This window comes from Crassostrea angulata, chromosome 8 (assembly GCF_025612915.1).
Source record: "Crassostrea angulata isolate pt1a10 chromosome 8, ASM2561291v2, whole genome shotgun sequence".
Taxonomy (NCBI): domain Eukaryota; kingdom Metazoa; phylum Mollusca; class Bivalvia; order Ostreida; family Ostreidae; genus Magallana; species Magallana angulata.
Genome location: NC_069118.1, coordinates 8931233 through 8993749, shown reverse-complemented (window position 1 = coordinate 8993749; position 62517 = coordinate 8931233). Strand labels below are relative to the sequence as shown.

The 62517-nt window shown below is 32.8% G+C and overlaps 3 protein-coding genes across 4 annotated transcripts; 1 reads left to right on the top strand and 2 right to left on the bottom strand.

Annotated features, from left to right (window-relative positions):
• Window positions 1-4844: 4844 nt before the first annotated feature.
• Window positions 4845-6729, bottom strand: LOC128161304 (uncharacterized). Its single transcript, XM_052824562.1, has one exon. It carries the CDS (start codon window positions 6631-6633, stop codon window positions 4870-4872), a length of 1764 nt encoding a protein of 587 aa, XP_052680522.1. The 5' UTR covers window positions 6634-6729; the 3' UTR covers window positions 4845-4869.
• A 5613-nt stretch (window positions 6730-12342) lies between these two features.
• LOC128159775 (uncharacterized) lies at window positions 12343-14535 on the top strand. Of its 2 annotated transcripts, XM_052822972.1 has the most exons (4): window positions 12378-12498; window positions 12785-12820; window positions 13565-13938; window positions 14078-14535. In XM_052822972.1, exons 3-4 carry the CDS (start codon window positions 13569-13571, stop codon window positions 14482-14484), a joined length of 777 nt encoding a protein of 258 aa, XP_052678932.1. In that variant the 5' UTR covers window positions 12378-12498; window positions 12785-12820; window positions 13565-13568; the 3' UTR covers window positions 14485-14535. The 2 variants fall into 2 exon arrangements, with proteins under 2 accessions (XP_052678931.1, XP_052678932.1); XM_052822971.1 differs by lacking the exon at window positions 12785-12820 and having other exon boundaries at window positions 12343-12498.
• Window positions 14536-15418: 883 nt separating this feature from the next.
• On the bottom strand, window positions 15419-56335 carry LOC128160677 (uncharacterized). The gene is made up of 7 exons (XM_052824040.1): window positions 56318-56335; window positions 34336-34439; window positions 33740-33913; window positions 16745-16789; window positions 16256-16382; window positions 16073-16154; window positions 15419-15918 (listed from the first exon to the last, which is right to left on the bottom strand). The coding sequence occupies exons 3-7, from the start codon at window positions 33855-33857 to the stop codon at window positions 15634-15636; spliced, it is 657 nt and encodes a 218-aa protein (XP_052680000.1). The 5' UTR covers window positions 33858-33913; window positions 34336-34439; window positions 56318-56335; the 3' UTR covers window positions 15419-15633.
• Between the last annotated feature and the right edge of the window lie 6182 nt (window positions 56336-62517).

Genomic DNA, 62517 nt, shown 5'->3' with positions numbered 1-62517 from the left:
CCTTAAAGCTGATTTCATCATGGATGTTGTTGCTCATGTGAGCGATGTGGCCCATGGACCTCTTGTTTGGAAAGTATCTTAGTCACTTTTTAAACCAAATTTAAATTCTGACAAACAGGAAGATGGCTACATGTTTGATGTTCAAATGCTTCTTCACAGAAATTTTACAAGCAAATTCTTCCCCTTCAAATCCCAATTCTATTTTTTGCACAGCTGGTAGCAATTGATTAAGTTTACTTGATTATCATGTACAATGTAGAGATCTAGATGATGCATTATGATTTTTTACACTCACTGGTTGTCTTTGTATTACATATTGATTTTTGAATTAATTTAACTATAGGAAACAAAAATTAGACACACTTCCTTGATTGTGTTTCTGAAATATTACATAGTTGTTCCAAGGCAAAGAAGTCAAAATCCAGGCCCGTGGAGTGCATTGATTCAACTGGTTTTTTTTTTTTTTATTGAAATAGAAAATAACCGATTAAGGAAAAACTAATGTGGTGTTCAGCATTTATAAATTATGAGAATGTTGTGCATGTACCTGGGTTCAATTTGTTCATGTACCAAAGATTAGAATTAATGTTAATGCAGTGGCGTCGAAAGCAAATTGAAAGTGAAGGGGGGGGGGGGGGTGGGGAGGGGGTGCCTAGACTAATCCTCAGAAATCTTGACAAGCAAAAACAAAAAAACCTTATTCCCAAAATCATGAAAAAACCTATTGTTCCAAAAAAAAAAATTTACCTACCGAAATTTTTTCTTCCAAATCATGAAATATCTGGGGGGGGGGGGGGGGGGGTGCTGATTGAATAATTCTATCTTTTCAAAGTAAATTTAGGAACAATTGTGTTTCCTGCGAGAAAAAGTGGGGGTGGGGGGGGGGGGGCTGAACCCTCTATGATGCTATGTGCCTCATGATTAGGTCTAACTTTGCAAAAAAAGTGGGGGTGGGTGGGGTTGAACAATAATGGAGGTAATAATAAATAAGATTTATTTTAGTTATTGAGCATGTTATCAACACGTGTATAATTATGATACATGTACATGTACTTATATCATTGTATCAGTTGTTTCACTTTGTTGATCTGTTCACAACATGAGTGCATATTAAATCAAAATACAATATCATGCAGAACAAATTAAAATGAGATATCATGTTGTTTTCATTTGTAATGCTAGTACATTTTTAATGTTCTCATCTTTTATATTTCTGAGAATCAGTGTTCTAAAATAAAAAATATTAAAACTTGGAAGCACCTTTCTTGTTATTCATATGATGTTTGTTATAACATGTACTAGTATACAATTGAAACAAAAGAGTTATTTCTTTTGAAAAAATAGTAATGGTGTTGTGATGTTTTCATTAAGTTTTAATAATTCAAATATTAATGTGTTAATTAAGATATGAATAAAAATTTTACCTATGACAATATAAAATATAACTTTTCAAACATTTGGTGGCACAGCCGCACAACATACACTTAAAAATGTGTTAAGACATGAAAGTTGAATATGATATAAACAAATATGTTTAGAAAATCAAATACAACATTTCTTTAAAAAAATATTATTCAATTAAGGTAGGAAAAAGGTCACCTAAAATTAATATTTGTAGAATATGATTGCTTTTGCATTTTAATTGACACTTGAATGCATATTGAAATTACTATTTATTGTCTGCCTGATAGGCATTTCGAATATTAATATATGTCTACCTTACATTGTATTTATATAATGTCAGCCTAAAGTCTACTGCATGGTTTTGGAAAATAAGGCAGACCTCTTAAAATGTATATCTCTTTAGATGCAATATATCTTAACAACAGTCTACCAATGAACATACTTTTGTGTTTTAATAGCTTGTTGAGATGGACAATGAATAATATCGAGATTTAAAAAAAGCTATATATGTCTGCCTAAGTATGGTTTTATAGCCATGTCCGCCTATTGTTGAAAGCAGATATATATATATATATATATATATATATATATATATGAATCTGTCATCTATAATTGCAAGTTTTATCATAGTTAAAGAAGATAACGACCTTTCCTGTATTTTTTAAAGCAAAAACTATCTAAAAAAATTCTATACGAAAGAATTCAGTTGCATGCGGATTTTACACCTTGTCATCGTAACACTGTCTACACATGTAGAAAAACACAAAGAAAAGTGCAATCTAATTTAACTGTTTCTTGCCTTTCATACATTGTGTAACAGTCCTGTATGTAAAAACATGTCATGTATATGTACCAATTTTACATTTATTTTCATTCAAGATTTCTCCACTTTTTTTTTTTTGGTTCAGTCCATGTAATTGTTTCTTTAATTTGAAGATTCCTATGTGAACAATCAAAATAAACTAAATGATGGTATATAACGGATATTTTATTATTATTATTTTTAAATATTTAACAGAGGTTCACTATCAGAGCAATTTTACTGACAAATGCATCCCAATCTTACATCACATAATTTTGTTCTGATTTCAATATGATGCAGTTATTTTAAAGATATTGAAAATCACAATTCTACATATGTGTATTTTAGCATTTTAAGGCAATTTAAAGATGCCAATAAGCATGATAGCCATTAAAATGTGAATTGTGTTGGAATGAAAAAAAAGATACGATAAATAAATAAATTATTCTTAAAAAAATGTATTGTCTGTCCTTTGAATTTCTCTGGGTACGTGTATAAAGAAAGAGCTCACGACAGACTTAATCTCAGATATTTTGTCCTTTATTGACAATTCAGGCACGTAGCATCAGGCCTGCCCCCCCCCCCCCCTCCCCAATTTTTCTCGCAGCAACCAATTTTTTAAAATTTATATATAAAAAAATGAATTATCATGGAGTTGGCCCCCACTTTTTTGGGAGTATGTAAATAAATGGTATGAAAATAAGGATATGAGGAGTGAAATTGAAGTACTATACTACGCCAGGCCCTCCCCCACCCCACCCACCCCCCCCCCCCACCCCCACAGATTTGGATTTTGAAGATTTTGGAAAACTTTAATTTCCCCCCTTTTTTTTTTTTTTTTTTTGCTTGTCAAAATTATTTTGGATGAGTCTGCCGCCCCCCCCCCCCACTTTCAAAAACGATGCTACGTGCCTGCAATTATTTTACAATGGCATTCAAACGTATTAAACAAATCAAAATACCCCCCCCCCAAAAAAAAATGATGCAAAAGGTCACTTGGGACAAATTGTAGCTTGTTTTATTTAAAATTAGATAAAACCCCACTTTTTTACTATATTTTTTTAAGTAATGGAATACTTAAATGTTTACTTTCAGTCTTACTACATAAACATTTTGTTTAATAGAAAACTAAACGAAAATATCAGAGAGTATCTAAGCCTGTCAGGACGGAGAACTGTCTGCTATTCCTTCATACAAAAGTGTTTGAGGCATACAGTGTACTGAAAAGACTGCCATGGAATTTTATTGTTGATTTACCTGAGACAGTTATCAGTACTTTAACCATTGGTTACGGTCTGATATTAAGAAGGTCACAAATATCCAACTGTCACATGTAAAATTTTAAACTGCTGGAACAAACAATTGGCAACATTGCAGTGTTTAAGTTATGTAATATTTGCGCACCCGATACATAATTTTTATTCTTCTTTGAACTAAAATATATTTTCGAAATATTCTTTAACAATTTTGTCACTTGTGTGCTACATAATAGGTTAATCTTAATTACAATTAATTATTCACTTGATGAAATAAATTAGATTGCTATTTGATTTACTTCTTGCAATTTTGTGTTACCTACATAAATTAAATGCTACCTGTTTATCAAATTTGTAGGTGGATGTTTAACATGAGAACATTGATGGACTTTATAAATTCACATGCATATTAGTATGCCAAAGTTTGGAGGACGCCGAACAGCATTAAGATCTAAATATTATTTTAACAGTAACTTAATTCAAAGGGGCGGATCAAATCGAGTTGCGAGGCGCTGATCATCAGATCAAACGAGACACGAAAATAAGTTACTGTTGTAATGATACATTTTTTTATACCCTTGTCTATTTTAAAGTTTTTATTACAAAACTATCTTTAAAAGCAACTGCATGACGTTTACGCATATATCAAAGCTATTTGAAACGAACTCTTTTAAAACGCTCTAAAATACAGACGTCATTTTATGCGTACTACGTCACCAATTTCAGAGAGTTGTGATACGGAACCGGAAACCCACAATGTGATGATCCAGAAAATCGGATCGCTCTCTATAAATTGACAGTATTAAGAAGGGAAAATTGATTGGTATATAATAAACAATGTTTTCAACATACTACCAGGTATGAGATCTAAATGTTTTCTCCTTAAAGGATATAAACGATTGACTCTATTTTTTTAACAGAAATATGTTTGTTGCATTTGAGATCGGATCGTATATAACAGATACAGCATAGACGAATCAATATAAGATTTATTTTACAACTTACAGCATTATTATTATGACTTTTTATCTGTTTTAAAATTAACATAACAATTCGTTATTTATTACAGGTAATAGAAAAATCATGCAACTTTACAATCATTTTATGTAAAAGACTTTTGAATTACTGGCAGTATGTTTTATCACTTCGGCTAGTGGATTCAAATCTCAATACAGTCACAGGTACAGTCGTCCGAAAAAATTGTAAATAAATGTAGATCTAGCTCTGTTGTATCACAAATGAGCACATTTTCACTAATGTTACTCTCTATTGAATCTTTGGCAATATATATATATATATATATATATATATATATATATATATATATATATATATATATATATATATATATATATATATATACACTTGCACCTGTTGCTACGAATTTATAAAATATATTATAATCACTTAATGTAAAGGCGTTTGGATGCCGTCAAAGTTGCCACATTTGGGAAAATCACTTGGAGGTTGATGAACAAAGTTGGAGGACTCATTAATCATAACAGACATTCCGTATAACGTCTGATGATCAACAAGACTGTGAAGCAACCAGAGACCGGGGTTATTTGCTCGAATCCTGATGACAACATAACCCCCTCTAGGGATAACTACGGTGTCTTTTAAGGGTGGATTGACAAGGTTTAGCCCTAGAGCATTACCATTCATCCAAGAGGAATCACTCCATGTAAAAGTCATACAGTAATCGTTGCGTCTTTTGATACATTTGATTTCTTCGTTTTCAGTGGTAATGTTGCCAGTGATTCTGTTATATGTTGGAAATCCCATTTTTAGGAGCTCGAATGAATGTCCATGTAAATGGACTGGATGTCCCCACCCTTTTCCAGTGCCTATATTGGTAAGAACGAAGTGAACCGTGTCGTTGTGTTTCAGGTTAATTGAATTAGTGCACTGACAACCAACACAGCTGGTATTACATGGCGTAGAGATACTGTTGGGTTGTGTAAGAGCTGAAGCCGTGGGTTGTAGAAATTGTTTTCCGTTAATAGCTGCTTTTGGGGTTCCAGGATATTCGAAATTGAGAAAGTATTCGTTAAACTGCTTTTTATTGGGAACTTTTTGTAGCTCCGTTGGTTCAAGAGAATCCACCTTGTCAGCAGTTATACATTCCATGTATTCTTTTACGGGGAATAATCCAAAAGGACAATTAAACACTTTACATGGTTTTTTTGATGAACAAATTGTCGGGCTAGTTTTCGGCTCTGCTACTTCATTTTCATCATAACGTAATATAGCTCTGACCTCTATACTGTTAGTAACATCAACCGTTGTCGCCCGTATCCAGAAATTATAAGTTCTAGAGTCTAATTTGTTAGTCTTGAAAACGATTCTTTCCCCGGGGTTGAGTATAACCGACTCTACGTTGATGCCCTTCACTCTATACCCGTTTGCTTCAATTATCGTTAATGTATGACCATCTATAGAAATTTTGAAAGGCAAAACTGCACCTGTTGCTATTGTCCGGAACAAAAATGAGTTATTCCTATTCCCCTTGAACGTGTCAAATGGCAATTCATTTACTTTTCCTTTTCCATTTATGAGAGCGCTTGTTGGAGTGAAAATACTATGATAGATAGCACCATCGGGTGAGATTAAATGTTTGCCGTGTTGAGTGCCTTCTCCAAAATTTGCAAGAAGTGATGCGCCATTGGAGTGCATGCTATTGTACCATTCTTGAACTTGCAAGACATGTTCTGTGGTCGTGTCAGCACCCTTTGGACGAATAATTAGAGCACCAGAAGCCCCGTCAATTCTCTGAAGTCCTGTTGTTGAGTAATACCAAAACGTTCCTTTTGGGTAGGCCTGAAACTTGTAGGTAAATATTTGACCTGGTAATATAGGACACTGTGTAATAAATGGTACCCCATCCATGAATGGCGTGTTGCGTTGGTAAAGGCCGTGCCAATGTACACCAAGGACCTCTGAATGCATTTTGTTTGTTACATGGATAATCACAGTCTGTCCCTCATATACAATGATATCAGGACCTGGAAGTGTATTATTGAAGACAACAACTGGTCTCTGGACTCCATTGGCAATAATGACCTCGTTTTCGGGAACAGAATCTAGGTCTGTTGCTGATTTGGGGTCAGTATTATATGGGTATAGTTTTCCTCCGTATGGCACAATTTTATTTGCGTTCGGGTGAAACATCGTCAGGCGGTGTTCTGCAATTAGCGATGTTTCACAAATTTCGGCATTTTTATCACAGATGAAAGAACTTGTTGGATGAAAGGACCATAAAAGAGCTAGCAAGACGGTACCTAAAACCTATAAGTAAAGTATTATTTTATCAATATGTATAACTAGACCTAAGAAAAAAATGAAGATGAAGATTAACACTGATGTAAAAATTATGTTAGGTAGGTAGGGATTTTTTAATCATATTTTTTTATGAGGACACAAACACAAATATCAAATAGAATGTATGTGTGTGTCAAATTTAAAAACGGTTTTATTTAAAGGAAATTATATGAATATCGCAATCAAATAAAAACAGACATCTAAAAATGGTAGAATTAAAGGGATTGTTGTAGGTTAGGTCGGGTTACCCTAACTACACAATATTTATTAGGCCCTATTAAAAAAGAAACTTTTGCTCATCCCAAGCAGTGTTTGTGTTAAAAAAACATGTGGATAGTTAATAATGTTAAACAATAAGATAAATTTAGACATTGATGAAGTGCTAATTATAAAAGCAGTAACAAACGATATAATTTCCAATTATATACGTCAAACTTTTGACTTTAGCATAACGTGCTTTTCTTAATGCCATTGTGATCAAGGTCGTATATGAATTAACATAATTCGACGACGTTTAATTAAAACTAAACAGTTTAATTTCTATAATCGTGTTTCTTTTGAAATATTTATTCTCAATAGAATCATTTAAAGGTTTGTAATACGTTTTCACAACAGACTGACCTTCCTTCTATAGTAATAAGCATAAAAGAAAACGGTATTTTACAGTAACTGTATATTTTGTGCTAATTTTGCACACACTCGATTTTTTTATCAAACCAAACAATGAAGAATTAAATATAGTCAAACATTGATGTTTTATAAATTTTCAACAAGTTATTTTTCTTACTAAAGGAGATTAGACATCTTATATTTATACAACATCGCATGGTTCTTTAAAAGGAAGAATTTTTAAAAGACCTTACCTCCATGGTTTCCATGATCATGTAAATGTCATGAATATCATTACTCTATAATAAGTGTGTTATGTATGCAATCTTCTCACGTCGATGGTAAATATGATTGATTTATAGTGTCTTCATAAAAAAATTCTTACACGCATACAGATTATATCATCAAAGGCATAGAATGTAATTAAATATAAAATGTTTTCTAGTTGCGTTATCTACTAGCATATTTAAAATTTAATTTTGATAAACTTAAAAGTTACGTATACACGAACTTAAATCCACCTGGGGCGCTTTCTTTTTTATTATTATAAACAACTGTTTGATAAACACTGTATGTAAGTTCATGTATCAAAGTAACTACATGTAACACACAACCGTGTAATATTTCAAAAGTACACGAAGAAGCTAGTATTAAAAAATAATAAAAAAGGCTTTAATAAGCAACTATTTAATTAAAAGATCTAGAGGTGACCTTTAACAGTCAAAACATGCAACAAGCAGTATTTATTTAGAAACTTCATTCATCAGCATTTGAGGTGTCCAGATACATGACGCTACATAACGCATCCAAAGATAAGAAGCTATTGATCCCTATTGTGAGCTCTAAATAAAAAAAAAATACTGATTCAAAAACATTTTGTTTGTAGTATCTACAGGTCGAGCCATATAAACAGATTACATTCATCAGCTTTTTAATGAAACATACTTAGGATAGGCCCAATTTGTATAGCTACATGTTAATCGAACTTTAGTTTTCATGTAACTGAAATAAGCCTGTTGTATAATATAAACACATTGTAAATTGTAAAAAAAAAAAACTTATTAAAAGATAAATTTGCACAGGATGAAAATTAATCACATTATTTTCACGCCCGCTTGCACCACTATTAAAAAAATGATAAACATAAACTATTGTCTTTAATCACACTAAAACACACATAAGTTTTCTATTTGCAATTGGACGCGTAATAAAGTCTTATATTTTAAAGTTATAAATGGAGATAAATACTTGATGTAATGACAAATAAGATAATATATTATGCATATCTGACATTGATATTATTTTGTTTTGTGTTCGTTATCCAATCTAAATAGGGTATTTAGCGACCACAGAAATGGCGTCAGACAACCTCATATGTGCCTAATGCAGCTGTAATAAACGAGGTCGTTAAGGCTTTAATTATATCCTGGTCAACGGCTTCTATTGTAAATCACGTGGTAAAAACCACGAGACCTTTTCCGCATTGTTTTGGAGACATGCTGTCACTACATAAAGCCATGTCAGGTGGAACACGTTTTGTATTTTTGGCAAACAATTCTTAAGGACTTATTGTAATGATATTAACAACCAAATAGTGTTGACCTATTAAAGGCAATGCAAACGTTTTGAGCTTTGTCATATCTGGTTTGTTCATGTAAGACATCCCTTTTGTTTTCTACTATTAATCTACGGAGTTTACTTAAAAATTGAATAGCAAGTTGAAAAGTTCTTCGAAATATGAACTTGCTTGGTCACGTGATCAAATCTCAAGAGGCCCTTAGCGTACCGACCAAGTTCATATCCCGTTGAACTTTCCAACATTGCTGGGTTTTTTTTTTACTTATAATGGAATTTGAAAAAGGAAAACTTGAATTTTAATTGTTAAAATTACCGAGATTTTATGTTTACAATAATCCAAGCGACAAGCGATTATTATGACGTCATGAAAAATATCATACAGAATTTAAAACTGTTTTCGCTTTCCTATAAGTTTATATAAGGAATCATATTTGAGAATGTTAATTTTTGTCATTAAGCGACACTTAATAGATATAAAAGATACATTAAGGAATCTATAGGTAAATGATTACGATATTATATTAAATTTACTTTTTGTCTCGATAACCCTTCCCTACTCTCGGTTATCCCTTTTTTACATATCAAATCTTATATATCTATTCGTTACTGGCGAAAAGTCTACATCTACAACTAACAGCATTTATTAAAAAATGTTTTACAGTTAATTTATTGGTTTATTTGGCCCCTGGGTGTTTTATTACATTTTCACCAACATTTTATTTCTTCGGTTGGGATTTCTACTTTTGTAAAAATGTTTGAAGATATGTTTGCAGTGTATCAAGTGGATGTGTAAACTTGTATAGATCATATAACGTATGTACTATTTATATGGACAAGATATTTAACCAAAAAATAACATATAACAAGTGACATGTATGTACGATTAAAGCGGTTCAGCACTGGTTTCGATTTCAAAAAAATTCTTGTTTTTAAATAGAATAAAATAATACATGAATATGACGTAGCAAGCATGAAAACAATGATCTCTCGGTCTCTTTTATCAAACCCTAATCTTCTCAGATGAGCTGCATTTATTAATAAATATCACTTTAATATCAATTAATAGAATGCATCTTGAGACTTTAACATCTATATCGTAGCAATTTCTACGATCTTAGTATTAGTAGATGTATGTTGAAAATGACATTCTTTAAGCTAAATTGCAAATTTTTGTCTTAAAGTAGCATATTCAACACTCTTAATAAAGAAACATTTTCTAAAAGAAGTAAGTTTGAAATCTAGGACAAGGAAATTTTATCAAAATGAAATGAAATGATAGTTGTCGGCAATTCAACTTCATTCATTTATAATGTAAATATATCTTGCATGCATAAATATAATTATATGCTGAGATTAATATTATATTCAATGGAAGAAATATTATATTTATTGAAAAGCAGATTATATCATTAATGTAGTCACGTCAATTATCCATATCATATGCTTATGATTATGTTGACGTTTACCTCGATTATTACAGGATGCTTACTTCATCCTAGACACCTGATCCTACCGCTATCGTTTTAGAAGTCCGTGTTGCTCTGCTTTGAATTTATATTTCGTTTTATAGAGTTTTTAGATGGTTGACAGTTTGTTATTGTCATTTTTCAATTTCATTAAAGCATTTAATAAATTATTTTGTAGAGCATTTTGCTGAAATTCTAAGAAATTGTGAAAGGGAAAACAATACGGAATAAGCTTTAAATACAAAGAATGATAACCCTGAGACGCCAAAATTATAAGATACAATAAGGGTGTCTTTATTTAGAAAACAAATGGCATTTGCTAACAAATTTACATTCGGTAACAATACAATTTCTATTACAATGCTAACAAATTTACTTTTGGAAACAATTACAATGACTATAACAATAATAATACAAAATCAAGTCTTAATTTAAGTCAGATTCAAATACTGCCAGAATAGGGACAAACACAGGTAAGCACTTCAAACGAGAAAGTATTTCAATGCACTAGTTATATTTGGCAGTGGTTAATGAAAAACTATCTGTTCATATAACAAGAGAGCAGCAAAAAAATAATGATAATAAAAACAGATGTCTACTGGAGACTATTTCAAATTCAACAATAACACCGATAGAGTATGGGTGTATCGGAAGATAAAGATATATACAGATGAATGAATGACAATAACAAACCTTCAACGATCTCAATAATCCATAAAACGAAATACAAATTCAAAGCAGAGCAACACGGACCTCCAAAAAGATAGAGGTAGGATTAGGTGCCTAGGAGGAGTGAACATCCTCTGCTGACCGGTCCCACCCGCGGTGTGCTCCTCGTCACAATTCGACATGTCAAAATCGGGAAAATGTCATAATAGGGAAAAAACGAAACCTTGATGATTTGGTTAGTTTGTGATGGTCAAAATATAAACCTTGAGCAAACAAAGACTGGTGAGATGTTGGGAGTGATAACATTAAGTAACCAATCAGCAATAAGTACATGTACTAAAGGTGAATTGTATAAAGGCTTTGGAAACTCGAAAAAATCCAACGTTCATCTGTGTAAACAAAATCTAAAAAATTGATACAATGTACAGGAAAAGTTGATGCAATTAGCATTCATAAAGAAATATTTTTGAAAGATATGCAGTTTGTTGATGTCATTTAAAAATTGATCACATAATTATATGAATTCAGTGAGAGCAATATTTGATATAATTAGTTAATCAACATTTTGATATGTATATGTAATCTTCAAATTATGGAAACTCTCTTAAGAAGACTTTCATCACATAATTACTAAGTAAACTGCGAATAATTTAACTAAAAGGTAAAAAAATTGAAACACATTTAGATATTTTTTTTTTCAATTAGAAGAATAAATTTCCAATCTAATCAGAAAAAAGTGCATATGACTTGTATTATTTTGAGTAATGTAGATTATGTAATACTCAACACAAAGAGAAATACAAAGAGGATTACTGATGTTTAACTGTCTATAAATATGATGAACATTTTTAATTTGATCGCTTAATCATTACCATATACGTAAAGTAAATGACTGACAGTGTATGTTTCAAGGTAAAACCCTTTAATTTTCAAGGTCACCCTCTATATTCTTTGCTTAATATGCTTCAAACAATAAAAAAAAACTATTATAAAAACATACTCATATTCATACAAGATACTCATAAAACAAAAGGTGATAGATATATCATTATTTAGATTATGAATGTTTTGTAACCTATCTACATTTTTGGTTCAATGAGAATTTGAAATTTACTTGGTGGATGTTTATGTAAATTTGCAAAATTCTATTATGATATTGTAACTTTACACTTGAACGAACTCGCCGAAAAAAAATCACAGCATTGCACAATATACGTGGCAATTCATCTCTTGGTTTTAAATTTCGGTAAACAAGGTAGGCGTAGATTTAAATGTTCGACTTCAGTGCTCATGTACACTGTGTTACACAGATGTAATGTATATCGATTATGCAGGGACTTCCTGGTTAAAATTTAAAATATTCAAAGGTTAGAGGAATAACGTTGACTTGAAAGTAAGTTTTTTATTAAGTTCATTTAGAAACATTCATCAAAGACGGAATCAATATATTTTTCGATAGATCCTACGAGTCTTAAGAAGTGAGCTATTTAACGTACGTGAAGATACGTTAATATTATACAAGTTTTTGACCAGTAATTGATAGTGCGGATATATCAGGACTTTCTTTTTGCGCCTGTTATAGCAAAAACGTAGGTTGAACTGAAATCATTCATTTACTTAGGATGTAAATATGAATGAAAATGGCCCTTGTTTACCTTTCGTTTTACTTTCACTTTCAGTGTACATAATGTAGAGGAGGTGACGTGATACAATAGGTAAAGTCTTAAATCATTTTTCGCAGTCATTAATGTATCTTTCTACAATAACCGGTCACTTAGTGTTAAGATTTGTAGTGATGTGTATGATATCAAATACGTATCAACTGCAACACAACCCACTCAATGATGTTTGTAGAAAAAAATCCCATCATTTTATTAATTTTTTTGTTAAAATCATCGTATTTTGTTTTCACTTAAAATGATTTAGATCGGACAGGAATAACCGAACAAAATAGTTCACAAGATTTGTATTAAAGTTTGTGTAAAGCATATGCATTATACATTTACATATATATAAACAGTAGAGAACTAACATATATAATGATGATCAATAAAACGAAATTCGATAATATAAACAATTCAGCCAATCGCTTACCAAATAATAAAAAAAGTTTTAACATTTCTTTCATTCACACAAAATTTGCTAAGTTAATCATTATTTTTGCGAATTAAGGACATCATAAAAAACAATAAAAGGATGGAATTTAATAAAAAAAAAAAAAAAAAGAGTATAACACAACTAAAATTTGTCCAACCAAAAACAAACAAAACATCAAAAAATAGCCACGATTCCAGTAATAAAACTGATTATACATAAAAGAGTGGAAGTTCCAAGGGTTTTATGGTACCTCGTAATGTATACCACTGTCGATAAATTGTTCTAATCACGAGCTTACATTAGTAACTATTTATATCATTACAGTAATTGTTATCACTTTAACTTTAGCATTAAATTTGAAGGTATATGGGAGGCAGTTGCAGCAATTGCTTCAGCAGATTTTCCTTTCGGAGGCAAGCAGGCGGCGTTGAACTTGGTTTCAATATTCCGAATGTATACCAGGTAGAAGACGAGGAAGAGGAGTGTGCAAAGACGCCATCATGGCTGTCATTTGTAGACCAAGAGAGCGCTGAAGGAGATAATGTGTTCGTGGACGAGAGATGTTTTATATGCCTTGAAGATTACAACGAACAACAAAACTTACCACGAATTCTTCCCTGTGGTCATATTGTATGTAACAAATGCCTCATTGAGCTTGGAAGATCTTCAGTATTCACAAAAATAAAATGCCCACAAGACCGGCATAGTTTTAAAATAAAAAAGAGACATATGCCAGGTAATTTAATATATTATGCTTTTTATAAGTATAGTGTTACACTCCCAGCATTCAAGACCTTTCTATAAATTAGGTTTAAATAACAATAATGATATCGATATTCAAGATGTAACGTTTTCTGAATTTTGCTTTTTATTAGAAGCTCAATCGAGAGAAATCTCCGACCTTGAATCGACAGTTTCGCTGTCAGTTGGATCAGGTTTGTTCTTACCTGGAGTTAACCATGCGGCAATAAATCCGTTGTATAATCTGGATTTTCAACCCGGAGTGGATATTGCGTCCAACATTAATACAGATGCCATTGATTCATTAACCTCAGTTCAACAATCCAACTCGATCAAGTCGAATTCAAGTTCAATAATGAACATTTCAATCCATGAGAATTATTCAATTAGCAATTCCTCATCAAATTTTTCATGGAGAAACCCAAAGTATGTGATGAGAAAACGTCTCCCTGACGTGCCACGACTTAACGGTGTGTATGATGACGTTCCATTTTATGAGCCTCCTCCAGATTATCCGATAAATGACGAAGACTACGAGTAAACTTTTTTAATCTATAAATGTATGTATAAATGTGTATACAAGTATGTTTTTTATTTAATAACATTGTCATCATTAGACTGACTCTTGCCAAATAATACGTGTATTGATTTCATATCTTTAAACTAAATATTTATCATACAACAAAAATCTTGAGAATTGTAAAAGGGTAATCTAAAAAAATGAACTGTTGGTTAAAAAAGCCTTGTATCTAGAATGTCAAAGAGGTAAATAGATTGTGCAGAAATATGACGTCTCTCTAAATATTACATTATTTGAAAATTAATCTCTATTACCAATGTACTATATTCAAGTATTATTTTACTTCAGTATAACATATTTAATGGAGGTATAATTGTTTTTTGGTACAAAAATTTACTGGAATCACTTTTCTCCAAACACGTTTTAGATCATTTATTTATTGTTACATTGATTGTACAAATTATGTTATAAATATTTGTTGCTGGTATTGCTCATACAAATACAAAATATCGTAAATGTTCCATCTCTTGTTTTTATGAGTAATCTCTGGGTTCATTTTATTCATTAAAACGCATTTCAAATTAACATCGAAAAGGAAATAACTTCCATTATTTTTCAGGCATTTCATTCACATGTGCAATATTGGAGGGGATATAAGTGCTTTATTTAGGAACTTGTACATAAGCAGGATGAATTCAATGTATGTTGAATTGTAAAACTTATATATAATAGATATCGTAAAAATTGGAACCTGTCATTATCATCGAAACATAAACTGAACGTATAAACTACACCAATCATAAATATCTCCAGTTCAGGACTATGTTTAAATATGTTACCTGAATATTAAGTAACTGTTTTACTCTAATAAAGAGTTCTACATCACAATTTACTTGACAATTACAAACAAAAGACCAACCCCCCCCCCCCCCCCCCCAAAAAAAAAAACCCCAACTAATCAAAGAAAAAAAACCCTATAAGATTACTTCAACTATGTCAAATGGATATAAAACCTGTTGACTTCGAAATGTTGGTCTAAGGTTTCCACAAAGATAACACGTTAGCGGGGCATAATGTTACAGAAGTTTAAAAAACCTATAGGGACTTAGATATGCTCGAACTCAAAATAGCCTTGTGAACAGCAGACAAGACTAAATCTTCTCCAAGTCATTAAATGTGCTCTAAAGTAAAATAGTCATCGGTTCCCCTTCCAGCTGACTTATAGTCATCGTTCAAACTATGGTGATTACTATAATCGCTCATTATCATCGCGTGACCATTTTTTGTTGCTGCGCATGCGTGATCATATGTATCCCCATCCTGAGTTTCCTCTTCCTCGTTCAGATAGTTGTACACATCGTCCGTGACAGTCACTGTATTTTGTTGTCCTGACGTGTTGCTGTATTCCGGCGATCTTTCTGATAGTGTGAGAGGAGACACGTTCAAAACTTGCCTCTGTAACATCGTTGTTTAAGTTAAACATCAGTCGACGTTTAAAAAGGTGTCAAGGTTGTTTTTTTAATCAACCGTTTATTTATATTCATAATGATAAAACATTAAACTGCAATTTGATTAAAAAATATCAGTTGTGTTGATATATTAATGCTACCTGCTTATCCTGTTGAATGTTGTCTTTATCTCTGTCTCTATTGTGTGTTTTCTTCTTTGCAAACATTAATCGTGGATCCGAACTGGAACGAAACATTTTTTTAATGCAGGATGAATTCATTTTCCGACTTAATACATTTTGACATTTTGAAATGATTCAAATAAGTGCACTTTTAATGATTACCAGTTTTGGAAATGGGAAGGAAACTTTCTATACATAACAAAACCAATGACTGTTGATATTATCAAACCGAGAAATAGTCCCCCGAACAATGCTCCGAATATAGATCCGATGTCTTTTCTTGGTGATTCTGAATTTGACAGTGACATATCATCATTACAAAAACGGTTCTTTTAACGGAAGTTAGAAGCCGTACAATGACATTAAAAAAGAAAAAAAAACAATAAAAATTTGATAATATAGTTATTTTTATATTATTCTATGTTTATGATAAACATCGATCAGATCGCTAAACGTAAATATGCTTTGAAAGTAGTGTTACCTAAACATGCAATTGATATTCAGAAAAAGGGGAACGCATTACTAACATTGCACATCCTTCGGAATATGTTAATGATGAAGACAGAAATAAAAATAACAAACATTTTTAAAAAGATTAATCTAAACGTTTAATTCTGCAAAAATAAGAACAATAAAATGGACAAATATTACCATTGTTTTCAGTTTGTGTACCAGCCAGGTCGCCATTTGGATAACCTGAGAAAAATATAAATGTTAATATGTGTAAATTGTCAAAAGTTGGCTGAGTTCAGTTTATTCGATAGTGTGGGTTTCCGTCTCCATTCCCAGATTCGTCATTAAATAAGTTTAAACTGTTGTATATTCGGTATTTACCAAAGCTAAAAATGTCATTTAATAACTGTGTGTTGATATACATTTTTGAAAAAAAAATGCGATTGTGTTTGGTGCGGTGGGAGTAGAATGCAGATCATATCTATATAGAATATAGCAGTTCCGTTGCGGATGAAGATATTAATATGCTATTTTTTTTTATCTAACGCAGCTAAAATTATTCGGTATTTTTTGTTGAAAAGGGAACTATTTGCAGTTATCTATAAAAAAAATCTGTAAAAATCAAAATAACAATAATGCTAACTAGATCTCGTTACGAATAACGAGTAGGTCTTTCGTCCGATTTTGTTTTATATGATACGATGAAATATCGATACTCTCTGCCAAATCTGAGATTCTGGTGAACTAGGCTTTTTGTCTCGAGACAGAAAACGAACGAACGAAAGTGATTAATGAAAATAAAAGCTGGTTTTATTATTATTATTTTGTTTTATAAATTTTCCTAGTGTACATCACTGTTTATCATGCTAGATAAAACACCAAAGGCAATCGGTTAAACTTGTTAAAAACTCTTCTGGTGAGTACCAGAAGTGACGGTTGACAAAATAAAACCCGTTAAACACATCTTCAACCAATTGTCTATCATTCATAAAAGTTCGTGTCTCAATCACTTACAATGACTAAAATCTCGCGGGTATCAAATTTGTTAAAAGGATAGGTACCTAAGATGTTTGATATAACTCACCAGAAATAGAATATGTTTGCTTATTTAACGTATATACATGTAAGATCGTGTAATGATATACCGGAATTCATTCCATGTAAAAAAAAAATAAGGAAAACAATATTTTAAGTGCTTCCGGTGACGACCGGAAGTGACGACAATTCAAACAAAAAAATGTAAACACAGATACATACTTAGGGCTATCATTCCACAAAGTTTGGTTGTTCAAGTCATCACCGTTTTTTGAGATCTCGTGGAGTCATTCTTAAGAGCTCACTATGGCTCGAAATTTTGGTACGAATTTTGTTCCCCTTTTGTGCACAGGTGGCAGGGGACAGTTTTTTTGATACAATTCATTGTAGCCAAGGGATGCATGTCTTCGGAACTCTGTAACTAGAATTTCCTCAGTTCCCATTCAGCACAAATACCTTTAATTCACTCTTTATAAGGCCAATCCCCAATTTCTGAAGAAAATTACTAGTCAAAACCTGTAAAATTCTCTACATACTGGTTTTTATGAGATTTTGACCCTTTCATATTGTGCTAATTTTTCATGATTTTTCAGCTTTTTAGACCTCCCCCAGCTAATTCCCTGCAGAGGGTTGACCTTCCGTACCGCGTGCATGTTGCACTATCACATGTCAGAAACTTACCAGTGTATAGTTTACAATGTCCCATCCACCTACTTTTCGTGTTATTTTACCTCCCGTCTGTAACTTGCAATTTCACTGTGTAAAGTCAGCACAACAGTCATAGCCGCAGGTTTCGCATTTTACTTCTGATTCTCATGTACCTAACATAAGGGGCCTACATATTGCATATCAATTTCAACAAGAGACACCCCTCTAACTAATGATAATCATTAAAAATCATTTCATGAATTTTAGCAACACTCATAAGCCTTCAAGTACAGCAACTCTCAATTTTACAAAAATATTGACGGGTACTTTATTCGAAACTGTCCCTTGCTACCTTTAACATACACTAACATTCTCTGAAAAGTCATCTTGTCTTAAAATTAAAAGGCTTATGCTATTCTGAGAAAAAGTACACCATATTTTGACAATTCCATTGAGGTTTAAGAAAAATATGGCCATTTAAGTGAACCCACCATTTCCACTTTCCTCTATTTAACACAGATTCATAGGGTTCTCCATAAATAAAGCATCTTTACCTAATCTTTTAGAGGTCAACTGTTGTTCAACCTCCTTAAATAAGAAACCTTATTCAAAACTACATACATTGGCTTGATATTATTATGATAAAAGCATCACATCACTTAGAAATCCCTCTACATGTATACCCTCCCCCTATCTTTTGATTTTCACAAGAAGGATTAGTTTGAACACTTTAACCTAATATTATGAAACTTTTGGCAGTTTCATTGAGTCATTTCTTACACATATTTAAAAACAACCAACACTGATATCTAAAATTGATCTTTTTTTGGTAAATGGATGATTTGTAGCATTTTTATTCAGAAAAAATCATGTCGCCCAACATGTGATTTCTTGTTTTCATGAAAAACTAAGCCTAAAATCATATTTAGTGGATATCTTACATATTCTGGTTTCTAGTCTCCTTTTAACTTTGCTAAATTAGTAAGACCTACAAGTGTGATGTGTGTGTTTAATTAAAATGAAATTCAAATACACCCGGGTACCTGGGGACGGATGAGAATTCCATGAAAAATGTTCAAATTTTACATGTTTTTCTACATTTTTGATGAATATATACAATAAAAGGGTAAAAAATATGTTGTTTTTTATTCATTTCAAGAGTAATTATCATAGCAGATGTTATTTCAAGGTCAAATGTACATTTACATATCCTACATGTAATGGTAATGGAGTCCATTGGAAAGAGGGGGTGGCTTTTTCAATTCTGTAAATACATCTAAAATACCATTTTTTGATAGGAAGGAGCAAAAACTTGAGTTTTTTGACATATTGTATACTTTGATAACTGCATTTGTCTACATGTAAAGTTCACTTGATATAAAAATATGCTGTTTTAAAAAAATTGGGTGATATAAGTCAGGTGGCTTAATGTTATTTCATAAAATCAGACAGCAAAATGGCTGCAAATTCATAAATTTAATGATTTAATTGATAAAAACTGTTTTAAAATATTTATTCTTATCTCAGTAATTAACTTAAGCCTATTAATTGTCATCAGGATAGGAAATACCTACTCTCTTAGCCAATTTACTCTAGTGGTGGTCATTCTACACATTTAAGAGGGAGTTACTCCCCTTGAATATTTTAGCTAATAAATCATGTAATGACATCTATAGCCAAGAAAATCATCCATTTTCACAAAATGTATTACTTATGGTACAAAATCCACTCAAAATTACAGTTAAAGGAGAAATATGAAAATACCATGTAGTCTTGAAGGTGGCAGGGGACAGTTTTTTTGATACAATTCATTGTAGCCAAGGGATGCATGTCTTCGGAACTCTGTAACTAGAATTTCCTCAGTTCCCATTCAGCACAAATACCTTTAATTCACTCTTTATAAGGCCAATCCCCAATTTCTGAAGAAAATTACTAGTCAAAACCTGTAAAATTCTCTACATACTGGTTTTTATGAGATTTTGACCCTTTCATATTGTGCTAATTTTTCATGATTTTTCAGCTTTTTAGACCTCCCCCAGCTAATTCCCTGCAGAGGGTTGACCTTCCGTACCGCGTGCATGTTGCACTATCACATGTCAGAAACTTACCAGTGTATAGTTTACAATGTCCCATCCACCTACTTTTCGTGTTATTTTACCTCCCGTCTGTAACTTGCAATTTCACTGTGTAAAGTCAGCACAACAGTCATAGCCGCAGGTTTCGCATTTTACTTCTGATTCTCATGTACCTAACATAAGGGGCCTACATATTGCATATCAATTTCAACAAGAGACACCCCTCTAACTAATGATAATCATTAAAAATCATTTCATGAATTTTAGCAACACTCATAAGCCTTCAAGTACAGCAACTCTCAATTTTACAAAAATATTGACGGGTACTTTATTCGAAACTGTCCCTTGCTACACACACGATTTTTGTGATCGGCTTCGGCCGATCACTGTTGTGTCCATATGAGGCATCCGGCAAATGCTTCCACGTGCGCACACATTCCGCTTGCATAAGTAGTTCTTATAAAAACTTGAAGCTTTGGTTTAGTACCTATATAAACCAAAGCTTCAAGTTTTTATAAGAACTACTTATGCAAGCGGAATGTGTGCGCACGTGGAAGCATTTGCCGGATGCCTCATATGGACACAACAGTGATCGGCCGAAGCCGATCACAAAAATCGTGTGTGCACAAAAGGGGAACAAAATTCGTACCAAAATTTCGAGCCATAGTGAGCTCTTAAGAATGGCACCACTGGCGTAAAACAAAAATAATAGGCACAACTTCAGACTATTGTCTACCTATCCTGAAAATTTCATATTCATATCTCTGATAGTTTTCGAGATCAAGCGCGAACACAAAATGGGTCGTAAAAGTTACAAAATCAGCGATAAATCAGTAACACAAGTGACGACGGCAAAAATATTAAAAACAAAATAAATTCAGATCACATCCAATCATCTGTGAAAAAATGGTGTAACTCATTTGGATAGTTTCCGAGAAATCGCTAGCTGCAATAATGTAGCCCGGCTCTCCCGATTTTTTTTTTTTTGGGAGAGGGCTACAACTCCATAGGATCTCCGTAATGGTGCACGTGCGGGAGTGATTCACTCCCGCAACGATTTTGTCTCAAATCGTATATAAATGACGATAACATCTGCATTTCTCACCTGAACTCAAATATTGTAGATGTCTATGGCATAAATTAATCCAAAAATATCAGGTATAGGTCATATATCGGTTATTTTTCGTGTATGTCAACAACGCAAGTTGAATTTGTCCGCCATGTTTACTGACCTTGACCGGTTTTATTTTGAGACAGCCAATGAGAATTTAGGAGCGGATCTTGAACTGAATATAGGAATTCCCCTATTTTAAACATAATTAACGCGGTAAATATGAATTTTTCATTACATACCAGTTCCTTAAATGATGTTTTAGTGATAGAACGAGGTTAGATAAATTATTTACAGTGACATTCACGTTATCAAGCCCATCAAAACTCCAAGCGTAAATCCCATAAAATCACGCGAGAACTGTCATGGCTGCTCAAAAAGACGACTGGTAAACATGCTGATGTGTTTTATCTGGTTTTGATTTATATACGGTTAGTTTGTTCAACCTGAATTAAAAAATCATTTTATCTAAAGGAAGTCAAATATAAAATCGATCTTTTCAGACCGAAGTCAGTCGCATTAAAAATTTAATTTTGCACCATTACGAAGATCCTATGGAATTGTAGCCCTCTCCAGTAAACATCAGATATAAAAAATCGGAGAGGGCTACATTATTGCAGCTAAGAAATCGCGTGCACAAAATTTGTGGAAAAAAAACGACTAGACGCTCGTTGCAAGCAACAAGAGGTCTCCCGTTTCAATACACATTAAATGGGCTATCGGGACAGTTTCTTTCATTTATCAACACCTTTTCAAATGCCAGAAAGCCCCTTTAAGGATTTCAACAGACATATCTTAAGATTAGGAAAGGGCGCTGTTACTGTGATTTTAATAAAATTCAAATAATGTTGAAGATTTCTGAGGTACATAAATATCGTAGGAAAGTTTACATTCAAAACCATGTTGGAACAAGCGGTTGTGATCCTGTACGGGTATTTATCGTGCTTTTACCTTTCTGACTCGGGGCCTCAAATTTCAGCACTAGAGATATTCGTACGTTAGAGAGAGAGAGAGAGAGAGAGAGAGAGAGAGAGAGAGAGAGAGAGAGAGAGAGTTCATAGTGTTTTATGGTGTTCAGGAAATCAAAATATAAGCATACATGTATGTCAATAAACGCATGTATACATGCATGCACGTATCTATATATGTGAATAAATACTAATCAGTCCTCTTTTTTACTTAAAACGTGGGTGCATTGCATAGCATTTACATAGTCATTGGATGGCGGCATTTGTTTGATGCCGGAAAAGCGACCAAGCCCCCTCTATTGCGATTGTTCTGCAGGGGTACTTCAGAGGCACGTCTTTGATGCTGGCGATGTGAAAAGCGTTTGAATTTAGCGAACTGCTGACAAAAACTAGCTATCTATTTGTACTGAAAGAAAGCCGCTACTATTTTTAATTCATAATCAGAATAAAAAGAAAAAGATCAAAATACATCATTTTAAAGATAAAATTGTTAAAAAAAACACAATTAAGAATAAAAATAAATGTTTCTGCTTTCTTCCGGTGACGACCGGAAGTGACGGCGGACGTTCGGATTTGCGAAATGCAGCTCAGCTGAAGAATAACAATCATCACTGAAATTTTGATACAGAGAGAGAGAGAGAGAGAGAGAGAGAGAGAGAGAGAGAGAGAGAGAGAGAGAGAGAGAGAAGCTAGGCAGTAAGATTACTGAATTTTTAATCCAATAATATTCCCAAAAATTGACTTACATTGCCTGACATTTACTGTACATTAACTGTACATTAACTGTACCCCCTCAACCCCTCACTGACCTCTGTATCCCACTATACAGTTATAATGAAGCACTGTAACCCCACTGTATGGCACTGTACAGGGAACCGAGCAGCATTGCACCCCACTGTACGCCCCTGTACCATTAATTTGAAAAAACAAATCTTTCTCAAAATCTTCAGTATGATTTTTTCTTCGATATTCATTTCTATTATGATAATCATAGCATTAACAGTTCGTACATACAGAAGAATGCATTCAGTCAATATGTTTTATCATTTACTTATTTTTATTGTTATTGAATGTTTCGATCACAAAATAATGATATATTCTTTAACAGGCATGTATCACCATTTTTGAAAGTGGGGGACAGACTCATTTAAAGATCTTGACGAGCAAAAAAAAATCCTAATCTGTGAGGGGGTTACGTAGTCCGTAATATACCTATAACTTCAATTACTTTTTGAAATGTGATTTCTGCAGGAAAAGAGGGGGGGGGGGGAAGGTGCGGCAGCACCCTCCCCCCAAGATCCTACATGCCTGTATAAGACTAGCTAGAAGATGAATATTTGAATTTAACATGTTGAATCTGATTTTTAAAAAGTTCATGAATTTTATTTAAGTATGCTATTTCGTAAACTGTCATAATTAAGACCGTGGAACATTAACTGACAAGATTGGAAGTATATAGCTTACGTCAATTTCACCTATTTGAAATGGGCGGGAACAAATTGACGCGGACGTCTGATAAAACATTGGATTGTTTTATAAGAAGCATATTTTCAATCCACTTCAGCATTTCTAAATTGTTATGTAAGTTAATAATAAAAAACTCAAAACGTTTTATTTCAACAATAATTTGGGAAGATCCCCATCCTAGTCTGAAATCAAGTGGGGGCATTGTTGAAACGTGGTTTATTCCCAAAAGAGAATAATTAATTTTAATTCAAATTTAATAAATTAATATTATACCCAGATGAAAATTTTCGCTATGTTAATTTATTCGGATAAGCACGTTCATTTTTTTTATCTAGCTATACACTTACAAAAAACATCACTTATATCGACATGTTGAAGATTTCTGAGGTACGTAAATATCGTAGGAAAGTTTACATTCAAAAGTGTGTTGGAACAAGCGGTTGTTGGCGGTTGTGATGCTGTACAGGTATGTATCGTGCTTTTATATTTCTGACTTGGGGCCTCACATTTCAGTACTTCGTACGTGAAAGAGAGAGAGAGAGAGAGAGAGAGAGAGAGAGAGAGAGAGAGAGAGAGAGAGTTTTATAGTGTTCAGGAAATCTATATATAAGCAACAAATGTCAATAAACGCATATACTAGTATACATGCATGCACGTTTTTATATATGTGAATAAATTCTAATCAGTCCTCCTTTTTAAGCCAGGTAGAATATTTAAAACGTGGGTGCATTGCTAAATGTGTGTGCATACAGTCATTGAGATGGCTGCATTTCTTTGATGCCGGTAAAGCGACCCATCCAACTCTACTGCGCTCGTACTGGAGGGGTACTTCAGCGGCACGTCTTTGATGCCGGTGTAATAAAGAATAATGACCCCCGTAGAATAATGACCGGGGGTCATTTTTCGACGTTGAATAATGACCCCCCTAGCTGAAGAATAATTGGATTTTTCTGAAGAAAAATGACCCCGATAAAAAAATGACCCCCCCCCCCCCCCGTAAACATGAATAGAAATTGGTTACTCCGTATCCAAGATATGACTTTGAAATTACTTAATTGTTCACTCTGTTCAACTGATCTTGAAGTTATAAACACCGAACTTGTAAATAATCGCTGTTTATAGTTTTTCACATCCGTAGCAAGCACACCCAAAACACTCTTACATTGCCACAAATTGACTGTTAACAGTTACGTTACTTCTATTGTCGACATACGGCGGGAAATGACGCAAATAAAGAAAAATTCATACACAATGAGGATATTGTGAGATAATTAACGAACAATAATCATGAAAAAATAACTGTTGTAATGATATCAGCAATATTCATTGGTGAATGAATTGTCAATCGAAGAATGATACATGTGTATATCTTTATGGAAAAAGACTAAGGGGCAGGTAACGTACGAATATGAATACTTCTTATTTACATTTCTTTGGGAAAGTGATTTTTTAAAAAATCATTCTGCGTTAGTTTTGTTTTCTTCTACGTAATACATGAACATCAATATTCTAAACATTTGTAGTAATGCTGTTTTGTGATCATGAGTAGACTTTATTCTTTTAGAGCAAATTTGTGAAGAATACCTGACTATAGTAAATCTTAATAGATAATAAACACTGATCGATTATAATAAGAAAAGATTGTTTCTAAAAGCGTTGATAAGAGGTTAGGGCCCATGTTAGGGGTTTATATTCCGCTTGATTTTGATCACACGATCTTTATTGTATCCAAAGTTACCAATGCTCATACAAACTATTGAAGCATTAATCATCTTGATATTAAGTATGCCGAGGATAAAGTAAAATATATTTTCTGTACGAGTACCCTCAGTACTTTGACGATTTTTCTTATTGGCCGTTAACCTCTACTGGCGTAATGGCTGCTGTCAGTGCCTACTAACTTCAACTTGGTTATAATGCCTAACAGTGGAGTAAACTTTTCATAATTTTGGTTTCATCATTAATTCTGGGTAATGAACTTGTATGTACCCAGCAGTTTGTATTGTGGAAATCCTCATTGCAAGTATAATTCATAAATAATATGAAGAATATAGAAGATGCGACGGCGAAGCGCGAAGATGCGAAGACGAAAGTGTTGAGTTAAGTGCGAAGAAGTGATACTACTATCGCTTCTTTGCCTTTGCAACCTCGCACTCTCGCCTTCGAATCTTCGTGCTTTCGCCTTTGTAGCTCACCGAGACGAAGTCAATGGGAGCATATGCTATACCCCCGGCGTCGGCGTCCGGAGCTGGTTAAAGTTTTAGTTGCAGCTCCTGTATCTAAGCTATTACTTGTCCTCTCTTCACCAAAAGTGCATGGATAATGTATCTGAACCTACTGAATCTCGTTCCTAACCTTCAGATGCTGGAGGAGGTTAAGGTTTTTGGGGCAGATTAAAGTTCTTGTTGCAGTTGCCCTTTAATAGCAATATCTAAGTTACTGCTGGTCCGTACTTCACCAAACTTGCATGGATGGTGTGTCTTATGATACTGATGCACCAGACAGGCTTGAGTGCTGAATCTGAGCTATAGGTTTTGGATCCTGGAGGAGGTTAAGGTTTTTGGAGCTGGTTAAAGTTTTTGTTGCAGGTGCCCTTTAATGATTATATCTTAGTGACTACTGGACTTCATTAAACTTGTATGGATGGTGCGTCTTATGATACTGATGCACCTGACAGGCTTGACTGCTGAGTCTGAGCCATAGGTTTCGGATGCTGGATAATGAAGTTTTTTGGAACAGGTAACATGTTTAATAGATAATAGTACTTTTTCAAACTTGCACAGCTGATTAAACTGTAATATGAATGAATCGCAGAGGTAACTTCAGATGCAGAGCTTGATCTCCATTATTAAGGATGCTCAAAATATATATCTTAGTTATTGCAGGACCTAACTTCACCTAACCTGAATGGGTGGTGTGTCTTATGATACAGATGCACCTGACAGGCATGGATGCTGAATCAGAGCCATAGGTTGGAGATGCTGGAGGAGGTAAAAGGTTTAATTGCTGGGGCCCTCTGATGATGATATGTTAGTTGACTGGTCCTAACTTCACCAATCTTGCTGATACTGATGCACCTGACAGGCTTGAATGCTGATTCAGAGCCATAGGTTTATGATTCTTGATGAGGTTTAGTTTTTTGGAACAGGTCACATGTTTTATAGATAATAGCTTGCATAGTTGATGTAACTATATTATAAATGAAACGCAGAGGTTGCTTTTGATGCAGAGCCTGATCTCCATTATCAAGGATGCTAGAGAAATCTCCTACCTCACTCAAACCTGCTTGAAAGATAGATGTGGTTGTTGTTAAATGATGTAACATGATTCCTATGATATAGTATTGTATGATTTGAAACACTATTGTTTAATAGGATACAATATAATACTATATGTTATATTGTAAAACGTTATATGATACGATGAAATATTGTATCAATGTTTATGCCCCCCTTCGAAGAAGGGAGGGCATATTGCTTTGCTGCTGTCGGTCTGTCGGTCGGTCCACCAACAGTTTCCGTTCACTTTCTTCGCAGAGGATGAACATATTGAAATGAAATTTGGTATACGTTTTATCATGATAATATCTAGGTCAAGTTCGATATTAGGTACGATCGAGCAATTTTCGACAGAGCTATGGCCCTTGGACGTAGAAAAATTCCAGTTATTTGCAGTTTCCGCTCATTTTCTTCGCAGAGGATCAATATATTTGAATGAAATTTTGTAAACAGGTTAATCATGATAGTATCTAGGTCACGTTCGATATTGGGTACGATCGAGCAATTTTCGACAGAGTTATACCCCTTGGACATAGAAGAATTTCAGTTATTTGCAGTTCATTTTCTTTGTGGATGTTTCCAAGGGAGGGGGGGGGGGCATAAGTGTTTTACAAACATATCTTGTTTTTATATTTTATGATATGATATTGTATCATGATATTGTTATGTATATTATTGATAAATATGATACAATATTGAATAATATTATATTGTATATTCTATGATATTGTATCATACAGTATTGTGTTATGATATTGGTTTCTGTAATATAGAATCATATAACATGAAATTGTATATATGATGTTGTAATATTATAAAATATTGTATCATACGATATTGTATAATATGATATTGGTTTAAATGATATATTATCATATCACATGAAATTGTATTTTATGATATTTTAATATATGTTATTGTATCATATGCTACAATGTGTATAATATGATTGTATTATATGATATTTTACTTTATCCCATGATATTGTATCATTTGATATGATACAATGTTGTATCAAATTATATTGTATTATATAAAACAATATCAGATTATGTATCAAATATGATACAGTATCATACAATACAATACTATAATATTTACATTAACTTTCTCTCCCTCTATTAAACCACATTGGTTGATTTGAGTGATATTTACGCACAACACAGAAGACCCAATCACCAAATCCGGTGCGTATGAATACATTTAGTATTCCTTCAGTATTTCTCGAAGAACAAGAACTGACTCTTCTCGCGACTTCAGACCGGATAACGACCTGATATTTTACTTACACTGATAAATATTTCATTGATGTAAATATATTTCGACAGTTAAATGAATTCAATTTATTAATTTCCTAGTTTACCAAGAGTAAATTTATTAAATTACAGATAGAAAAATAAAATTGTATTATTAGAATTTAAAACGCTGTGCACTATTTTTGTCAGCATATTTCGGCTGTTCCGTTAATTTCGCATTACTCGTTGAATAAGACAGAGCTTTTTAAAAAATAAATCATACGTATGTATTTGCGGGAAGGAAATACATGTTTAAAAACGTCAATATCAGCATTGATTCATTATTTTTTGAAAGATGAAGTCTTATAACTGCAACGATGAGTGAAAACAAATTTTCATAACGCGCTAGCGCGCATTGTACAATTTGTATGCATACCGCTGCAGTTATGTGACCACATCTTTCAAAAAATAATGTTTGAATGCTTAATTATACAATATAATATCAAATGTTTCAATGTTATGATGTATTATTGCAATATGATATAAATAATTGTTTCATATAATACTATATTGTATTATGTTTTATGATATTCTATTATTTGATTAAATACAATTATAATGTATAACACTATACAATGTCATATCATACGCTATAATATCAGATCTCACAATTTTTTACGGTATTTTATGGTAGTATATGATATATATTGTAAGTATGATAGGATGCAATTTAAATTATATATTATTGTATTGATTAACATATGAACATATGATTATCATACAATTTTTTAACAGATGATATACGATATTGTGTCAAAACAGAATCCATGAATATCCAAGATCATAAAGGATTGTTTTCATATAATATGATAAAGGTGGTCTCATAAAGGTGATGCCTCGTTTCGGTGAGCTTTGTAGTCTGTGATTACGTATGTTTTATAATTGCGGAGCTCTCCATCGTTTCAAGGGTTCCGAGGCATATTTTGGAATTTTTTTTTCTTTTTTATAAAATTAATAAAATTATCCAGGGGGAAAGGGTCCGGACTTCCTCTAGCACCCGTTTTACGTACTGCGTAAAATTATTAATATTGAATTTTCCGGGGGGCGGACCCCCTCTCCCCCTCTAGATCCATGCATGAGCAAGGCGTGTCGCATTATGAAATTAGAATGTAACTGTGTTTGGTCCCCGGTAAAGAGACGGCTGGTAAGTGACAGGAGTTTAGAAGTGCATATGTACACATTATGGCGGACATTAAATTTTGTGTGGAGTAGATAATGATTAGGCATAGCCATTACTGGTAAACATATATGTTACTTGTACACATCAAAATATTTATAAACATTCATAGTAAGCGCGATGGCCTAGCGCATTCGTACCAATAATAGCATGGATTAATCGGAAAACGTTGGCGAGTACGGTGCCTGTATTAAATTCTATCTAATCGACCGAGACTTGCTGAATGCAATTAAAAAAGGCGAAAATGCAAAGATGCGAAGGCCAGAGTACAACGTTGGGAAGGTGCGATAGTAGTATCGCTCCTTCGCCTTCGCACCTTTGCACTTTAGGCATCACATCTTCGCGCTTCGTCGTCGCACCTCGTACTTTTGCACCTTCGCCTTCGCACTATCGCCTTTGCAACTTAGGTCGAAGTGGCCCTATCGGAACACCATAGATATATGTAAGTGTAATTGTTAAGATGATAACCATACCCCGATGAAATACAATCAATATCTTGTTATAACGGAAGGATTTTTATTTTCTAAGATATACCCCTTCTTTCACTTTAAGTTTATTTGAATATGAATTATAATTTCTGTTACTTTCTGTAATCTGCAGAAGTAAAGATTACAATAGTGTAAAGACTATTTCACAAAAAATAAAAAAAATATACTGAAAAACTTTAATCTACAAGGGGGTCATTATTATACAGGGGTCACTTTTCTTCATGTGGAGTGTGCTAATTTTTATGAAAATGACACTTTTCTTCAGGCAAAGGGGTCATTTTTCTACGTAGAAAAATGACCCCCGGTCATTATTCTACGGGGGTCATTATTCTTCATTACACCGGAGTTGCGACAAACGTTTTAATTTAGCGAGCTGCTGACAGAAACTAAAGAAAGCCGCTACAATTTTTATATATAATAAGAATAAAACGGAAAACAAAAAAACCCCTCATATTAAAGATAAAATCGTTTAACAAAACACAATTAAAGAAGAAAAAATATTCGGCACAGGGTGACTGAACCCAGATCGCCTAAGCACAAGTCCACTACTCTAACGACTGAACTACGCGGCTCTCGCTATAAGTTTTTGGAGCCCAAAATTTCAAGAATGCGTGGATCGATTTTAAGACAGATTTCATATTCCAAAGTTATTCAAGCGTCTTAATCATACTCATTATATATAACTTATATTCGTCCTTTGTTCAGCCGGGGATTTTTCAAGAATAAACACTCCATTGACAATTTTTTTATCTTGTGAACAGCAAAAGTCCCTTACATTCATTCATATTCCATCTCGGTGATGGCAGCATCAAATGTGAAAATCGGTGGCTAGCTATTAATCGACCAATCAGCGCCCGTGTAGCTTAACAATAAAACAAAAGTAAAAGTAGAAACAAACAGAATACGGAAAATTCTTTATGATTCAACATCAAGCTTTTAGATACTCTAATCTGAGTGTACTGATATATATTTGAACTAAGGAAAGAAATATACCGTTACAAACCAAGGAATAGGTTGGTGTTTACGTAATACGTGGGGTCGGGAGGAGGGGGAGGGGTCAAACTGTCTTTCATGTAATGAAACATCATGCAATTAAGGTTGATATTAAATTGTGAAAATAGAAATTTTAATTGAAAATCTCTTTGAATAAAACTTTAATCTGAAAATATTCTTTTCTCTGTACAAAATCTACAAAATTATATAAGCAATTCATTATAAATGACAGTCTTAAAAATTGTGCTGAATGTGTAAAAATCTTTAGGTTTTTTTTTTGGTAAAGCTTTGGCATGCTCATGAAGTAAAATTACTAGTAACAGAGAATAAAGAATAGTTTCTTGTCAGCTTCTGGAAAATTGTATGGATTGTGCCAAAATTTGCCACTAATGGCGAAGAAGCTGCAAACATAATTGAGTGTCTGGTAAACTTCTGGCTAAATAAAAGAGGCTTACTAAAAGGTTGCCACTACTGGCAAAGATCGGCAAACAAGTTCAAAAGTTTTCTTGTAAACTAATCGGTTTTCCGGCAAAGGACTATATATGATAAGGGCCTAAAATGGCTCCCTAAAATGAACATCATAATTTTACTATCATTCTTTGTTTTCTTAGTACAGATATGTATGTGATGTGTTTACATAATATTCATTTTGGTTCAAGTGCCCACAATTTAGATATATGACATTGTAAAGACAACCTTTTCTCGCCATTTTTGCATTTTTAGCGTAAAACAGCTGTTTTCAAGCAGTTTTTCTTTCCGAAAACACAGAGCGCATTCTTGAACAAATAAAATATTTTAATCAGAGACGTATCTAGCCAAGACTAATAAGTGACAAAAATTTTTTCCTTGTTCAAGCATGCGCTTTATATTTCCCATTCGTAAATAGATAAGAAAAATGTCAATTTTTGGCTGATTTTGATTGAATTATAGAAATGGCGTCACTTCTGACGTCATATACTGCCAGTGAGTGCAAATAAATCAAATAAATATTATAGATGAAAAATATATTTTATATCAACTCTTCTAAAAAATTAGTTAACATTTTATTGTACCCGAAACACTTAAAAAATGGCGAATTATGGGGGCCAAATTTAACTCTTATCATATTTAGTTCTTTGCTGCAAAGCCGCAAACAATTCATTTTGGTAAGGGGGCCGTTTATCTATACTACTATATTAAAATAATAGACTCGAATTTTTAGTCTTTAATACCGAGAAATCGGAGGAATACTGCCTTTTGTTTTATATGTTTTAAACATAATTGGTACTTGAAGATTACCAATTTATTTCGATTTTTTCTCAGTTAAGCTTCGCTAATTAAAAATCAACGAACATTTCTAAAAAGATTACGGAAATCACCTGGATTTTTTGGATTTTACAATCTTGCGCTTGCGCAATACATTCACGCTAACGGGATCTTTAGTTTATTTTTCCACAATATCACATCTGCATGAATAAACTCAGAAATGATAATGTAAATACGGGTAAATTTTCATTGGACTTTTGCTATATATTCTGTTCATATATATTAATGAATTCTTATGAGAGAAAGTATAAAATAACAAATATACATTTCAACTTAGTACTTACTTTTGTCTTCGTAATGACAAAATAATATTTGATTACATGCAACAAAGTTACATTATATTTGTTAGGATAGTGAAGAGAGAATATGTTTTATCGTAAAAATGAACAATGTCCTACGGGCCCAGTTTTACGAAGAAAATATGTGTGCGTTGGTGAAAAGGTGTTGAATTCTTCCATTCTATTGATTAAAATCTTTAGTTGAAAGGTATTTGCAGTTTCAAAACGGTTTATTGTGATGCATTTGACTGACATTATTTTCAAAGCAACTTCATTAACTTTCTCCAAAATCGTTTCGGAGCGATTCTGCAATTTTTTGCTATACATTACGGGTATTAGGGGGTATTCTAACTGTGTTGAGGGCCTTTCCCGAGACACAGATCATTCAAACTAAGGAAGGTGTAGTGAAATTAATAGCATAGCCATTATTGTAGGTTTATAGCTTTGTTATGTAAATGTCAATAATAAGGTGTGTCGATGTACCTATTTCGTAAATGTCCGATATGCAATGTCACCCGTGCACGCACGGGTCAAAGTCTAGTTTTATTTAAGTTTTTTCGTTTCCTTCAAAATAAGTATGCATTTTCAGTACCCTTTATCGAAATGTTTCAGTGTCTGTTACACACCTAACCATGATCTGCCTAGTTACAGTCCCGTGCACATTAAAACATCACAGTGACTTGCATTTCAATCTGGACAAGGACGAGCATGTTGCGCTATCGCCTAATGGAATATGCAAATAATCAATTATTATAGCACCTTTATATTTGTTGATATAAGTTGTTTCAAATACTGTTTTATCATACCTAGGCATTCGTGCATACTCACTACACAAGAACGTTGATGCGCATTTACATTTGTTTAATTCTCAAAATTGGATGTTGATTTTTTACTTTGTGTATGCGTGTTAGTCTCTGTACAGTTTAATATGTTGTATTATGGGTGCGTTTGTGCTTACCCACTACACAATAGGCCTATTGACAGATGTCACGTGTTGTCATTTTGTTTGATTAGTTATTAAGCAAATCTACAGGTTTTCTTCATTAATTTATCAGGTATCTTTGATAATACTCACCCTTCCCCAAATGCGAACAATCTATAGTTAAATTTGCTTTATAGAAATACGGGCAGCCCATTCTTGTACTGTAGTTGTAACTGTCAAACACCATAGAAACATAGGCTAGGTAATTCATACGGACATTTCTGGTGGTTAGTTTTATTTGACATCTGGGATGGCATGTGGTTGAACCTAAAATAATAACACAATTTAAAGAGGTTCTCTTATCACCTTCAAACACCTTTTGCCAGTTATACATAATTATTTATTCTGTTATAAGTAAATTTTCTCTGAATGCGACTAAAAATACTGTTTGTTTACATAATGATAAATACTCTTTTGTGAAAATATTGTGACAGCCGTGCTTTTAAATGATACTATGTATTGAAATGATATCCTTGCTAAATTTGTATGTCTGCTGTTTCTTATGTTCATTTTTAAAACTAAATAGCCATCATCATAATTCTTAAACTAGTAAGATTTTCATATTTTATCCTAACTATGACCTCGAAAGATGAGTCTGAGTTCAGTGTAAAATTTAAATAAAATTAAACAACAAGGGAAACATGGGCCTCTTGTTAAAAAATATTGCAGTTAGGATATTGATACTCTACCTTCTCGTAATAAATTCTTTGCCTCGTGTTCAGAAAAGTAATTGCAATATCTGTCACTGGCATAACTTGATACAAAGGAAACTGCGGTATCCAAACAAATATCTCTGGTAAAAAAACATGTCTGTTATTCTGTTGAACAAGTTGATACGATGATTCAAATCTAAACATTCGAATTTGAGATGTATTGCAGTACTACAGTAACTGTAAATCCAATTTGTTTTTACATGTAAGAGATTTTTTCAAGATTCTGTTGAAAATGTACTTTGTTATTTCTCTTTTAATGGGGTTTCTGAGTTATGATGGAGCTCCAATGATTATATAATGAAGCTACATTAATTCTTTAGAAATTATCTCATATGCATCTGGGTAATTAGCCCATGAAATAAGTAAATAGTTATGATAAAGAAGAATGCCTCTCAAGAAATTGTGAATTGTTGGTCAGGGTTTTTAGACGGGGCAACGTGACCCCGTCTATTGGTTTACTGTCAGCTGAAGTCTCAAACCGGAAGGCACGCGTAGAACACATGAATTGAGTCTATGCGTAAGAAAATAGTGCAGAAAGTTTTCATGCATTTCAGTAAATATGTATTATAAAAACACGCATTAAATCTTTTTAAGTCCTCTGTGTATAAACAAAATTTTATTTAGAAAATAAACAAATAGTTTTATTGATCAAAATATTCTTGCTCGGGTTCAACTGTGGAATGAGTTACGTAACTGAATGCACAGCGCCGTTGACGATTCAGTTGGCGTAGGAGCTCAATAATTATTAGAAGAGGTTGTTGGTGGAATCGAAATTAAAGTTCCCAAACGCAATGTGCTATTTTTGAAAAGTTGTGAATTTTATTTTGACAATCTTTCACCTTAGTACTACCAAACTTCATGCGCAATCCGAAGTTAAAATCGGGACGGGGTATACAAATTAAAAAGGTGTTTCACTGTCCTACAGTTTACTTGCGATATGACTGCTGTTCGTCTCTAAAGGAATTTTGTACAAAGAAAATAAAAACAAGTCTGAATTTGCCTTCTCGTTCGTTGGCTCTTTAGTTGAATTTAAATTTTAAACAATGCATTGTAAGCAAAATCTATAATAGATTTTACATTTTGGAATTACATATAATATATACAATCATATCGATTGAAGAACCAAGTTAAATGTTAGTGTTCATGTTTTCCGGCTTAGTTGGAATCAGGCTTGGGGTGAATCACATTGTAAAATAATCCATTACATTACCATTACTTCATGGATTATTGCATTAAATTACCATTACGATTACTTAATTTTCTTGAAGTAATGCATTACATTACCATTACATGAGTAAAGTAATGCATTACATGTACCATTACTTTGTGAAAAAAGTAATTTAAAAACTAAATAAAGAGTTTTTGTAAATATTTCATAAATATAACATGCTTAAAATATTTACAGGTTCATGTTCATGTTCACTATCAGGTTCAAATTCAATGACTTATACAGGATTGCTGTTGCACTTGTAGTTCTCAAAGTAAGGTTGGTCCCGTAACATTTACACGCTAATGGCGGAGTTGACAATCTCTGTTATTTATGTCTCTGATTTTCGAAATATGTTTTTTAATGAAAGGAACGGTTGTATCGTAATTCGTGTAGGTGATGCACGAGTTTACACAAAAAAGTAGTAAGTGGCGAACGGATTTATTTTTACCTATTAATTTTGCATGAATAGCAAATGAAGAAAATCGTGTCAGATAAGTCGGTCTTCAAAATCAAAATGGCGACCTTGACAAATCTTTTTATAGTCAAAGTTCTTGGAATCTTATTGTAAAAAAGTATTTCTAACGTCAGGTGCCTGTTTTTGTTATCGGTATACAAATGTTCACTTTGTTAATTCAGCAGTTTTAGAGTTTTCGGGGTTTTCATAAAACTTTTATTACCGTCCAACTTGTGGATTTTCCCTTGGATCACAAAATTGAATAAATCTAATGATTAAAATTATCTACTTTGATATAGTTGTTTGATTTTCCCGGTTAGTAGTAATTTTTAAAAAGTTTCCTTGGGTCTTATTTTACATAATACACCGTTGTGTCAATTTTCTACAATTATGAAGGCCAGGATTGAGTAAAATTTAGAAAAAGTATCAGACAATTTAAAAAAGCCGAATTAACATAGATTGTAACAACTAATTCAAACTCTTAAATTTTGGAAGCATATTCGAGGAAATCCAGGACAATTACAAATTCAAACTTTTAAGACCCCGTCTTTCAGTACTCTCAGTACTTTAATTGGTGTTAGGGCTGGCTCTAATTAATTTATAGGAAAAATGCATTAAAGAGACATTACAGATGGAAAAAATGTGTTTTACTTAGGCTTCACCTATTGTATCAATAGAAAATAAGAATTAACGTAATAACGTAGACTGTGACGGCTGAAGACATAAAAATCCTCTTCACGTACCAAATTAACGTAATTTTGAGATTACGGAAATCAAAAGATCGTACAGACTGGATTAATTTTATATAGTTTATTTGTACCACGTGGATTTTGATTGACAGCAATTGACACTACTGCTGAAAACTACTTCGTCCGACTACGGACTTCATGGGATATGAGGTAAAAGGGATTCTCTCAACGGAATACATAATCATTTTCTCGATAAGTTATAAATGATTTACCCATCTGAATTCACTTTAACAAGAACAGACACAGATATGTCAAATTACCCCTCAAGGGACCTCACTTTTTTTTGTAGCAACTCCTGTGATAAAATTTAAAAATGAAAACACAAAATAAATAATTACGAAATTCCGGTTATTCTATAAACTTCAATAAACCTGTCTAGGAGAATATTTGCGAGTTCTGTATGTGTTTTGTATTAATAGTAAAAACGCATGTGAAATAGTACAGAAGGCAGAACCCTTTAATTATACCACGCTGCGATGCATATGTTACGGACCATAAATAATTATTAAATTTGATGAAATAAATGAATTTATTTAATGGAGAAATTTCAATTTTCTGAAAGGTTATTTATTTCTGTGTAGTACAGAAATACAGATTCCGATCAAACAATTTCTTTTTCTATTCATTTTTTTTTAATAAGATGCACCGTAATGTCTCTTTTATTCTTCAAAAATCTTCTCCTCTGCGCCTAAATAATAAACAGCTGAACTGCGTATATAGTATTGATGGAAAAGGTTGCCTCTTTCAAAACTTTTTTTGGTGCCTATGTCAGTGGTTCTTGTGTGAGGGTCGGGCTGTAATGACTATATAAGGAAATACATTAATTCTTTGATTTTTTTTATTTGCTCCTGATTATTAAACAGATGAACTATAAATACATAGTTATGATGAGGAAGAACTCCTCTTTTTATAATAGTGATGTTCACCGCCCCTAGGGCCAGGGGTTCTGTTGTGAGAGTTGGGCTCTAAATGAATGGAGGTATGTCCAATGAACGATGTTTTATCAATATTGTCGACATCGCAATGTTGGCTAACATCGAGTCGACATTGTGTTAATTTCATATTAGCATAATTATCAAATTTGCATTTGCAGCATACCCTTCATATTCTGTTTACATTTTCAATATCGCAACGTTGACAAACATCGAGTTGACATTGTGTGCACATCGTGTGCCTTCTTTCCTGTTTACATCGTCGACAACGTCGACACATCATTGCTGATCGACATCGAGTCAAGATCGTGTCTACATCGTATCTCTTATATCCTGTTTACGTTTTCGACAACCTCGCAATGTTGACCAACATCGTGTCAATCTTCATCGTGTGCATTCTTTCCTGTTTACATCGTCGTCATTGTCGACTTCACAATGTTGACCAACATCAAGCAGACATTGTGTGCCTTCTTTCATTTTTATATCGTCGACATTGTCGACATTGCAATGTTGATCGGCGTCGTGTAGACATCGTGTCTACATCGTACTTCCTATATCCGGTTTACATCGTTGACATTGTAGATATAGCAATGTTGACAGTTGACCAACATCGAGTCGACATCGTGTGCCTTCATTTCTGTTTACATCGTCGACATCGCAATGATCATTGACATCGATTCAACATTGTGTCTACATCGTACGTCTTATATCCTGATTACATTTTCGACAATGTCGACATTTCAATGTTGACCAACATCGAGTAGACATTGTTGACATCGCTATGTTGATCGGCATTTAATTTTATTTGTAAAAAAAACCCAAAAACGCCAATGTCGACCATGTACACGTGAAAGAAATGCCTGCGATGTAGAATTGATATTGGTTAAACATCGTCAACATTGCGATGTCGACAATGTCGACGATGTTAAGAGCAAAAAAAACATTAACAATGTAGACGAACGATGTAAACTTGATATTGGTTCAACATCGTCGACATTGCGATGTTAAAGAAACATTGGCAATGTTGACGATGTAAATTCGATATTGTATCAATATTGTATACATCGCAATTTTGACGATATCGGAAGAGAAATATGTATTGGACAAATTCTATTAATTCTTTGAAAATTAGCTCCTCTGCTCATGGCTATTAATCCGATGAACTAAGTACATATTTATGGTGAAGAAGAACGCCTCTTCCAAAATAATGAATTTCATGGCCTAAGGATCAAGGGTTCTGATCTGAGGGTAGGACTCTAATAATAACATAGGGTAGGGAATGTAATTTTGACCGATTATTATAGTTTTTATTATGGTTTAATATTTATGCATGTGTTCTCTTTCTTCATTAAGACATTTTCGCATTTTATTCTAAACGCTTGCATATATTGAGCTGTTATTGGTATCAGATTTGACACTGATGAGCTGTAGATCAAATTTGAATTTTGGTCCGCTTCAATGATTTTTGATGGATTTAGGATATTTATAGTGGAAACCATATTACACTTGCCGGTAGGGGACTAGTATTGCTAATGCAATAATCTCAGAAGGCTTGATAAAATAGCAAGCAGTCACGAAGCTGCCAAAATCGTGTATTAGTTGTCCAGAAAACTCGGGAGTCTTCTCCAACACTTTTTACCTCACCGCGGCAAAGTGAAGATGAGCTTATGATATACCCCTAGTATTGGTTTTGGCATTGCGGTTAATAGCTCTGCTTAAACATTCTTTCATTATATTGATCTTGGGATGAACACTAACTAGCAAAAAATTAAATAATATAGAAAAAACACTATGCGAGATTTGCCATACTTGTAGAAAAAAATTCGTCGAGGAGAGCTTCATAATCTTTGATTATCTATATATAAAAATGAACTTTTTTCTTATTCAGTTGAACATATATCAAAATGTGCATAAGGTACAAACTGGTCTGAATACCTCACCCCAAGTTTGTTAGTTTTATTTCTTCTGTTGAATACTGTAAAATGTTACACATAAGGTACACACTCGTCTAAATACCTCCTTCCAAATTGTCAAGTAAGGAAGTTCTTTTTTTTAAAATAAAATGAATATTTATCAGAGATGTTAATGATACTTATACTTTTTTTTTTTTTTATAATTTATTAGAAAAATACAAAAAATAAGAATCTGTTGATTTGAATTATGTCTTTGCAAAATATTCCATATAGTGCTATCAAAAATGTACAGAACCCTGCCCAGGTCATGCTAGTATCTTAAAAAGGCTGAAGTTTTCAAACCTAATTACACATGAAATATAAATCCACTGCACCATAAAGCTGCACAAATGATTTCAACAGCCCTGAATGTACATTGCAAAAGCTGCACTTCAATTGGCCCATGGGCCTCTTGGATTTTATTACATTTCAATTTTCTGATTTATCAATATGATGAAATTTATTTGCATTTTTTCAGTAATTTTACGAGGAATCCCCTTTATGAGGCATCACCTCCAGAGACCACCTTAAGTTTATCATATTATATGAAAATCATAGTTAATGATCTTGGATATTCATGAATACTTTTTTGACACAATATCTTAATCATATGTTAAAAATAGATTGATAATCATATTTTCATTTTGTACGGGATTGTAAGATAAAATGTTTCTCAATACAATAATAGCGAGCGCAGCGCGAAGCGAGCTCTACCGGCAAGGCGTGTGTGAATAGAAAATTCGGACTAGTTGCACATTCATTCAACGGATTTTTTTGGCGTCAGTAAATCGGACCAGTAATGTATTGTTTAAATCGTCCCAGTAGTTCCCTGTAATCATGGCAATTTCTATCACTTCACACTCTCACGAGAATCAGCAAGACAATAAAAATAATAAAGATGTATACTTCTAAAGTTCACCTCAGTACACTCTCAATCTAAAATAATCGTGTGACGTCACAAAGGTTTACACATTGATCCGAGAGATTTTTTCGGCGTCAGTAAATTTTGACCCACAATTCATAGTACCAATGGTTTCCAACCTCACGTTCTCGCGAGAATCAAAGTAAAACTTTTGAAAAGCATATGTGTAATTTTTAGAACATCATGCTTTTTAAGTAAATAAAACATTATACTTCGCGTTCTTTTATTTCTCAGGGGAGTTTTAAAGAGTCAGGCGACACTTAACCAACGTCAGCTTTGACGTCACAATAAGCACTGATAAGGGGAAATTACTCTAACTGAAGTTGTTGTAAATCTGCTGAAATGAAATCCACTCAAAATCTTACAAAGGCTAAGCTAAAGAACAGCTGAAGAATTAGGACATTTCTTCAGATACAGGAAACAGTTGTAAATTGCACTCATTTGGATGAATGCTCACATTTATTTTATGCACCATAATTACGGTAATTTCCTGAATCGTACACGTAGCATCGCCTTTCAAAGGGGGTGAGTGGGTGGATGGCAGCCTCATCCAAAAAATCTTTGCGAGCAAAAAGAAAAAAATCATGAAAATTCTAATCCTACACCTCTTAAGCAGTTCAATGGTTTCTTTATTTTCACTTCAATTTATTACATGCGGGAGGGGGGGGGGGGGGGGGGGGGAGGTCGGTATGTTCTTTCAATATGATAAGCAAATATTTTTAAGCTTCAATTAAAAAAAAAATTAAACATTATTTTTTTTATTTAAAAAGTGGAGGGGGCAAATCCATGATAAGTCGATTTTCTATGTGTAAATTGAAAAAAAAAGAATAATGAAATATTATTTTTTTAACAGGGGGGGGGGGGGGGGGTGAGTCAATTTTTATATGTACGTTTAAGGAAAAATGTCTACTGCAAAAAAGGGGGATGAACTGACGTTACAATCACTTTAAAAGAGGAGATACAGTGCAATGAATATTTGTATATTAAATTCTTTATCATTAAACAACATTTAATCTGAGATTAAACTACTGTTCTACCTATAAATAAATAAATTATAACAAATCTTATAAACTATGAATAATGAAAATTTACTGAAAAATAGGTTTTATTTTTTGCATTCAAATTTTACGTTGTTAACTTTATTTTTATTGATTTATTATAATTCATTGTTTGATCACATGCTGTGCTCGCCCCAACGGTCGCACCGTAAAACATATTATAAAAACCGATATAACATCGTTTGAAACGATACAATATAAAACGTTTATATAAAATTATATAATTTGATATAGTAACATGATGTGATATTGTATGATATTTACATTCCACGTATATTTTGCATGTAAAGCTACTGCAGATATAGCACCATAACACAGAAAGGGTACTAAAAGGTTAATTGACGAGTTTTAATTGTGACGTCACAAACGTTGAACGCTGATAAATACAACGTCACAAGCGAAAATCAAAGATCACGCTTGTGGCTGTTACAGTGGCTCTTCCATTAATTTAAACTTACCCATAGGATAGTACAGTAATTTTGAGGTATAATTCGCATTTGCGTACAACGCAAGAAGGTAAAAAAATGTAAATATAAGCATCAAATCATTAAATATCACATGGTTTTGTATCGTGTTAATCATTATTGTATTTGATCACATAATCCAATATCATACTATATAATATTTATTGCAAAATAGTGTTATATGATACAATATAATATTAGATAATTTATTACAATATTGTTTCATATGATTAAATATAAAATATAATATTTACATTCCACATATATTTTGCATTTAAAGCTACTGCAGATATAGCACCATAACACAGACAGGGTACTAAAAGGTTAAATTACGAGTTTTAATTGTGACGTCACAAACGTTGAACACTGATAAATACAACGTCACAAGCGAAAATTAAAGATCACGCTTGTGGCTGTTACTGTGGCTCTTCCATTAAGGAAGTATGGGACTCACGATTTTGAATCTACCGCGCAACTCCGAATGACGTAAACCAATTCGCAGTCGTTAAATCTGTTGGTTCAATTCTAAGGTATTTAACAATAAAATTTATTGTGGAAAGGATTTCATAGTTTCTTTTTAAAATAAAACGTGAACATAAATGATAATAAAAGTTAATTTAACCAAAAAATCTTATTTTACGACATAAATATCGGTTCGGTTTTCGGCAAAGCGGAGGAAACGTGGATTTGATTTTGAACGCTGAAAAGACATAAAGGTTGCTAAAGCTCAGAAAAAGGATGGTCTAGTCACATAATGCGAACGTGAACGCTCTCTTGGGCAGACATATCACATATTTTGATATTACAGCTGAATAATTCTCATCACAGATGGAGGAAGATGACTCGACGCCAGCAAAAGCGATCTGTCCAGGTTTGACCTACATTCATTGATAGAGTAAAAGTATTTGGTAATCTCAGCAAGGTTAAATGAGTATGGGACTCACACCAAAGTAGTTAAAAAATTATAAAACTTGGTCCAACGGATAGCACAGTATTTCCTCTAACAGAATATAAAAAAAAAATAATAGGTCAATATGTTTGTTTCTATGGTAACGGTACCCAAACAAACCCTTGTTGGAAATGCTCGAGCTCATTAAAATACACCGCTTGCAACAGAAATGAAGCAATGCTACAGAGTTTGCAATTATTTGATTTCATTTTTAGACGGAGGCTCTATGAGCCTCCTCTATTGCTACCGGTTAGCTTACATGTGACGTCGATAGTGGATTTGACGGACACCACCTAGCGGCAAAAATTGCAATATTCGTTTGGGATTCATATTTCATTATTATTATCGAAATAAATATCTTATTTGCAACTACAATAAATAGAACTTTACATATTGCGATCAATAAACATAATTTCTCTCGAAAATTTTAGTCCATATGTCAAATTCCAAGTAAGTATGAATATGCATGAGTTTAAGAATAGAAATGGTGTGTAATCGTTTAGTGGCTATTAATACTTTTTATACAGCTTCCTGGCCGTGGCGACAAATAATGAGGATTCCTCGAGAACCATCTTGTGTTGACCGAAATATTGAATAATTATGAGACTCAATGGATAAACACGGCGTGGTTCTTAGTCCGTATCGTATATTACTTGCGCATTATCAATTAATCTCCTGCGGAGATATATCTTTCTATGTATAGCTACACTCCAATAAAATGATAATTCAACAAGTTGAACTACTTCTATGTGTACTTGAGTATTCCCCCAATTAAGTATAGACAACGTGATCGTAGCATGGCACATTTTAGTTTAGTTTTACTTGGCATGCATACTAAACCTACAATAAGGATAGTGAAACAATTTAATTAAACATCCAGATTACACCCTTTAACGCAACCGCCCCTGCCCCCCCCCCCCCCCCCCACACACACACATATTCAGTGTGTGCATAGGTAGAGTACCCAGGCCACGTGCTGTGAAGCTTGGTTAATCCTGCATTGTCTGGCCAGCGCTGTCGATTTCAAAGTAAGTTGGGGAGCCAGTGTGTTTTTGCAAGCTGATAAGAGAATTTCGCGTAAAAAAAGTGTAAAAACATTTGACAGAATGTACATATTTTCTTTTAAAAGAGAAGTATGGGGTATTACAAGATCTACCGCGGTATATTATTTTAGATTTAGCTTTACAGAGATATTAGAGCGAATTTTCTTCATCTTCGATATTTCCTTTTTTAAACATAGATGAAAAAATAGAAGTCGTGCATATACTGAAAAATTGAATCTTTTTACAGCAAAATAGAGCTCGCAATTGCGTGTTAAATTTTTTTCCGAAATTCTAAATTTATATCTCTAAAATATTGTTTACACCACAAGTAAAATCTAAATAAATTCGTAATATTTCCATCCCTTGCAGAAAGTCACGATGAAATGTTTACAGTTGATGCTCTAAGCTGTTGATCAAAAGGCTGAGCTAGCAATGTTTACTTTTTGGACCGCCTGAAATGATTAAATCAACGGTAATTTTGAGCTAAATTGAGTAAAATGAGCTGTAGTGTCTCTTTTATATAAATATTTCATCTCCATAACTTTTTGAAAAGCTTCTGCACAATAACTATGCGAGATTGAGATCATGCATGTATTACCTACATGTAACATCAGGGGTTTTTAAGCATGAACGATTTTTTCAGATGAAAAAAGTTCGCTGTTCAAAAGTTTTTATTGATTATATATCATAAATTTTAGTATATATTGTGAATCATTAGGTATAGTACTAACTAACAAAATATTTTTTGTCTGTAATTTGCTTTTGCATATTCCATAAAAGAGCATGGATATGTTAGCAAAGTAGTTTCTGTCCTGTAGTATTTAGTATTGCAAACTCTTAATTGATACTCTAAACCTTTTATACCTTAAAATTTGAAGAAGAAAAAACCATTATTAATTTTGGGAGTTGATTTCTATCAACTCTCCTATGCAGTCACTCTGGCAAACCGGAAGTGAAACAGTTTGGACCTAACCCCAGATCATCGCCGCTGAAAAGACTTTGTTCTCCAAAAGAATCGATAAATTCGTTGTAATGCATTCTAAAGCATTAAATTTTATTATAGTTAAATATTGCTTTGACCCATATTATTTTCCAGAAATATTTACATTACTGATACATGGTTTGATGGAATTTGTTCTATCTTAAAATATTACGCAACATGATTCATATGATGTTTTCCTAGAATTTTTAGAATTGTCGGAAAGGCCCAAAAATTCATATTATGAAAATATGCGTTATTCAATTACGGATAAGAGACTACTTGGCATGCAAAATTGCATATCGTTGATTTTAAGATAAATATCAATCAATGAAATCAATTCCCGTCGGTACTTCAATACTTGGAATTATTAGATTAATCTCCTCCGCAATGATGCCTCCGTCTCTCAGTACTTTCAGTACTTTGATTCTTATATGCTATTCATAACACATTAACAGAAGAATGATTTTTTACAAAAATATTTTGTCAACGCCTCCTCAGTATTTTACAAACTGCAACCGAATTTCCTCTACGTAGTTCTAATTTGTTGCTTTTTGTGTTGACCTTCAATGCAAAATGGTCAAAAAATATTATTTAATATAATTAAAAGTCTTATTTTTGAACTGAAATAAAATGTTCAAATGTTATGCTTTCCTTGGAAGAGGAGAAACTCATATGTCAATGACTTAAATAAAAAGATATTGCAGTCTGAATTTCCTCTGGTCTGTTTTTTCAATTTTGCGCTATTTTCACTTAAACACTATTCTAATGTAGATAAATAATCAGTACCAACTTTTTGTTCAATGAACACTCAGTCAATTAATAATATCTTTATTACAATGCTAGTACTAATATAAAATGCACCAAAAAAGTAAAAAATATTCATTTAAATCCCAAATTTCCTCTGTTTAACTTGAAATTCCTCTGTTAAAGTACACATTATTTAACTATTTGCACCTTATAAGAAGATACCAGGTAGGGACAAAATAATTCTAATAGGTATAAACAAATAAATATTAAATTTATGATTTGCTACATGTGACTCATAATTATTTTTTCAACTCTGAAACATATAAAAGTATCGAAATCAGCACTACATCATGTACAATATGCAAAGTACAAAGGGCGAATTTAATTTTAAGCCATTCGGTTAAACAACATCCATTACTGTTACAACCATATATTATGGTATGAATTTTTTTTATACTAATCAAGTTTATACTGGACATTTAACTCCTCACATGTACATGTAATAAATTAACAGACTTATACAAATAATGCACCCAAATTAAAAGCCCTCTCAACATTATTACATGTGTTACCAATCTAGCATAAATAATGAAGCTGACAATTATCGCTCCAAAATGAACAACCCTCTCAACATTTTTATTACATATTTAACATAAATATTGAAGCAGACAAGAGCACAATTCCTTGGCTTATCCTTGCAACACCCCTTTTTCCTTGGGCAAGGATGTAGTATACACATCTTTTGAGATACTGTATGACATTGAAAGTTAAAGTTTTGTGTTATTTTTCACAAAGTATAGATGGTTCCTTAAGATTTCTTTAACATGATTAGCATCCAATGTTTTAATAATATTTGTGTCAATGTTTGTCCAAAGTTTGGAAATCATTGTGCTATCTTCATCACCAACTATTGTCTTTATACGAACAGACCCATCATTCACATCCTTGACCATCTCTTCTATCATGTCACTCTCCATGGCCTTCGTAGTTCCGTTCCAGTTGATCCTGCAATCGTGGAGGAGGTGTTGATTTGGAATTAAGAGACAAAGTACATGTGCGACAGGATTTCAATCATGTTGAAAAGTTTTCTATTTTTCCAGAAAATGTCCTGATCATAGATGAATGACCCGAAAGATCATTAGATGGGAAATAGCATCAACTAAAATACATGTACTTATACATAGAGAAATATCTAAACAAAAACTATTGTGACATTCAAACACAAGGCTTTCTTAAGATGTACAATTTATGGTTCATTAAGATTAGGGCTAATTCAAGGTTTATTCAATTGGTTCGATTTATATTCAAAATGCTACAATTCTTTCTCTTTTTTTTCGATTTGATTAAATATAGATATTATAAAGGAACACCAATTGGTTGCCAAGTTGTAGCTAAAATATAAAATTGATGCCACATAATTCGACTAATGCCTATGCATGAATTTTTTGTTTGTTATCCTTAAGTAAAGGAATGTACAAGATAAAGAGTAGTATTTCATTTATAATGAGAAATATTAAAGCTGATCTATATTTAATCAAATCGAAAAAAAGAGAAAGAATTGTAGCATTTTGAATATAAATCGAACCAATTGAATAAACCTTGAATTGTCCCAGCCCTAATCTTAATGAACCATAAATTGTACATCCTAAGAAAGCCTTGTGTTTGAATGTCACAATAGTTTTTGTTTAGATATTTCTCTATGTATAAGTACATGTATTTTAGTTGATGCCATTTCCCATCTAATGATCTTTCAGGTCATTCATCTATGATCAGGACATTTTCTGGAAAAATAGAAAACTTTTCAACATGATTGAAATCCTGTCGCACATGTACTTTGTCTCTTAATTCCAAATCAACACCTCCTCCACGATTGCAGGATCAACTGGAACGGAACTACGAAGGCCATGGAGAGTGACATGATAGAAGAGATGGTCAAGGATGTGAATGATGGGTCTGTTCGTATAAAGACAATAGTTGGTGATGAAGATAGCACAATGATTTCCAAACTTTGGACAAACATTGACACAAATATTATTAAAACATTGGATGCTAATCATGTTAAAGAAATCTTAAGGAACCATCTATACTTTGTGAAAAATAACACAAAACTTTAACTTTCAATGTCATACAGTATCTCAAAAGATGTGTATACTACATCCTTGCCCAAGGAAAAAGGGGTGTTGCAAGGATAAGCCAAGGAATTGTGCTCTTGTCTGCTTCAATATTTATGTTAAATATGTAATAAAAATGTTGAGAGGGTTGTTCATTTTGGAGCGATAATTGTCAGCTTCATTATTTATGCTAGATTGGTAACACATGTAATAATGTTGAGAGGGCTTTTAATTTGGGTGCATTATTTGTATAAGTCTGTTAATTTATTACATGTACATGTGAGGAGTTAAATGTCCAGTATAAACTTGATTAGTATAAAAAAAATTCATACCATAATATATGGTTGTAACAGTAATGGATGTTGTTTAACCGAATGGCTTAAAATTAAATTCGCCCTTTGTACTTTGCATATTGTACATGATGTAGTGCTGATTTCGATACTTTTATATGTTTCAGAGTTGAAAAAATAATTATGAGTCACATGTAGCAAATCATAAATTTAATATTTATTTGTTTTTACCTATTAGAATTATTTTGTTCCTACCTGGTATCTTCTTATAAGGTGCAAATAGTTAAATAATGTGTACTTTAACAGAGGAATTTCAAGTTAAACAGAGGAAATTTGGGATTTAAATGAATATTTTTTACTTTTTTGGTGCATTTTATATTAGTACTAGCATTGTAATAAAGATATTATTAATTGACTGAGTGTTCATTGAACAAAAAGTTGGTACTGATTATTTATCTACATTAGAATAGTGTTTAAGTGAAAATAGCGCAAAATTGAAAAAACAGACCAGAGGAAATTCAGACTGCAATATCTTTTTATTTAAGTCATTGACATATGAGTTTCTCCTCTTCCAAGGAAAGCATAACATTTGAACATTTTATTTCAGTTCAAAAATAAGACTTTTAATTATATTAAATAATATTTTTTGACCATTTTGCATTGAAGGTCAACACAAAAAGCAACAAATTAGAACTACGTAGAGGAAATTCGGTTGCAGTTTGTAAAATACTGAGGAGGCGTTGACAAAATATTTTGGTAAAAAATCATTCTTCTGTTAATGTGTTATAAATAGCATATAAGAAAAATGAAATCAAATAATTGCAAACTCTGTAGCATTGCTTCATTTCTGTTGCAAGCGGTGTATTTTAATGAGCTCGAGCATTTCCAACAAGGGTATGTTTGGGTACCGTTACCATAGAAACAAACATATTGACCTATTAATTTTTTTTTATATTCTGTTAGAGGAAATACTGTGCTATCCGTTGGACCAAGTTTTATAATTTTTTAATTACTTTGGTGTGAGTCCCATACTCCCTTAATTTGAACTTACCCATAGGATAATACAGTAATTTGCGTATATATAATTCGCATTTGCGTACAACGCAAGAAGGTAAAAAAATGTGAATATAAGCATTAAATCCTTATTTTTTGAAAGATATAATCTCATAACTGCAACGGTCTGTGCAAACAAGTTTTCATAACGCGCTTACGCGCGTTATTATACCCGCACTTTCTAAAGAAAGTTCGGGTATATTGTTGTTACCCTGTTCCGTCCGTCCGTCCGTCTGTCCGTCTGTCCGTCCGTCCGTCCGTCCGTCTGTCACGTTTTATTTTCTCAAACTGCTCTTACATCTTATAAACCAGCAAACTGAACTCTTGGAGTTTGATTTGGGGTATCATGTTGTTTTGTAAAAAAGTTTCAAAAATTCTCTGTTAGTCCTGGGGGTCAAATAATTGGTAAAAAATGACGTTTTTTCACAAAAAACCTTCTTCCTCGAACTCCTCCTACATTTTCAAAAGTAGACAAATCATCTTTTGGAATATGTTTTAGGGTATCCTATAGATGCGCAATAAGGTTTCGGAATTTTCGATTTTGTCCTGGGGGTCATTTAATGGCTAAAAAATGACGTTTTTTTACAAAAAAACTGGTTTAAAAAACGTCATTTTTTTTAAGCAGTAGCCAAATGATCTTCTAGAATATGATTGGGGGTGTCATATTGAGGCATGATCAGGTTCCAGAATTTTTTTTTTAATTAAGGGGATCAGTGGGCAACAAAAAATGATGTTTTTTGGCAAAAAAAATTTGGTTCCCAGAACTCCTCTTACAACTTTTGGAGTAGCTACATCATCTCTTGGGATATAATTGGGGCTGTCCTATAGATGTGCAATAAGGTTTTAAAAATTTAAATTTCATCCTGGGAGTCAAATAGTAGCAGAAAATTGACGTTTATCACTAAAAAATCAAACATTGATCCAAGAGCTCCTCTTATGATTTAATGGATAGACAATCATATCTTGGGATATGATAGGGACTGTTCTATAGATGTGCAGTAAGGTTTTCAAAATTTAAATTTCATCCAGGGAGTCAAAATGTAGCAGAAAAATTGACGTTTATCACTTAAAAAAAAACATAGATCCTAGAACTCCTTTTATGATTTAATGGATAGACACATCATATCTTGGGATATGAAAGGAACTGTTCCATAGATGTGCATTACGGTTTTGAAAAATTAAATTTAACCCTGAGGCCCATTACCTACCGGTACATACCTTTTGATGCCCTTTAAGGATCAAGAATATATATGGTTAAGGGGTGGGGATCTCAACCGTTTTCGAGATATTCGTGCACTTCCTGTTCAAGGGGGGTCATGACAACCCCCGGGGCCCATGACCTACATACCGTTTGATGCCCCTTGACACAAGGTACAAGAATATATATGGTTTAAGGGTGGGGATCTCAACTGTTTTGAAGATATTAAGGGACTTGCTGTTTGAGGGCGTCAGGACCACCCACAGGGCCCATGACCTACATAATATTTGATGCCCCTTGACATCAGAAACATGAATATATATGGTTTAGGGGTCATGATTATAACAGTTTCTGAGATATATGGTAATTTCAAATTCCTGGGGGGTGGGGATGACCCCAGGGGTCAGATCTAATAAACCCTATATATTGCCAGTAACAGCCAATATATGATTATGAAAACCCTATATTATTATCTTTGTCCGTTTTCAAGTTACCATTTACAATAGAGTCTATGATTCTTTCTACAAGGTTCAATGTTAGACCCCACACCCTTTTGACACCCCCCTCCCCCCCCTCCCCCGAAAAGTGGTTGTCTAACCCAAAATGAGAAAAATCAAACCAGGGTGCACAACTAGATTTGCAGGCCTATCATATCCTAGAGTTTTGTACAATTATGTTCAGCCATCTCTGAGAAACAAGTTCAGAGCGGGAAAGAAGAAAAAGAAGATGAAGAATATATACATGTATAATATGTACATGATATATGATTCAATTTAAGAACCCAGATATAGATCAATCATCTGTTTTGTAATACTTCCTATGTATATATACATGTACATGTATTAGTTTGTGTTTTGTTCTATACTATTCATGTTCATGACTGTAGTATGGCTTAGTCTTATTTTAAATTACATTAAAAAATTGTCAAATATATGACTTGGAACCCCCACTCCCAAACAAAATCAAATATAAACTGTTCTCTCTCTCCCCCTTCCTTGTCGAATAATCTATTAAAATCAAAATATAATTTGGGTGTCTAAAAACTTTTATAAACTGGTAAAAAATGTTATTCTTAAAAAAAATTACATTACACCTTGCATAATTGACAAATGATCTATTGAGATACGATCAGGGGTCATATTTCTACCTTGGGATCAATAAGTAGTATTCATTGACAAGTTAAAATTAATTAATAACAATAAATGATTCAAATTATAAATGTTTATACTCCACATTCATCCCCCCCCCCCCCCCCCCCAATCTAACCTGCTTATAAAGATTCAGTCTTCTTAATACATTCTTACATGTGTACAGTAGCAAATTTTAAATCATTTCTTGATTGCTTTTTCTCTCGTGATTCACATTAACATTTTGGAAATTGCTTAATTCAATTCTTAAGATTTATAAACAAAATGTTATATGCATCACTGCCATGTGTATTCACCTATTTGGGGCAATTGTAAAGTCTCCTAAACAAAGCATCATTAGGCTAGGAATTACCCACATGGATCAAACACTACTGTATAACATATGAATAAGATAAAATACATTATTATTTCTAGTTCTAAAATGTCAGGGTGTCTCCAAGGGGGCATAATCTTACAATACAATTTTACGCGCAATGACACAAAGAGCAAAAATAAATTAAACGGTTTAGGGATGAGGATCTCAGATCTCAGAAGTTAACAAAATATACAGTGTATCATATAATTTCCTATTTCATAAAGGGGGGGGGGGGTTAAAGACAACACCTGGGGGTCATTAATGTACTTTACACCAGTTGATGCATCATAATGACTTTAGAAGATATTTTGTATTTTCCTGTTTCGTGGGGTCAGAACAGTCCCATAAGGTCATGACCTACATTGTATTTGATGCATTATAATACATTAAGAAAGAAATACTCCTTCCTTCCTATTATTACTCATATAAAAAATATAAGTGTCTACACTTACTTACATATGAAATACACAAATTTAATAAGAAATTGTTTATACAGGGTCAATATGGGGTCAACTCAACAGTGCATGCAGTCTGACAAATGAAAAAAATAACTTTTGCAACTAAAATGACAGAAATTTTACAAATGCGATAGGATAGGTAACGATGATAAGCTTATTTAAATATTAAAAGATGATGATACAGTATGCTGTCAAAGGGAGATTACATTTAGAAAGTGAAAGTAGAACTTATATACATGTGTATGTATGCTGGCAGGAATCCCATGCTGGCATCTTATTATATTGTGCTTCTGCTACTACATGTATTATGCTTACCTAAATTGGTCAACATCATAATGATAATCCAATTAAAACACAATAATGAATTCCTTTAGCTGATCTTAACTACCGTAATCCTTTTCTGCATACGGAAAACACAGACAATGAGACATGTATGTATGGGTGTTGCTAAAACGCGGAACGGAAAACGGAACGGAATGGAAAATATCATCACTTTTATCGCTTAAAAAGGGTATAGACTGGCCAGAAACGATTTACTTTGTATCTTTTATTTATATCTAATGAATGATTATCAACATGTTGCTATCTTATTAATATTCATATGAATGTCTATCAATTATAGCATTGTATTCATTCGGCTTTAGTTGAGTACGAAACGGAAAAATCAAATGTATACGAATTGTGAAACATTAACATGATTAAACGAGCAAATTAGCTATAACTTTTTACTTATTTCTCTTATATGGTATTGCTGGCATATTAGCGTAACGTACGCAGTTAGTGAAAGCGTTTTATGCGTGTTTTGAGTATTTTTATATTATTTTCAAATATGATGTACATGTATATACTTACATCAAAATTGAATTTTCGGTGTTCTAGACGATCTTTTATCATACAGACGATACAGTATCATTGAGATGGAAGAAAAAAACTGTAGGACTGACGACATTAAAAAATTAAAATACAGTAAACATTAAAATACCCGGTAATTTGTGAAACTAGTACCCGGTAATTTGTGAAACTAGTATTTTTAGCAATGCAATTTTGTTTACGTTTGCATTACAAAGCATGCAGTTGTTTATTCCAGCAGCTATATACATATGATCCGAATAGAGAGCTCTAGACGTTGCCTGGTTTGATTTTCCGATTATATATTGGGACTATAGTCTGTCGATCCCAAAATATTCATGCAGCACATTTGGACGATTTATAATGGAAAATGTTGACATCTTTTCTCCATTTGGAAGTCACTCAGAAGACCTTGCACAATTTTTCAACACCATCATCCGGGTCTGTTAAAATGCAAAACCCCATAGACTTCTTTATTTTTAGCCGTGTATTTATACCAGCTGATAAGCTAGAGAGGACGTTTTAAAGAAAGAATAATGAGAATGTTTAATGCTTCTAAAAGAGAATCGCTTGAACCCTGAGGTATATATAAATATACAGCAAAAAGTGAATCGAGGATATTTTGGGACAGAATATAGTGTTCAATGCATGTACTGTTAATTTTGAGGAAATAAATATTCTTGAATAAATAATCTAATATTGCTAATCTTTCAAAAAAAATTAAAAAGGTACATAAAGTATATCGTTTTAGCATACTTAACAAATCTATGAGGTAAATAACATTAGATAAGATTTTCCGTTTTCCTTCCGTTCCGTTTTCCGTTCCGCGTTTTAGCAACACCCATGTATGTATGCACGTGAACCCATCTAATCGAAGAGCTGGGTAAAACTAGTACCCGCTAATGAGACTTGCAAACCTGTGTTGTGTACGTAACTTCAGACAAAGATCAGTCATTTGTAACATGCATGTATTTTTATGACCTATTCTTCAAATCCACTTGCACTATTTTATTAGGTAAATAACAGCTTTAAGGTGGTGCAGGACACCTGCATATTGTGATGTACATGTATACTTCCTATTGAGATAAACAATAAAGTATGTTGACTATTGATTAAATATTTAACCCCCCCCCCCCCAAATAATGTTACCTAACATTGAAGCGCAATGGGTTAGAGCGTTTACATGTCTGTAAGAGCATTGGGGTCCAAGGTGTATTTTTGGTAATTTACGAATTTTCATGGGGAGGGGGGGTCTGGACCCCTCACTCCCACCCCTTCTCTAAATCTGTGCATACGATGATGTTCATGTAGGCACACAGAAGCAAATCTAAAACCGGCAACCGCCACAGGGAGGGGGCATAATTTAATTTTTAATTTTGTTTGTAATAATTATATAGACCATTATACTTCCTATGACATAAAATGTTAAGATTATTGATTAACTGAAAATTCACTGCAAACAGTTCTACCCCAAATTGCACATAAAGTGCTGCTCATGTCACGATGTGTGTTATCATATGGGCAGGGATCTCATCCTTCAGTTATGAAAATTATAATTTTTAAATGTATTACCGGAGTTTGCATGTAGCCTTCATTTTTAATTAAACTGGTATAAAACAGTGTTATTAAGGGGCAAACACATGGTGCGGGTATTACTGTCTAATGACAGCATCTAGTTGAATTTGTATGCACACCGTTGCAGTTATGAGACTATATCTGTCAAAAAATAAGGATTCAATACTTAAATAGTATGATATTGTATTGCATGATATTGTATCATATTTGACACATAACGTGTTTTGGATCATAAGCTACAACATAATTTGATACAACATTGCATCATATCATGATATCATATGACAAAATGTCATGTGACATACTAATAAATTATATCAAACAATATTCTGCTATATTATATCGTATTATATGATACAAAATTTTATATTTTAATATATGATAAAATTTCATGTGATAAAATAATAATTTTATATAATACAATATCAAATTATACAATAGTTTGTGATACAATTATATATATATATATATATATATATATATATATATATATATATATATATATATATATATATATATATATATATATATATATATATATATATACATATATATATATATATATATATATATATATATATATATATATATATATATATATATATATATATATATATATATATATATTATGTGACTTAAAACTTTAACCTGCTCCAAAAACTTTAACCTTCTCAAGCATCTGAAATTCATGGCCCAGATTCATCATCTAAGTCTTTAAAGTCCATACGTAGGTCCAGATGCTTCATCCATGCAAGTTTGGTGAAAATAGAACAAATAATAACTTAGATACAGAACCTACAACAAAAACTTTAACAAGGTCAGGACGCCGACGCCAAAGGTTTAACATAGTTATTTTTATTCAACAATATCATCATATATATTGATATATTCAACACCTTAAAGTTTGGAATTTTTTTATTCTAAACAGAATATTTTGGTACATACTAAGGATTTTTAAATAATTTAATGATATCTTCTTTGAAATATGCAACACAATATACGAGTTGTACTTCATAAACGATTCAAACAGCTCGACTTGAACGATGTTCATTACATTTTACTATATTATTGATAATAACTGTCATGTAATTAACAAAAGTCACACGACCAAAGCCACTGCTCCCCTGAAGAATGTCTACATACACTTTGTTGATAAGAATAATTGTCACGAAATACATTAAGATGGCTCACTACACCTTGAAATATTTTATCCAATCAGCAAAAAATTACTTGATTTGATAGATATCATAATGGATAAGAAGTATGCAAGTCAAATAAGCAAAAAATGTGCAATTTTGGATGAAAAATTACATTTTCGAAAATTTAATTCAGTTAACATGAACAAGGTGAAGTGAGGTACCTTTACATGTACTGGAATTTTGATTCATGCATAAAATCGATTGATACTTTCTATCATAAAACGATTTATATTGATTTATATTGATAAATGTAATCTTACCTTAGTTCAATTTCGGCAAAGGATTTAACAAAAAAATTCAAAAGGACATCTATAAAAAAGAAATAAAATTTACATTTATTTTTAAAATCACAATATAAATGTTACACATGTAATTATAAGTGATCCAAACAAATATCGTTTACCAGTTGCAAAAGGTTTACGACATTTAAGGAAGAAGTCTTTTCGTTATCAAACATATTCTTTATAATAAGAAAATCATGACATTTTGACACAGTAAAACATCACAAACTAAATGATTCTATTAGTTTAAGTAAATTTGAACTCCTTGTTTTTGCATAAAGATCAGGTCAAGGTCACTACCTTTTTCCGCAACTTAAAGGATGATAAAAATTCTATTCTTTAATGAAATGATAGAATATGAGAATGTTTATCAGCTTTTACTACTTAATTGGAATTAATATTCAAACTGAAATTAATATTGCTTAGCCCGCATCTCCTCTAATTTTCTTAAAATTTGAAGAAATTTTTATTCTTTTTTATGCTTCCAATATTAAAGTATTTCTGATTTTATGTAAGTTGAAGACTTTATATAAAGATGTAAATTGACAGAAAAGCTAATATATTGACCATATAATGAGAGAAAAACTGATTTTTTTCCCACACAAATCAGTGTATAGAATAGGCGCCTTAAAAACTTTTAAAAATGTAATTTGATAAACAAATCATATCTTAAAAAACATATTCTGAAACCCAGGTATCCTATCATTAGTTCACATTAGTTTACAAAAATCCAACATTAATGTTATTGTTTTAAAAATGCTAAAACAGAGTCATACAGCAATTCTGAATTGAGAAACGTGATATTTTCCCACGCCAATAATCCGCCAAAAATATAATCCTTGTTAGATTCTAAACAATAGTTACTATTTCTATGCCAAGTTGTATGATAGTAAAAAAAGAAGAAAAATATACTATTTTAAATTCCTTTATCTTGATTCAATGAACAATTAATCAAATTTACGTTTGACGAGTCGAAACCAGAAAAGACTCCTTCTGTAATGTCAGCAGTTAGCAAAACATCCTATCAACCAACCATACGCACCCACGCATGCACGCTTTCTGAATTTTAACATCCGTCATTAGGTAAGCATACATAAAATATGAAATATTTTCCTCTTAAAAAACTTACAATGAAGACATAGGTAAATATTTTCAAGATAGAAATATTCCCAAACTGTTGCTTTTGATATTCTATCCGTATCTACATGTATCTATTTAACTCTCTCTCTCTCTCTCTCTCTCTCTCTCTCTCTCTCTCTACCGTCTATATTTTTTCTTTTCTGTTACTATCAGTAAAGTTCAGTTCAAAACTACACTTATAACATAAAGTCACTGTATAATCTTAAAGATTTAAAGATCGTTTTTTTCTATCTTGATAAAACTGTTTGTTTGATAGTTTAAAGCTGTAATCCGCCCATAATTGTAAAATCATGTCACACCTTTATCAATATATAGTTCATGATACCAGATGACTTGGCACACACCAAGTAATGGCTTCATGGTTTAGTGACCAGCTATTGAGTTCATAATAATTGAACCAATTATTGACAATGATAAAACATAAAACAACAGCTGAAAATATAAATTTATTTAAATTTTCTGGAAAACAGTGTCAGATTTAATCATTTACAAAAATAGAATGGACAAAGTTGTGTCTTTTCCATCCTTGCTGATTATGGTTTTGTTTATACAAGTTGGAATGGTCAGCTTTAATGCATTGCTGGATGTAGACTTACCCTTGGTAGAATTTGCAGTCAATGTTTAGGATGAAACTATGGATGACACTTTTTTACGAGCAGAAGATTGCAGATAATTTGAAATTCCAATTCTTTCTCTTCGGTTGCTCTTTTGGTAGTTTGGACAGCAAAATTTCGTTCCATGACCTCATGCTCCTCAAACCAAGTATGACACAAAGTGGAACAGCAATAAACCAGAGTGATTGAGATCATTTTTGTATATCCCAGCATCATCAAACATTGCTTGCATATATTAACTAAGAGTGTTGACAACAATAATCTGGGAAGAAAATTTTACAATATTTTCTTTTCTGGGGGTGGTATGTATGCATAGTAGCGGAAGAAAAGGTCTACAACACAGCTGGGATTATTGGACAACTGTACTTAGTTATTGTTTTCGGTGATGATCTTTCAAGCCATCATGAACAGTTGTAGAAACAGATTCATAGAAAACAACTAACCATTTAAAACAGTAAATTATTGAGCTCTTTGTGCTCACTCAAACCGCGCAACCCAAATCCGTTTTAATCATAGAGAAACACACCATAGCTAACCCTTAGAAGTTTTCTTAGTGGTAACACCTTCTTCCCAAAGTTCATTTTTTTCATTGTCAGGTCCTCTGTAAGCTTAAAAACTTCCATGCCTTCTGACACTCTCTCATCAAAGCATCCGCTTTTTATAGTTTACCTAAAACATGATAATGCAATTTCTTTGAACAGATTCATATGTGAACCTAGCTCTCAATTCCTTCCTGATTTGTCTCTGGATCCCTGTCACGATGTTGTACAAGAAGATTGCGTTTGGTGGATCCGGATCGTGAAATAAATCTTAAAGTTAAAAACGTCCCCCCTCTCTCTCTCTCTCTCTCTCTCTCTCTCTCTCTCTCTCTCTCTCTCTCTTGGCCTCTATCTCTAATCTGTCACTGCAGCTACATAAAAAAATTGTCAAATAATAGAAGAATATACTTAACAGCTTGCTTCTATGTATTATTAACAAATCTACAAAACCAAAAGTCCATTTCGACCTTTGTTACAAAACTTAAATGGACAGTTCTGTATCTTTCAAGAATGATACCAGTACTCCTATTTCTGTTGTGTGTCCAGGTCAGCCTCACATCGTTTATTTTATTCATTGTGTTTTACTGGGGGTCGGGATTCCTTGTTCTTTGTTTTTTCAAGTCAGCGTCCGATATAGTTTCAAAATATCGTTTGAAACTAGTAGCTGGATCATCCGACATTAAATTATCGCTATCGAGTTTTTATTTCCCGACTTAAATCCAACTTGAAAGACACCTTATACTTCTTGCTTCATTCATTAAAAAATAGAAATGTAATTGTGTGATTCATTGTTAAGTTTGAATTCTACACACGTTCAAACCTCATATGTCTAACCTACCCGAGGGCACACAATACACCAGGCCAGTGTGGACTGAATCAATTAAATTTAACTCATCATTTTTACCTTGATTTGATAAAATATAAAACAATTGAATAGTTATAAATGAATTTAAAAAAAATTCTTGTTTGCAACACATACTAAGTTTTTGCTAATCTTTTCCTCGCCATTTAACTTAACAAATATCATCATCACTGCGAATGTCTTTGTCATTTAAATTAAGACCACGTGGTTTTATTTGACCCTTTTAGTTTCGCAGTAAAATCGTGCCTCGTGGTTACAGTCTATATCTTAGAACCCATGAACTTGTTGTCAAATATAAAATCTAGACGTGTATTGATTTTAAACATTATCTTCATTAATTGGTAGATAAATTGAGTTCTAGAAATAAATGTGACAATATAAAATATAACTTTCTTGGCTGTTGCAACAATTAACATGCTACATGTAATTAGCAATCCCACACAAGAATTAATCTTCGTTCCACGCCTGACCTAGTAATAGCATCAATAATGAAACAAACTATACTATTTTATGCAGAATGTTCCTTGAGAATGGTTCGATACACAAAACAGACACCAATTCTTTTTTTTTAAAGCATAGCATTGCACACCAAAGCATCAACTATGGCTAGGATTTTATCAAGCAATTCAATATTTATATTTTCAACCAAGTGTAGACTGGTTAAACACGAACGATAACTCTGTTCTTAATATTATCGTTTGGTTAAATGATAAAATAAGCAATGGATCTTAATAGATTTTCATGTTTTAACAGATATCAAAGTAAGATACGATACGAAAAAATTACCAGTATTTTCGTTTTTTGAAAATATTATCCGAATACTCATACTTCCGCTCGAAATTTGAAGGAACTGAAGAAATCTCGGGAAAGTCTCATGAACTTTCAGTTCAGCACCTTAATTTATGAAATAATTAACGATAAAGAAAACATTCCAAACACATTCGCAGCGGTAATCATGGTACTCGGAAAAAGTTTACAAACTTATAATAAAGCGTCGTCTCGCATGTTTATAGGCCCTCCGATTTCGTTACACCTGATTGCACACCTGAAAGTCATGGCCGACTTAATTGTAGTACTAATACTCTTGTTTTGATTATTAACTTATTTCTCGTTTCATGTGCATGTTTTGTTTTTAAATGATAAATAACATGTACACGTGTAACTATACAACATTGACCTGTTTATTTGATGCTAGTATTCCCCTAACATACAATAAGTACGTAAAAGCTTGATAAAATCATCGCGACCGAGGAACTCGGCGATTTAAGCCCCAAAAAGTGAAACTACTTTAAACTGTTAAGAGGTTCGCAGCTTACAAAGGGGTTGCAAGGATAGCGGTGATGAAAGAGAAATATGGCAAAAATGCCTTGGACGAGAAGTGTTCATTTAGCTTCAACATAAAACTAGTAATAAAAGGTATGTAACTGTTTTGAAACCATGTATCTTTAAACTGTAATTTAATCTATTTTAAAAAAGTTGCAGCTGATGTAAGCCTTTTTAGAGAAGAAGAAAAAAGACAGGAAAATAGGTTTCCACATATTGACTCTGTGAAGAAAGATAAGACTTGAGAACTAAATGCTACTACGGACAGCTTGGGCGAATCAAACATTCTAAATTTCATTTATTTAAAAATTTCCTAATTTCTTCAAATATAACTCTCCTTTATAAGAAGGTTTATATAGTACTATATGGCCACCGCCTTCTAACTCTCTTAAACAGGCTATAAATAATAGCAAAAAGTGTATTCAATGATTTCCTTAAAAAATTATCCAAAATAATGTTATTATACCTCATTATAAGTATTCAACAATATGACATTTGATTGGTATAGAAAGTCACGTTACAGGGCAAAAAACGTTAGGTCTCCCTGTCACATTAAAATTCATCATTGTATATATTTAGTTTCGTATTTTAACTTAACCACATATCCCGTGGTGAGCCCCTTAGTATTTTAGTCTTACGTATTTGTAAATACCCATATTGAATCTCAGTCCACTGGGCCCTTAACCCGCCAGTCCGTGCAGTATCAGTTTGGACGCGGCAGTCCAGTGGGAAGGACGCACTTATACTTCTCTCGTGCATACCATCCAGTCACTATGCATTTTGTTAATATAAATAGCTGTGTGCTTACTCTGGGGTGAACCTGGTACTGGCTTTTTCTGAGATGAGGTTTATTAATTGTCAATTTTATCGTCATTTCGTTCATTACTGTTCTCAAACACCCAGTCATGGTATTCCAATCGTTTTTATGCTTATTTGTTACGTTTGAATTTAAATGTCCATGTTTAGATACACGTGTTTGAATCTATTATAAGTATGGCGGACTATTATGGTCATATTCCTTTTGTAGTCATGAGTAGTATTATGCAACACTGCATTTAAGTAATTATGAGTTAGTATTTTGTGAGTGTAAAAGCTAACTTGCTCTATAGTAAGTCTTCTGTAGGACTGTATATCAGTATTCTGTGTGTAATAAGCGTCTATGCTAAGAGTGTCATTCATGACCGTATAGCCTGTAAGTAAAGTATGGTGCGTATTGGTGTAAAAGCCACAGTTGCTTTTGTCATGTACTTAATGTGTTTGTGTACTATGTTCGCGCAGGTCCCTTGTTCCATCTATTGTGTAAACCACTTTCATCGATGGTGGCCGAATATTGCTGACGTCTTGTGTAGACTAAGTGGCCAGTAGAGAACATTGTCCCTTGGAGGACCTCACCAGTCCATTCTTGTCAAGACCAAGTGGCAATAGACAACAGTGGAGGACCTTACCAGTTCCCATACTAGGACATACTAGGACAATTACTTTCAATGTGTATCAATTCAAACTATATTAAATATGTAAAAACAATGTAAAAATATTGTCTTAGTCTTTGTCTTACAGTAAATATAAATTGTAATTAATTCCGCTCGAAAATGTGTGACACTCCCGGGAGATAGATATCATATTCCACCTCTTTTTACTTTTACGGATACTATATACGATTTTAAAATTCCATTAGAAAGTTATTATTGCAAATAATAAAAC

Excerpts from the sequence above, each read along its gene's own strand:
- LOC128161304 (XM_052824562.1), bottom strand. The coding sequence starts at position 6,633 with ATGTTTCACCCGAACGCAAATAAAATTGTGCCATACGGAGGAAAACTA.
- LOC128159775 (XM_052822971.1), top strand. The coding sequence starts at position 13,569 with ATGGGAGGCAGTTGCAGCAATTGCTTCAGCAGATTTTCCTTTCGGAGG. Across the intron at positions 13,939-14,077 it reads AAAAAAGAGACATATGCCAG|AAGCTCAATCGAGAGAAATC; the intron begins GTAATTTAATAT and ends GCTTTTTATTAG.
- LOC128160677 (XM_052824040.1), bottom strand. The coding sequence starts at position 33,857 with ATGAATTACCTAGCCTATGTTTCTATGGTGTTTGACAGTTACAACTAC. Across the intron at positions 16,383-16,744 it reads TACACAAACTGAAAACAATG|AATCACCAAGAAAAGACATC; the intron begins GTAATATTTGTC and ends TGTCAAATTCAG. Across the intron at positions 16,155-16,255 it reads CCTTCCCATTTCCAAAACTG|TTCGGATCCACGATTAATGT; the intron begins GTAATCATTAAA and ends GTTTCGTTCCAG.